The following is a 72,089-nucleotide window of genomic DNA, read 5'->3' as shown; positions in this document are numbered from 1 at the left end:
TCAGAAAATCAGATAGATTGTTTGTGCTGTTTGTAGGGCCATGTAAAGGCGAAGCAGCCTCAAAGACCTCTATCGCAAGGTGGATTAAGGAAGCAATAGTTTCAGCCTACATCCTCAAAGGGAAGAGAATGCCAGAAGGCCTAAAGCACACTGTGCTAGGGACCAGACATTATCATGGGTAGAATCCGGGGCAATCTCATTTATGGACATATGGAAAGTGTTGCGTTCGTGCCTGCTTTCGCCCTCGCTCCACCCTCTCTACCTGTGTGCGACTCCCTCCGGGCCTGATGGATGACTTGCTGCCGTGGTGTCTCCATGCCGCTTCTCCCCGGCATCCCCGGGCCGGCTCGATGCTGCGGATTCGCCATGTTCCTGATGACGTAGGGTGCGCGCGCACTCCAAAGTATGTACCAGCAAGGGCGCAAACCTCAGGGGCGTCCCCCTGTATTGACGTCATCCGCTTCCAACATAAAAGGTCTTTACTTTTGCTAACAGATCGAGTTAGCAAGGACTCGCTTCGGCTGTCCAAGCTACTCTGCAACCTAAGGATTGATTGCGGGGATTCTTTGGACCGCTTCTCTCTACGCTACTCTGCCTCCTCGGCCTTACCAGGGGTACCTGCTCCTCGGGGGCCCCGCTCTCTTTTCTCTATTTCAGATTACAGATAGAAACCGGTACTCGCTCCTCAAGGGCCCATGTTCCTAAACCCTCTGAAGATTCTCTTTTGCCTGGAAGCTTCGCAGATACGGACATTGTGAGTTATTATTTCAGATTACAGATAGGAACTGGTTCTCGCTCCTCGAGGGCCCATGTTCCTGAACACTCTGAAGGTTCTCCACTGCCCAGAAGCTACCGCATGTACAGACATTGTGAGTTATTATTTCAGATTACAGATAGGAACTGGTTCTCGCTCCTTGAGGGCCCATGTTCCTAAACACTCTGAAGATTCTCTACTGTCTAGAAACTATTACAGATACAGACTATTGTAAGTTACCACCGCTCTCTCAGAGCTTTCCCTGGAACCAGGTACTCTCTCCTCAGTGGCCTAATCCTTTCCAGCTACTGAGCTTCTCAAAACCTTATGTGAGTTATCATCTAAGTACTGGCTATATATATATAACCGCATACCCTGTCTATTCACTATCTACAGTCTCTTTACAGCTCAGCAACCCTAGGATCACAGTTCTAGCATCTGAGGGACTTCAGCCCTGCTGGCATACCACTGCCATCTCTGGTGGTTCTACTACCTGTGGTTCTACTACCTGTCTAATAAAAGAACAATCTGTGTCTGTTTCCATACTCAAGCCTAGCCGGTGGACCCTCTCAGGATATCCTCCTGGGGGCGCTGTCATCTGCCATCAGCCCAAGGATTCACCAATTTACATTCCTGTCCAGCTGAGCACCCTCTCTAGTACTCCACTGGTACAGATTGCCAACTCAGCAGTCTATATCATAACAGATTGCCAACTCCTTAGCAGATCTGTAACAGATTGCTGGCTCCTCCTTCCATAGGAGCCCGTCCACAACAGATTGCTAATTCCTCCTTCCATAGGAGCAGAATTCTGACGGATTGCTAGCTCCTCCCATCAGCATAGCAGATCCCCAACAGAAAGCAGCTACTTGGTCCTCGCATTCCTTTACAAAGCATTATAAATTACACTTACAGGAACAAAAGGATGAGGCATTCACCAGAAGAGTAATGCACTCCCACCTGGGATAAGTTCTATTCAGGTACATCCCCATTGGTCTGGACTGGTTTGCAGGATGTTAAGGAAGGTGAAATTGGATCTTAACTGCTAATTTCCTTTCCTTTAGTCCTGACAGACTACTCCAGAGCCCACCTGCAGAGAAGACATTTCTTTTTTTTTTGTGGCTTCATTTTGTGGAAGTAGGGGGTGGACTAAAAAAGGCCACAGAAAGAAACACCACAATGCAAGGGGGGTATGCAAAGGGAATACTTCCTACAGTGCAAGAACCCATGGAAAGGGAAGAACAATATTAAGGCTCAAGTCCTTTTATTCTGGTTTTTCTTAATTCATTTAATTTTCTTAATTCATTTATGGCCAGACCTTAAATACATTCATAAGAAAATGTTTAACTGTCCCTCTGATTAAGGAATAGAGAGAAGCAAGAAAATGCATCAACCGGAAGGAGGATGCTCTACTACCTATACTTAGCTGGAAGGAACACATTCAGCTTGGGCAATAGACTACTGACGCTTCCTCCATATTGTTGTGTTCCGCGCCCGTGGTCGTCCACGGGCGCGGCGACCCGCCGTGGCAACTCCTGACATGCTCCCCGGGGCCGGTGCCCATCACCCCGGGGATGGTGCGCTGTCTGGCCGCCCGCTGGGGAGCCGTCCCCGCGCCTCCCTCGCGGAGCTCTGCTGGCTTTCCTCCTCCTCGGAAATCCAAGATGGCCGCCACCAACTTTAGGCGTGAGGCCACGCCCCCCTGCTGGATTTAAAGGGACCTGATCCCTTTAATGATACTCACCTGCTTCCAATGATCCAAGCAGAGGAAGTATTTAAGGAGGCTTCCTCTGCTCATTCCTTGACTTGGCAACGTCCTCCAACGCTGTCTAGTCTGCTTGCTTCGGTGAGTTGCCTGTGCTCGGACTCTGGTTCCTGTTTCGTCTTGGTGTTCCCGGTTCCTGACTTCGGATTGGCTTACGGTGACTCTCTGGTTCCTGACTTCGGATTGGCAAGCGGTGATTCTCTGGCACACGACTTCGGACTGGTGAGCGTCGACCCTCTGGCACTTGACCTAGGACTCCTTCAAGACCACCGTCTCCAAGGGCCCACCTAAGTCCCAGCGGCCCGGGTCCCTACGGGCTCCTCCTGGGGGGACCGCAGGCTTCCAGGGCGAAGCTCCAGTTGGCCTTTGCACCGATACCCTGACCTCTCTAGGTCCACCTAAGTCCCAGCGGTCAGGTCCCTACGGGCTCCTCCCGGGGGGACCGCAGACCACCAGTAGTGAAGACCATCCATCTGCTCACCTTCTCGTCTGACTCCACAGTAGCTCCTGTCTTCAGTACCAAGGGTTAGCTGCTCTCCTCCTCTGTCCTGCCTCGCCACCCAACAAGAGAACCTACGGATCCTCCGCAAGGTGTAACATCCTCTCGTCGGCCCAAGAGTCCACAAGCCTGAGCATAACACATATTATATAACGAGGCAGCGTAAAGGCAGGGAGTTGATCCTCTGCCTCCATCTGCTGGTAGGAGGGGAAACCCCATTGGTCTGGACTGGTCTGTCAGAATTAAATGAAAGGAAATTATCAGGTAAGATCCAATTTCACCTTATGTGCTTAAAGTGCACCTGTGGGTGTAAAACCTATTGGCCATTCAATGGCATATATCGTACCAATTTTCAAAAGCCCAATTACTTTTAGCACGAAGTCCTTTTGAAAATTACCCCCATTATTTGCAAATATGGACCATAAACAACAACAAAAAAATCCCCAAAAGGTAAAGAAGAGATAAGACAAAAAATACAAGAAGGCACTGCTGAAAAATATGTGAAAATTACAGCTTTGTTCAAGTGTACCCAGCCACTGAATGACAATACTCCTGTGCCTTATCAAACATGGACTTTAGATAATAGTTTTGTGATGGAAATTGACCACATGTTTTTTCTGTGTTTGAGCACAAACGTGCTAGAGCAAGATGTGAATATGCCTTTGAAAGAGAGGTTGGCAGGACAGGAAGGGGAAAACAAATGGGAAAGAGAGAAGGAACAGGATTGTGATAAGGTACATGATCATGAAAAAGATCAGAACCGTACTATCCCATTGTACATGGAAAAATTCAAGTTAAAAGTCCATGTTCAACTTTTTTTTATTGCTCATCTGATCAGCTCATGTTTTTAAACTGCCATCCAAGAAAAGAAACCAGTGTTGTAATAAAAACGTGTTTGATTGCTAGGATGGAACAAACCACAAAGAAAAAAAACGGTGTATTTTGTTCAATCTGTTTGGCCTTATCCAAGAGCTCTGAGACAAGTCCTTTCATTGAAGGAATGAAAAAAAACAGAAAACGTACCCAGCAAAGGATCAGAGAACATGAAAAATGCATAAGGCTCAAAGATTGTACTGAAGCTTACATTTTGAAGGCCAACAGTACAGATATAGAAACTTTACAATCTTCAAATCAAATGTCAACATGGTTCAAACAAGTGCAGAAAAGGTGATAAATTCTGAAACAAATTATTGATCTTGTCCAAATAATAGGCAAGCGCAGACTCGGTTGTAAGAGAAATAAATCAGAGGCTACACATTGGAGAGCAAGGCTTTACATCACAGAAATTATTTGGAACTTCTTAGTAAATATGACCTTTGTATGCAAGAGCACGTAACAGATTACACAGAAAAAAAGGCAGGAATATTGCGTTTCTTGGGAGGACAAGGCAGAGGGAACTTTTGTAACTTTGCTCTGTAAAAGTATTGTTCATGCAGTTGTAGAAACAATTTGACAGCTCATTTGGGAGGTCGCTGTGGGTGATTTGATTTTAGGATAGTAAAAGTTCCCATATCTGCACTGTTGGCCTTCAGAAAATAAGCTTCAGCACAATCTTTGTGCATTATGCATTTTTCATGTTCTTTGATCCTTTGCTGGGTATGTCTTCTGTTTTTTAATTCCTTCAATGAATGGACTTGTCTCAAAGCTCTTGAAAAAGGCCAAAATTAAATGGTAAATGGAACCTACTCTGAAGACATTGACATTGACATTGCAGAAGAGACAGGGCCCCTGCAAGGGTATTAGGCGCCCTGGGCAAACCTTCTGCCTTGCACCCTCCCACTCTCCCGGTTCAGGCTCTGGTTCCGGCCCCAACCTCATTCACTCAGACAGGCCCCCTCTCTTACACACACTTAGGTTCCTTGTCTCATTCACACACACACCCTTACACAGGCTCCCTCCTTCTCACTCACTAACATCATTTCTCTCTTGAGCACATATAATTCCTCTCACTCACACACACACAAACAGAGGTGCCGCTCGTGGCCCACCGAGTCTCTACTCCTCTCGGCCATGAGTGGGATGAGCTCCGCTCGTGGCCCCACATGGCTGCTCTTTGCAGCCTCCTAATGGCTGGCACTCTAGCTGTCTGCCTAATTTGCTTATTAGGATGCGCCGGCCCTGGGAAGAGATAGAAGGAAGTTTGTCTATTTGCAGATGATATTGAGACCTGCAAAAGAGTGGACATGCCTGAAGGAGTAGAGAGAATGAAAAGTGATTCAAGAAAGCTTGAAGAGTGGTTGAAGATTTGGCAGCTGGGATTCGGTGCCAAGAAGTACGGAGTCATGAATCTGTGGTGTGTTAATCCGAAAGAGCCCTATATGATGGGGCGTGAAACATTGATCTGCATGGACCAAGAGAGAGACAATCTGGTGATCTGAAGATGGTGAAGCAATGTGACAAGGTGATAGCTAAAGCCAGAAGAATGCTGGGTTGCACTGAGAGAGAAATTACCAGAAGAAAAAAGGAGGAGATAATGCCCTTTTACAGGTCCTTAGTGAGGCCTCACCTGGAGTATTGTGTTCAGTTTTGGAGCCCATATCTCAAAAAGGATAAAGACAGGATGAAGCCGGTCCAGAAAAGGGCAACCAAAATAGTGTGGGGTCTGTATCAGAAGACTCATGAGGAGAGGCTGAAGGATCTGAATATGAATACCCTGGAAGAGAGGAGGTGCAGGTGAGATATGATGCAGATCTTCAGATACCTGAAAGGCTTTAATGCACAAACTTCGAACCTTTTCCATCAGAAAGGAAAACAGTAGAAGTAGGGGTCAGAAATGAAACTCCAAGGGGGACAACTCAGAACCAACGCCAGGAAATATTTCTTCAAGGAGAGGGTGCTGGATGCTTGGAATGCCCTTCCGGAGGAGGTGATGAAAAAGAAAACAGTGAAAGAATTCAAAGGGGCATGGGATAAACACCATGAATCCCTAAAGGCTAGAGGACAGAAATAAAGAAGAGGGTGCATGGGAGTAAACTGAACGGAGCAACAGTTACTACCCTTACAGAAGGCAAGGGAATTACTACTCTCGATTAGTCTTGATGCTGTTGATGCAACTTCAACATCGCTCCCCACTGTGACTGTGGGAGGGAAAAAAGGGGAAACTGGATACAGACAACAACCAACATGGGCCCTGACTTTTACAGTCTGGAGTACTGACATGCAGACATACGGTGAAAAGCATAGGACAGCTTCTATGGCAAAGTCCCAAAGCAAAGAACAACAAGCAGCAGCATTGTCTGAATTATCAAGAAGGCTCCACACCCAGTAAAAATGTTGCTAGCAGTAATTTATGGGTTTGACAGTTGCTTGATTTTGATTGATTGTATCTATTACTACTCTTATCATAAAGCTTGAGGGTATCCTGCTTGCTGGGTAGACTGGATGGGCATCTGGTCATTTTCTGCTGTCATTACTATGTTACTATGAAAGCTGGAATGTACTCCGTACAAAGTGATACCATGTAGAGAATCACTCTAAAGGTCAATGTCCTGTTGTCATTTATTATGTGTAACAGAGCGAATTCATGAAAAAATTGTGTGCGGTGGTAAAGTGCAACTGGAGAATATGATGAGTAGTGTGGCGTAATTGATGCAGATTCCTAGGTAAACCTACAAGGCATACACCGACAGCTGGTGAACGTGCCCAGAACATAAGAGTTGCCATACTGGGTCAGACCAAAGGTCCATCAAGCCCAGTATCCTGTTTCCAACAGTGGCCAAGCCAGGTCACAAATACCTGGCAAGATCCTAAGGGGTAGATAGATTCCAAGCTAATTATCCCAAGAATAAGCAGTGGATTTCTGCAACTCTACCTTAATAATAGTTAATGGACTTTTCCTCCAGAAACTTGTCCTAACCTTTTTTAAATGCAGCTACACTAATAGCTTTCACCACATCCTTGGATAACTAATTCCAGATCTTAATTATGTTGAGTAAAAAAATATTGTCTATCAGTTTTAAATGTATTATCTAGTAACTTCATTGTATGTCCCCTGGTCTTTGTACTTTTCGAAAGAGTAAACAACTGATTAATGTTTACTCATTCCATTCCACTCATTATTTTATAGCCCTCTGTTATATCTCCATTCCTTTCCTAATAATCCCTAGCATTCTGTTTGCCTTCTTGACTACAGCTGCACACTGAGCAGAAGATTTCAATGTATTTTCAACTATGACACCTAGATCCTTTTCCTGAGTGGTGACTCCTAATGTGTAGCTATCATTTGGGTTACTCTTCCCTAAGTGCACCACTTTGCACTTGTCCACATTAAATTTAATTTTTCATTTGCATGCCCAGTCTCCCAGTTTTGCAATGTTCTCTTGCAAGGAAGGAACTAAAAAATGAAATTTCAGACCTATTAGTAAAAATTTGTAACCTATCATTAAAATCATCCATTGTACCTGAAGACTGGAGGATAGCTAATGTAACCCAAATATTTAAAAAGGGCTCCAGGGGAGATCCGGGAAACTATAGACCGGTTTGCCTGACTTCAGTGCCAGGAAAAATAGTGGAAAGTGTTCTAAACATCAAAATCACAGAACATATAGAAAGACATGGTTTAATGGAACAAAGTCAGCATGGCTTTACCCAGGGCAAGTCTTGCCTCACAAATCTGCTTCACTTTTTTGAAGGAGTTAATAAACATGTGGATAAAGGTGAACCGGTAGATGTAGTATACTTGGATTTTCAGAAGGCGTTTGACAAAGTTCCCCATGAGAGGCTTCTAGGAAAAGTAAAAAGTCATGGGATAGGAGGCGATGTCCTTTCGTGGATTACAAACTGGCTAAAAGACAGGAAACAGAGAGTAGGATTAAATGGACAATTTTCTCAGTGGAAGGGAGTGGGCAGTGGAGTGCCTCAGGGATCTGTATTGGGACCCTTACTTTTCAATATATTTATAAATGATCTGGAAAGAAATACGACGAGTGAGAATTTGCAGATGAATTTGCAGATGATACAAAATTGTTCAGAGTAGTTAAATCACAAGCAGATTGTGATGAATTGCAGGAAGACCTTGTGAGACTGGAAAATTGGGCAACGAAATGGCAGATGAAATTTAATGTGGATAAATGCAAGGTGATGCATATAGGGAAAAATAACCCATGCTATAATTACACAATGTTGGGTTCCATATTAGGTGCTACCACCCAAGAAAGAGATCTAGGCATCATAGTGGATAACACATTGAAATCGTCGGTTCAGTGTGCTGCGGCAGTCAAAAAAGCAAACAGAATGTTGGGAATTATTAGAAAGGGAATGGTGAATAAAACGGAAAATGTCATAATGCCTCTGTATGGCTCCATGGTGAGACCACACCTTGAATACTGTGTATAATTCTGGTCACTGCATCTCAAAAAAGATATAATTGCGATGGAGAAGGTACAGAGAAGGGCGACCAAAACGATAAGGGGAATGGAACAGCTCCCCTATGAGAAAAGACTAAAAGAGGTTAGGACTTTTCAGCTTGGAGAAGAGACGACTGAGGGGGGATATGATAGAGGTGTTTAAAATCATGAGAGGTCTAGAATGGGTAGATGTGAAAAAGTTATTTACTCTTTCAGATAATGGACAGACTAGGGGGCACTCCATGAAGTTAGCATGTGGCACATTCAGGGCCGGTGCAAGGGTATTAGGCGCCCTAGGCGAAACGTCAGCTATGCCGCCCCCCCCCCCCCCCCCCCCCCGCCTCCACACACAATTAACTTACATTGTGCATTAATGAAAATAACGAAGTCTGTATTTATAACAGAACACTTATTTGACATTTTTATGCCATGTAAACCATTGAGATGATTTGTCTTATCGACGGTATAGAAACTCTTTTATAAATAAATAAATAAAAATAAATAAAATAAACATAAACCAAAGCTATACTTGTTGCTCAAACAAAAAAAGCAGACACATCACATAATATTAAATAATTAAAATGGCAGTCAATCAAGAAAAATAAACTTAAAAAGCCATCTTTACTTACCCCCTCCAGCAGCTCTCTTACTCCTCTTCCCTGCAGGCTGTAGTACACACCAGAAGCAGCAGTAGTGGCTATTTAAGCTCTATACTCATGGTCCTCTTCCTTAGTGCCCATGTCTCTCACACACACACCATATCAGTCATGTCCCCATGACCAGTTTCTGTCTCTCACACACCAATCATCTCCCAAACAGTCTTTGACACACACACCAGACACCTTCCTGAACAGTTTCTCTCATGCCATACACACACACAGGCTTCCCACTCCCGTGTTCCACTTACATATATGGGCTTCTCACTCTCATAATCACTTTCTCTTTCTCACACACACTCACCAGTCTCTCACTCCCATGCTTGTTCTCTCCACATGCACAGGCTTCTCATTCCCATAATCACTTTCTTTCTCTCACACACATACACAAACACACACACCAGTCACCTGATCTCTCTCATGCATACACACACACAGGCTTCCCACTCCCATGCTCTCTCTCACATAATCAGGCTTCTCACTCCCATGCTTTCTTTCACATACACCCCCACAACACCAGGCTTCTTACTCCCATGCTTTCTCACATACCCAGATTTCTCACTTCCATGCTTTTTCTCTCTTTCACACACACACACACACACACACACACACACACACACATCAGTCAAATCCCTGACTGTCTCACACTCTCACACATCAGTCATCTCCTTGAGCAGTCACTTTCATTGTCTCTCACATATACACATACATCAGCTCTCTGACCAGTTTCTCTCAATCACACACACATGCTCTCGATCAAATACATTCTCTCACTTACACACAGGCTCTCAATCACACCCAGGCAGGCTGGCTGCTTCTCTCTCTCACTTCCTCTCCCCCCCAGCACAAATGGTAGCTGCAGCAGCCTCCTCCTCCAGCCCCCGCAGGCTAAGAAGGAAGAATCCCATCGGCCGCAGGAGGCTCGTGCTGCTGACTCCTTTCCCGATTACCGGCTGCTTCGATTGCTCAGGGGCCGAATCTGCTGTCGCCGCTATTTTTTTCATGCGGCACCGCTCTTTCTCCTTCCCGCGCACCACTTCCTGTTCCGGGTCAGGGGGGGGGGGCGGGAAGAAGAAAAGGGCAGCCGCGGATGCCACAACTTTTTTTTTTTTTTGCACCGCTGCCGTTCCCGCTGGGCTTGAACGTGCTGATAGCCCGGCGGCAACGGCAGCAGGGAAGGAAGAGCAGCGGGAGAGACCGGGAGCACGCGAACCGCTGGGGGAGGTCAGATGGGTCTTTTGGGGCGGGCTGCCGGCAGCGGCTCTTTTATTTTTATCGGGGGGGGGGGGGGGGGGGGCGGCTTAATGCAGCTTTTTTAAATTTTACCGGGGCAGCAGCTGAGCGCGGCTCTCTTAATTTTACCGGGGCAGTGCCGCCCCCGGGAAGCTGGCGCCCTAGGCGACCGCCTAGTTCGCCTAGTGCTTCCGCCGGCCCTGGGCACATTTAAAACTAATTGGAGAAAGTTCTTTTTCACTCAACGCACAATTAAACTCTGGAATTTGTTGCCAGAGGATGTGGTTAGTGCAGGAGGAGAAGTCCATTACCTGCTATTAATTAAGTTGACTTAGAAAATAGCCACTGCTATTACTAGCAATGGTAACATGGAATAGACTTAGTTTTTGGGTACTGGCCAGATTCTTATGGCCTGGATTGGAAACAGGATGCTGGGCTTGATGGATCCTTGGTCTGACCCAGTATGGCATGTTCTTATGTTCTCACAATCCACTTGCAATTTAACAACTTTGAATAATTTTGCATCATCTGCACATTTGATTAACTTACTTGTTGTTCCCATTTCCAGGTTGTTTATAGATATATTAAAAAGCAGTGGTCCCAGAACAGATCTCTGGTGCACTCCACTATTCACCTTTTTTCACTCGAAAATGTAACATTTAGCCCTACTCTCTGTTTTCTATCTTTTAACCAGCCGGCAATCCAGAATAGGACATTGCTCCCTTTATCTAGGACTTTTTAATTTCCTAAGAAATCTCTCATAATGGACTTTGTCAGATGCTTTCTAGAAATCCAGATATAGTAGATCAACATTTTTACTTATGCCCTCAAAACAATGTAGCAAATTTGTAAGACAAGACTTCCCTTGGCTAAATTCAGACTGGAGCTTCACTTATACCAGCCTCCTCCTCTGCAGGTTGAGCCCTTGGGTCTGGTGGTCGGCAGAACTTAGGAAGATCCCTAGGGTAATAGGATGAACAAGAGTTCAAGAGCACTCTGGGGTCAGGACAGGCAGCAGACTGGGGATACCGAGAACAGGCCAAGGGTTGGGCAGGCAGCAAGCAAGCATGGTCAGGTCCAAGGCAATGGTCATGTTCAGGCAGCAGGCAAGTGTGGTCAAGTCCAAGGCAAGAAGTCCGTGCCAGGAGGTCAGGCCAAAGGATGGACAAAGACAGATGAGTCACTGGACTAGGCAGACTGGCAAGGCAAAGCTGGAACGCAGGAGCAACATGCACTGTTCAAGGCAGGAGACCCTTTGCTGAGGCAGTGACTGGCAGCGTGTGAGGCCCTTAAATACCCCGGGGCAAGTAATGTCATCAGAATTCGCCATGCGGCTTTCCCCGCTGCGGGCCTTTTAAGGTTTGGTGTGCACTGCACGTGCACTTATGAGAGCCCTGGGGAGGAGCCAGAACATGGCAGCGTCTAAATGGCATTGGAACCGCAATCACTGTGGGGCTTTTCCTGTGAGTGCGGCTGGTCACAGGCTTACCTTGTGGCCAGCCAAACGTAACAGAGAACAGTTCCACCGGTTGTTAATACGAGTTCTAAAAACTGACAACATTAATTTAAGGAAATGCACTGGTGTAGCAATATGCAGAGGCCTATGTCAGGCAGTTTTTGGATGGTCATCTAAAATCGTGGGTTTGGAGTAGCAAAGAAATCTTATGTTTATTGATGTAGGTTTTTTTCTTTTCTTTCTTTTTTTTATATTCCGCTTTTTGGAACTTCAGAGTGGGTAACATTCAGGTACTTGGATCGTGTAATGGTGCTTAAATGAGCAGCCTTGGATATGATCCTACAACAAGATTGATGGAGAAGGGCAGATTTTTGAAGACATACATTATTTGTGTTTGTTTATTTTTTGAGGGGATTTATTGAGGGAGGGGTTGAAGTGTTGCTTTATTTGGGATTGATTGTGGGTGGAGATATTTGGTTTTGTTTTTTTTTTATTTGGTGGTGGTTTGTTTATGTAAATGTTGTTCAATGAATGTATAGGTTTTTTCTTTGATGTAATTTATGTGTTTTTATGTGTTTTGTATATGATTATTTAGCCTAATTTTGTATATTTTTGTATATGAAGGGCCGGATTTTAAAAGCCCTACGTGCGTAAATCCAGAGGATTCTTCAGGATGCATTAGGCTGCGACCCCCATCTCCCTCATCAGCAGACATACTAAACACTCATACTCCCATTCATACCCCTGTACCCAATAATTTTAAACGCTATAGAACTATCCTAATGGAACGACGGTATATAAAATGCCAAAATAAATAAGTTATGTGAGTAACACAATGCCTGGCAGAGCAGGTCAACAAAAATAAACCATAATGCCAGCAATAGTCATAAGATAAAGATCCACGATATCCATCTTCTGAAGAAGACCATCACCACATCAGCTCTGCTGCTGCCTCCAGGTCGCCACCTCGCCACATGAAAACTTCAGCAAATAGATCTCAGTGCTAGATGTAGTCAAGAAAGTACTTCTGTCCCCTTGGGAGTCCATGGAGCCCAGTGAAAAACAGAGGAAATACACGCTGCTGCTGGCCCCAAAACGCAGGATAAAAACGATGTCCTTAATCTTTGCCAAGTAAATTCAGTGAGATCCGGCAAATCAGCGCCACAGCGTAACATGGTGTGTCCGCCAGAACATAAGTACATAAGAAATTGCCATGCTGGATCAGACCAAGGTCCATCAAGCCCAGCATCCTGTTTCCAACAGAGGCCAAACCAGGCCACAAGAACCTGGCAATTATCCAAACACTAAGAAGAACCCATGCTACTGATGCAATTAATAGCAGTGGCTATTCCCTAAGTAAACTTGATTAATAGCAATTAATGGACTTCTCCTCCAAGAACTTATCCAAACCTTTTTTGAACCCAGCTACACTAAGGGGCGGATTTTAAAAGGCGCGCGAATAGCCTACTTTTGTTTGCGCTCCAGGCGCAAACAAAAGTACGCTGGATTTTAGTAGATACACGCGGAGCCGCGCGTATCCGCTAAAATCCTGGATCGGCGCGCGCAAGGCTATCGATTTCGTATAGCCGGCGCGCGCTCCGAGCCGCGCAGCCTACCCCGTTCCCTCCAAGGCCACTCCGAAATCGGAGCGGCCTCGGAGGGAACTTTCCTTTGCCCTCCCCTCACCTTCCCCTACCTAACCCACCCACCCTGCCCTGTCTAAAACCCCCCCTTACCTTTGTCGGGGGATTTACGCCTTCCGGAGGGAGGCGTAAATCCCCGCGCGCGAGCGGGCCTCCTGCGCGCCGGGCCGCGACCTGGGGGCGGGTACGGAGGGCGCGGCCACGCCCCCGGACCGCCCCGGGCCGTAGCCACGCCCCCGTACCCGCCCCCAAAACGCTGCCGACACGCCCCCGAAACGCCGTGACGACCGGGCCCGCCCCCCGACATGCCCCCCTCGGAGAACCCCGGGACTTACGCGAGTCCCGGGGCTCTGTGCGCGCCGGGAGGCCTATGTAAAATAGGCTTCCCGGTGCGCAGGGCCCTGCTCGCGTAAATCCGCCCGGTTTTGGGCGGATTTACGCGAGCAGGGCTCTGAAAATCCGCCCCTAACTGCACTAACCACATCCTCTGGCAACAATTCCCAGAGCTTTATTGTGTGCTGAGTGAAAAAGAATTTTCTCCGATTAGTCTTAAATGCGAAGGTCTTTTCAGACGCTGTCCACGCAGGGGCTTGCTCATCCAAAAAGGTTTTCATTGCAGTTGGTGAATCAAATTTATGCTGCTGGCCTTCCCAGCTTATGCGGAGCGTGACAGGAAAAGCCAGCATGAATTTCACCTTCTTCCGCACCAAATATGCGCAAAATGGCATCATCTCGCGGCGCTTTGCTGCAACTGAGGCAGAAAAATCATTGAATATTAGAACTTTCACTCCATCATACTTCAACTCAGTCAGCGACTTAAATGCTTTTAGAAATTTTTCTTTGTAATTGAAATCCAGTATCCGCGTCATTATGGGTCTGGGTCTGGTGCTGATATCTCCACGTGCGCCCAGCCTATGGACCCATTCAAATCGTATGGCTGGCTGTAACTCATGCAAACTCAGTTCTTTCAATAGCCAATTCTCAAACAGCTCCATCAGTTTAGATTCGTGCTCATTCTCCAATATTCCCAATACCTTAATATTATTTCTACGGCCTCGGTTCTCCAGATCATCCATCTTAAATGTGTGCAGCCTGCACCGTAGTCTCTAGATCCCCACACGGGTCTCCAAGGCCTGCACTTTCACTGCATTTTCACTGACTCCCATTTTAATTTCAACACATTTTTGAGCAAAGTCTGTCAGCTTAGAGTCTAGTGCAAGCACAGAAGCATTTAGCTCGTCCAGCTTACTGCCCATAGCCGCAAGTACTCCTGCAGTAACTTCTTTAATAATCTCTGCAGCTCCACTAATAGTTGGAGAAGGGATCGCGGTTGCCATTTTAGGGCCAGAAGTTTGAACCTTCCCTCGCTCTTTTTCCTTTCTAATGCCTCTACCAGGCATGCTAATGCAGCGAGACACTCCCACATCTTTCTCACATCAGCTATGCAGCAGAAAAGCAGCCAGAAAATAAAACGAAAACAGCAGCGTAAAGGACAAAAGACGGGGATGGCACCCGGAGCTGATAAGGAACACGACCTTACAGCTCACTGCATCACGTGATCTTCCCGCATGTATATTTTAAAATAGCCATGTCTATGTGCGAGCCATGGCTCTTAACATCTACCTTTATGTGAGCACTTATTTATTTATTTATTTATTTAAAGTTTTTCTATACCGGCATTCGCGAAAAATATCGCATCATGTCGGTTTACAATTAACAAGTGGATATAGTAATAATAATAATAATAATATTATTATTATTACTATTATTACTAATATCAATGTTGTTTTTTGCCTTTTGTTCCCTATCCACTTGTTAATTGTAAACCGACATGATGCGATATTTTTCGCGAATGCCGGTATAGAAAAACTTAAAATAAATAAATAAATAAATAAGTGCTCACATAAAGGTAGATGTTAAGAGCCATGGCTCGCACATAGACATGGCTATTTTAAAATATACGTGCGGGAAGATCACGTTATGCAGTGAGCTGTAAGGTCGTGCGTTTCTGCTAGGACTTCTAGTTATTACTGTAGTTGCAGCCTGGAACCTTCTACATGACTGTGCACATCATTTGCTACTGAGCTGCCCATTCTCTCCCCCCACCCCAAAAAAAACCCCCCCACCTCATTGTTGAATTGTTTGCAATTTGTTTGCTTCCCTGCTACGCGGGTTGGCCTATGTTACTACATCAACACCTCCTACGCTGCGCAGCTCCGCCCCTCGGTGTTGCCTCTCCAGAATACCTCCTGCATGGTCAGTCTCACGCCTCCCGCTCTGCGGCCTGTCTGGCGCCTTCCCCTTCGGGGTTTCTGCCCAGGTATTATCTCCAGCCTGTCTCCCTACTGGGGTAATTCTCCTGGCTCCTTGGGACCTCACCGTAGCCTCACCCAGAGCTCCCCGCTGTGCCTGAACTCGCCTCCCGACGGTGGGGACCTGTGGGGCTCCCAACTCCCATCTCGGGCCAAGGGTCCACATACCCATAAACCATAACAATTTCCTACCTGTAAAACATGTTATCCAGGTGGTATTACAATAAAACACATACATAATCTAATAAAGTAACAAATTACAAACATGGACATGCTGGCTAAAATCAAATTACATCAAACAAAGGCCAAATGTACTAAAGTTTTTTTTCCCATTCTGTGTTTATGGGAAAATGCTTAGTAAATGACCTCTAAAGACATGTAATATTAAGTCAATACTTAAATTGACAGGAAAACATGAATAGCCAGCAACAATGAATTTCCCATTGACAAAATGGCTATAGCTGAAAGCTTGACTGAAAAACCAGGTTTTAATTAATCTCCTAAATTTTAAATAGCTTTACATCTCACCGGGCAAGAACTGGATGAAAACATTGCGTTATTTAACTTTCTCCAAGGACAAGCAGGATGGTAGTCCTCAACAAGTGACATCATCAGATGGAGCCCTGATGCAGAAAACATGTCAAAGTTTCTAGAACTTTGACTAGGTACATTGAGCATGCCCAGCATGTCCTATATCTTACGTCCACGTGGGGTCCCTCTCCAGTCTCTCTTTTTCTGTGGAGTTGTAAGCCTCACGGTGTAAGTGAGCTCAATTTGGCTGTTTTTAGCCTTGTGGAAAACCTTTCCTTCTCGTGTTTCTTGCGGTTTTTTTTTTTTCTGTGCTATTCCGTCGCTGGGTCCCTCTTGCTGTCTTCCTGTAGAGCTCCTAGTCAGGGTTTTCGGTGATTCTGGTAAATCTCCTTTCGTGGTCGATTGTCTGTGGCAGCAGTGCACTGGTGCCCGCTAGCCAATAACGCTCCGCCGCAAACATTTTCAGTTCATCTGCCATGGTCGTGTACAGTTTTCGGTGATGTCCTGGAGCCAGAGGACCATATCCATCACTGATCCACATGAGGTATGTCTCTTCTGCGTAGGGGCATCGCATAACGTCCGAGGTTGCTGTTTATGCACCCAGATGACCCCAAAGGGATTTCAGCTTTGACTCGACAAAATGGAGCAGTTCTTCTGGTCGAAGAAGTCAGAGCCATCAGCATTGAAGGACCAAGGAGCCACACCGGACACTGAGCCATCGACATTGGCGAGACCGTCAGTTCTGTTGATGCTGTAGGCGGATAGGAGAGCCGAAGACCAACTGCCATCGATCTCCTCCAGGCCAAGGATGTCAGGTTCCTCATCACTGGCCTCGGCACCAGGGAAGGCTGTGGCTGAGCATCGAGGGAAGCCAAAGAAGCATCGGCACCAGTCCCAATCGATATATAGTGCCGGGCACAGGAACACACTGGCTTATGCCACGATGCCCCTGAAGCGACCCCGCTGTGAGGAGTGCGAGTCCTCCATTGGTGCCGGGGTTCCACGATGGTCTCTTTTGGTCCTGATGCCAGTCACCGATTCATGTCATGGGTTCAAAGAGGATCTGGCCACACCCTCCTTCCTCCCAGTCGGTGTTGGCATCGGCAATGTTTGAGGAGCTGGAGTGCTGAGTCATTGGCGATGGAACGGATGCTGCAGGGCTTCGGTCTTGTGGCATCGACTGCATTGAACCTGGTGCCACCCGTCCTTGTACCGCTTCTGTATAACTCATCGTGCTCATCGGTTCATTACCATCCCAGTTGGTGTCGGTTCCCAGGACAGCATTGGTACCCAGCGGGGGACCGAGGCCTCCCCCTACCGATACAGTGGTTGTTGCTGGTTTCTCCTTCAAGGAAACTCCACCGAGACCAGCAAAAATGCTGAGGCCTGCTGCCTTCCCCCTCTAGTTTTACTAGTGCCTGCACCTTTGGATGAAGGCTGAGCACCTAGGGACCCGTACCCCCCGTTGCTTACAGTGAGGATGAGGAACCCTATGTCCCCTGGGGGAATGATGTTTCAGAGTCCTTCCCCGAGGGCTCCGAGGGTCTCCCATCAGACCCTTCTCCTCCAGAGGAGCGAAGGAAGTCTCTGTCTCATAGGGTTTATGAGGGTGATGGCGGAAGCCATCCCATTCCAGTTGTTAGCAAAGGAGGAGGATGCAAGGCGCAAAATGCTTGAGTTCTTCCAGTTCGTGGAGCTTCCCAAGGAGATCGTGGTGGTCCCGGTGCACAAGATCTTTAAGGAGCTGCTGCTGAGGATATGGGAACACCCCCTCACAGTCCCTTCCGTTAATAAGAAGGCGGACGGGGTGATTTAACGTTGTCTGTTCACCATTAGTCAGTGGCTGCGCTCATTTTTCTCAAGTTAAACTCAGGTCATGTGACTGGCTAGAGGAGGCTCCCTGCATCTAAGTCATGCTTCTCTTTTCAACTTGGTAGCCATACTAGTACAAAACCACATTTATAATCTCAGGGTCTTAACTGATAGCTCTCTGTCTATAGTTCCACAGATCAGGCAGGTCTGTAAGTCCTATGTTATACACCTGCCTCTTAAAACACTTTCGGTCTTTCTTGCATAAAGTGGATTTTATCAAAGTAGTTTATGCATTAATAACTATTAGACTTGACTTTTGTAATTCCCTTTTGATTGGGTTAGCATCTAAATATATTTGCTTTCATTAGTTAATTCAAAATGCTGCTGCTTGCATTCGGGCCGATGCAATATCGGCAAGCATTAAATGGGTGCTCATGATTGAGCGCCCGCTCCCTTAACGTGCTCTGATCCACCTCTCCTGGGTGCCCGATTTAATATTTAAATTGGGTGTCACCGTAAAAAGGATGCTCTGGGGAAATTGTGCGCCGCTAGCACTTCCTCTGCAGCGGGCGCCCGGGAGAGGTGGCTGTCAGCCGGTTAGGAAAGTGGATGCTCAATTTTATAAGCATCCCTTTCCTAACCTGACTGCCGGCACACTTTTTTTTTTTAATTCTATTTCGGTTCCTCCGATTTAATATCGCAACAGTATTAAGTCGGAGGAACTGAAAAAAGGAACAGAAAACCAGTATTATCTGCTTTTCTGTTATTTTTTTGGGCTCCTCAAGAATTAACGCCTGCTCCTCGCATTGGGCACACATTTTTTTTTTGAATTGGGGGAGAATAGCTAATAGCCTCATTAACATGCATTTGCATGTGATGAGCGCTATTACCTTCACGGGGAGTTGGACGTGCGTTTTTGGATGCGCTAATCCCCTTATAGCATACGCGTCCAAAATGCATGTCCAACCATGTTAAACAATGCGATCGGCTGAACGCACTATATTACATCGGCTTGATAGTTAGCTGCAGTTACAGGGAATCTGTGTCCCTGGAACTTGCCAAATCACATTGGCTGTCTGTGTCATTTTGCTTATTTATTGTGTATTTTGCTTATTGTGTATCAAAGCTTTTCCAGGCAGGGGTATCACTTATTTAAAAAATTGTATTTTACATCTCTACACATTTTCACTACTGACTCAAGTGTCCTAGAGGAGCATGCACCTTTGATACTGCCAGAGGGAGATGCTGTTATGATTCTGCTTGTGGGATAGGCCCACAAGTAGCCTCTCAACTCTCCGGGGCCAGCCACCGCGATACCGCCATCACCTCTCCTGCGGTCTGAGCGCCACCCCCATCCATCTTAGCAGCCTGGGGGGGCGCCGCCGTTGTGTGCTCTGTCTTACCCGTGGCCTGGAGGCCACCACCATTGCCACTGCCACCACTCCTCCTAATTTCCTCCGCAGCTTGGAGCCGCCACCTTTGCCTCTCCTGTGCGGCCTGGAGACCACCGTCGCTGGATCCTCTTTGCGGCCTGGAGGCTACCACTGCTCAGCGCTGCTGTTATGGCAGGACGCCGCCACTGACCAGGCCTTCCACGAGGCCTGGAGGCCGTCGCCGTCCAGGTCCTCTTCCGCGGCCAGGAGGCCATCCCGGAGCTCCTCTTCATGCAGCCTGGGAGCTGCCATCATCTTCTTTCTTCGCAGCAGGGAGCCACTCATGTTAGGGCCTGTTCCTCCTTTGCGGCATGGACACCGCTCTCCAAGGTCCTGCCCCTTCCTAGGCGCGCGGCCGCGCCTCTTCTCTTCATTTAAAGGGCACGTGCTGGGCAGGGCCCTGAGGCTCCACCTCATGACGTTTCCAAGGTGTATCCTCTTCAGCCCTATAAAGAGGGCCTTCCTTCAGTCAGTCTTCGCCTTCACACACAAGGAGCCAGTCATGCAGTTGGATTGCTCCTGGATTCTCCGTTCCAACTCTTCATTCCAGGAGACCTCCATGATCCTTCCTCGCTTCAAGGCACTCTGTTCTTCGTTGGTATTTTTTGTCTTCATCTGTGGTTCCTGTACCTTCGTCTTCATCTTCGTTCCATGTCCTGGTCTCTCGTCAGATCCCGTCTCCTTGTCTCCAGATGTCCAGACCTTCTGTCTCCAGATGTTCCGATGTTCCTGTCTTCTGATGTCTTCGTCTTCTGATGTCCAGCCCCTGGATGTTCTTTGTCCTGATGTCCCCGGTCCAGAAGTACCTGTTGCTTCGTCCTTCATGTTCCAGACGTCCCTGAGGTCCTCCTCTCCAGAGGTCCCTGAGGTCCGGATGCCTTAGATGTCCAGATGCCCTGGTGTCCAGAGGTACCGGTATCCTGTTGTATCCGATGCCCTACGTTCCAGTCCTGATGCTCCATTTCCGAGTCCTGAACTTGATGTTCTGAGTTCCAAGTTCCAAGCCCTGATCCTGATGTTTCGAGTTCCAGTTACGAGTCCTGATCCGGATGTCCTTTGACCAGTTCCGATCCTGAAGTACTGCTAGTTCCTAGCTCTGGGTTCAGCTTTGCCTCGCCCCGGACCTCGTTTCCAGCTGACCTTCCTGGGAGTAAATCCGTATCAATCCAGTGTCTGTTTCCGGTGGCTGGAGTGCTCTTCCGGTTGGATCCTTCCTTGAGCACTGCTTGGATTCCTCCTTCATCCTGAGTCTCAGTCCTGCGCATGTCCCGCTCTCCGCGTGGTCCGTGACCAACCCTCGTTGGCTGTGTAGGGCACCCTGAGGGGTAGTGCTTGTCTAAGTCTCCGAGTATCCTGAGTCCTCGTCCGAGTTTCCCAAGCCTTTGTCCTCGTCTGACTTCCCTGAGTCCATGTCTGAGCATCCTGTAGTTCCATCCACGTCTGAGCATCTTTATTTATTTAAGAAATTTTTTATAGCGATATTAGTCGAAACATCATATCGGTTTACAGTAGAACAAAAGAATGGAAAATACATTGAACAGGGAAGGGGGAAGGGGGTACATAGAACCAATAGAAAGTATGGAAGGAAAACGGGCACATAAGGCAACATGGGAAAAACAAATGCAATGCAAAAAAAGCAATTAAAACAATTAGAAAATGCAATTGATTAAATTAAATTAAGTTAAGTTGAAATTAAGAAACATAACTATGTACAAGGATAGGGTGAAGACTGTGGAGCATGGGGTGCGATTGGGCAGGGGAGCTCTTAATTGTTTGGAGGGTAAGCTTGTTTGAATAACCAAGTCTTTAGTTGGGATCTGAATTTCAGGGGGCATGATTCTAGCCTGAGGTTGGATGGGATGCATGGCAACGTCCCAAGCGTCCTCGTCTTGTCAGAAGTTCCAAGTCCCAAGTGTCCTCATGTTGTCTGAGTTCCAAGTTCCAAGCGTCCTCGTCTCATCTGAGTTCCAAGTTCCACGTGTCCTCGTCTCATCTGAGTTTCATGTTCCAAGTGTCCTTGTCTCGTCTGAGTTCCAAGTTACCTTGTCTTGTTCAAGCCTTGTCCAAGTCTCGGAGTTCCATTCTTGTTCCAAGTTCCAGTACCATCGTCTGTCCTCGACCTCTGTCCGTCCTGTCGCATCTGCCGCTCCCATGCGGCAGGTCCGAAAGGGCTATTGAGTGGCCGGAGGGCTACCCCAGAGACTAACATTGCGTTGCTGGGTCTCTACCGGTGCGTGCTCGTTCGGCAGAGGTTAGGGCTCCGGTGGTCAGCCTGTCCTCCCATGCTTGGACACGTCTTGTCTGCCTCGGCGCTTCTACGGAGCTCTCTCCAGTCGCGCCGTGGTCCAAGGGCACACCATCTCCCTGGAATCGGGACTGCTCCCTAGCCCTCCCGCAACAGATCTAGAAAAGGAAGACATTCAGAAGAGGTATAAAAGCAGGGACTTTTCATTTTGGGACTACTACTTTGACCATTTCACAATGGGAAGAATATGATAAACCTTGGGAGTTGGAAGGACCAAGGCTGGTGCTTCCATTAGGCAAACTAGGCAGTCACCTAGGGCGCCAATATTTTGAGGGTGGCAAAATCCTTCCAGCACAAGGCCCAAAAGGGTGCTATGCCACAGCCAGTACTGCCAAAGAAAGGAATATTGTGCTGGAGCTACTGCTGCCACTTGGAGGAAGTGCTATGCTGGAAATAAGTTGGGAGACGGGGGGGCTCATGACTGAAGGTTTGCCTAGGGTACCAAATACTCTTGTACCGGAACTGAGAAGGACTATTCTTTCTTCAGTCTGAGTAAGTGAAAAGGAGATAACATTATTAAGGAACTGGCTTGATCAAATTATGATTTTCACTGGAAGAGTAAGGTGCCAAATTTATTACATTCTTTCAATAATGTACATCAATTTAATTTAACATCAAAGAGCTGTAAACATTTTTCAACCATTTGATCGACTATCAATAAAAAATGTTGGAAAACTATTAGGCTTTCTAATGTGTTTATTGTCAGAGGCTGGAGAGATTATCAGTGTTGTATACCAAGGGACATAAGGAGCTATATAATGGTGACACATGCAAAAGAGCCATGCTTTCTCTGCCCACCCCCCACCACCCCCCAAGCACTGGACCACCCAGAAAAGAAATGCTGCAAGTAGGGTCAAGTCTTTGATACTGTGTTTTGGGTCCAGTGTTTGGGGTTTTATCTTACCCAGGGGTTACAAACATATTACAACATTGTGTACATCTAGTAGCATCATAGAAATGCTAAGTAATAGTAATATTGTGATAAGAGCCGTGTAATCGGGGAGAAAAATGGTAAAGTCCATATATTATAAACTCCAGGCTAGGGAAAAAGAATCCCAGATTTTAAAGCTTTAAAACAGCAGACCTGATTTAGTTCACGTCTAATTAAAATAGAGCACATTTAATATATGCATACACACATTGCGAGAGAGATATTTTAAAACTAAAAACAGGGTAGTTCCTAAAAAAAGATGGGACTTTGTGGTCTTTCTTTCCCAGGGTGATCAAAGCCAGCAGATGATTGGCATACTCTATGGCAGGCAATCTGCCCCGGGCACTGGACGCGCGGTGGGTTGTAGTGTTAGTTGTTTTTTTTTTTTTTTTTTGCGTTGCGTTGCAGGCGTGGGCAGCTCCTGGCCCTTGTGCTCGGTGCCCGGTTGGCAGGCTGCGCTGTGCGGGAGAAGGGCGCCGGCGTGGCTGGGCAGGGAGTCGCCGGAGCGTAAGTGGCCGGATCAGTGCGGTTACAGTTGCTGCTCGAGGCGCGGCTCTGCGGAAGTGCTTTGTTGCAGTCACAGGCAGAGGCTCCGGCGGCGGTTCGGCGCTGCAACTTCTCTCCCACCTCCCCCCTCCCCCCCCTGCAACGCGGTCCATATTGCCTCCCTCTAGCTGCGGCGTTGCCCCCTTTTCTGGCGGGTAAGTAACTGCGAGCGCTGCCTGGCCGCTTGATTTACTTGTATTTGTATTCGTATTCTCTCTTTTTTAGAGAACTTTTTCTCTTGGGTTTTTTTTTTTTTTTCTCTTTGTGAAAATGGCTTCGCTGTAGTGCGGGAAGAGGCGCGGGGCGGGGGAGAGGGTGCGTGAGGCGGAGGACAGGGCGGCGCGCGCTGCTGCTGCTCTCACTCCTCGCTCGGAGACCTGTCCTCGCGCAGCCCGACGTGGCACGCTCTTTTGGCCACGCATTATCTACCGTTCGGGGAAAGGAACGGGGTTATAAAGTGCTGGCACCGTGGAAAGGTTTTCGGGGTGAAGTGGAGTTCTGGCAGTAGTTGTTTTTTTTTTTTTTTTACGGCTGGCTTTGATTGACAGCGCTTGAGCCCGCACAGTTCAGCTCGCTGCCGCCCGCCCATTGGCTGCAGCCGGAGACGTGACTTCGGAGGCTGCGAGTTGGGGGGGGGCACAGAAAGCGGTCGACTTACAAATCCCCTTCTCTTTTATTTATTACAACTGCATTGGGGTTTTTTTTTCCCTACTGTATCTACAACAGCAAACACGGAATGTAGATTGGATTTATCAAGTTGTGACCGTATCTTTTTATAGTGGCTGATCTTTTTTAATTTCCAGAATGCAGAGGGGAACGGTAATTGACCTTCAGATTTTTAGCTGAGACAGCCATGTAACGCTGCACATATATTGCCAAACATATAGAGTTGCATGCGAGTTAACATTTAGATGAAAACTGAATCCTTAGGTAGTCCGGAAGGTTATAAAATATCAGGATTAGCATTTTTTATGATCATTCATTTGGACGCTAATTTAAATACAATCAGCTAGATTCCATTCTCATTATGATGTATCTTTATTTTCTGAGTAGATATTGGTGTTTGAAGTTTCTGAAAGTTGTTCTGGCTTAGCCACGCCCACTTCTCACCCTGCATGTCCGACCCCCGTATTCAGGCTTCATAGTGATACTTTTTTGTGTTAAGGGAAATTCCAACACCCCTCATAAATTTCCAGTGCTTGAGGTGATGTGTGTGGTGGCAGACCCTAATCACTGATCTTTCATGGCATATTAAGACTTCAGTTCTGTGTCAATGACTGAATATTCTTATTTTTTTATTTGCATGGTGGAAAAAAACGTTTGAGCTGACATAGATATCACACTATCACATTTGGCAGAATTGAGGCCCAAGAGTGGAGGCATAACCTTTCAATTCTCTCCTTCTCACAAATCAGTAACCAGGGGTGCAGCAGAATTCACAGATTTGTAGGAATCTGAAAGGGGTTGTGGTGTGAGCATTTCTGCTATAGCCTCTGAAACTGGACTGAGACCACCAACGCATTTCATATAGGTTACTGTTTTAAAGCTTGTTACCGACCTGAACTGGATTTGAACTGGTGACCTAAAGGCAAAAGGCGTAATGTTGTGACAATTCCTTGAGTCATCCTGCCCCCCCAAATTATATATGTAACATAAACACCTGAGGCGTGAACTCAAGGAAGGAGATATTTTGAAAATGAGTAACCCTAATATTAGATGTAGCAGCTCTTTTGCTCCAAAAACATGTAGAGGGAGATGAAAAAACTATGCCAAAAAATCCCAAATTCCTCAAAATATGTCTACTACTGGAGTTTTAATCTCAGTACACAAATACTTTCAATTCCCTAAACAATTTACAAAATTACAGCTCTTGAATTTGACAGCTTGCAACCCCTGCTGTGTAAACTATAATTGTATTTTAGAAATTATTCCATACCTATGTCAAATCAGGAAGCGTAAGGCTCTGAAACAACTCGCTCACAGTAGAGTATGGATAGAACTACTTCGGCAACCTGGTAAAGGCAAGGGAATTATTCCCCTTAAAATAAAAATGCATATTGTGTAATGTTCTGATTCACCCAGTTATGGTAAACGCCCACCCTCTATTAATTGCAGATTTTACTTTTAAGCTGTTATACCTGTAAGTGTGTAAACATGCCCTTTGCAATTCTCCCACATTTCTGAGAGCGCCCATGTTTGGAACAGTATCACATTTACTTACACCGTGCGCACACTTGTTAGCATTTAAAGCACCATGGCAAGCATAAACCAAACAGGATTAGGGCTGTGTGGAACTCTTCAAAGACAGCTACTCCCAAGAGTCAGTGGGAATTATAGGGGGAATGGCTTTACATTTTCCAAAGTAAGAACATAAAAAGTAAAATTTTGAATTGATAATTAATGCATGTTACTACTTGTTGCGTATACATTTGAAATATTGGATGCAGTGTTTTCTAAACCATTTTGTGAATTTGGTGCATATGTTCTGGTGTCAGAGAGAATCCAGTGCTGGCTGTAGGATGTAAATTAGGTTTCTGTGATGGTGCAGAAATGCATTTTCCTAGCACCTATACTTAAGCACTCAGCTGATGATTTGAAACATCAAAATGAAGAGCACAGAAAAAGGAAGATCACAGACCTGTTAGTGATATGCTGTGGCTTACTATAATAAGACAGCAAAGGAACAGGAGCAAACAGCATACCCACAACATATAAATGTACAGGAAGGGAGGGTGAAACAAGTCAGATGTAAGGTCCAGCAGATGGCTAATGCAAATTAATAATTTCTTTATTCAAGGCAAAATAACATCTTCAATTTTCAAAATAGGAATCTGATGTACAGTAGTTGCCGGGTGAAGTAAGCGGGATAAACACCCAACCCTAACACAAGTCATGTTTCGCACCAAAGCTGTCTTGGGGGCAACTCTGACAAAAACAAACATATTAAATAATAATAAGATTCAAAACAGTGGACAAAGGGAGGCATCAAAGAAATTAGAAATACAGTATATAAAATATAAGTATGTAATCAAACCTACTGCAGGGTACATCAAATAAATTTATTTAAAAGGTTTCAGCAAACATCAAAGCATACAGAAAAGGACAGAAAAGGCACCAAAAGGAACACGGGTTTAGGGCAGCCAATGGGGTGAGAGAAACAAGGGACCAATCAAAAGCCTTATGTTAAAGGTATATTAACAATCAAAACCAAGCTCTGTCAAACCTTTAACAAAAGTACTGCTATCAACAGTTTTACAGGGTGAGCAGCCTTCTTGATAAAATAAGACAATACTGCTTGAACGTGCCTTGCTTTCAGCCATAGAAGTAATTCTGCACTTTTTCCCTAATGTCTGTGTATCAATACCCTGCCCTGTAAAAGTCAGGGCCCTGACTTCCCCCCCCCCCCACTGTGAAAGCGGAGAGTGATGTTGCAGTTGCATGAAAATCATGAAAGCTAATTGGTTATGGGTAAGTAGAAATCCCCATGCCTTCTGTTAGAGGTGATAGCATTTGACATGTTTCACCCGCCTTCCTGTACATTACTATAGTAAGAACCATCGCCTTACCAGTGACCAGATCACTGTATAAAAGGTTTTTTCCCATTGTGTCTGTGGGGAAAAATGCTCTATGCATAGGGCCTCAGATTTGAAATTTCTTGTGATTAGGACGCATTGCTTCTTGGAAGAGAGTTTTGTTTTCTTTTGTGAAATTGCTTTTTTGTTTCTCTGACAAGTGTATGTTTTTCAGTCAACGCACAATTTAAGCCGGAAGATGTAGTTAAGGCATCTAGCATATCAGGGTTTAAAGGGGGTTTGGACAAACAAGTTCCTGTAGGAAAAGTCCACAAACAATTATTAGCCAGGTGGACTTGGGAAAAGCCACTGCTTATTCCTGGGAGCAATGATGAAGGAATTGGATCTGCTCTTTGGGATCTGCTGGGTACTTCCTAATGACTCAGACCTGGCCACTGGCGGAAACAAGAATTGGAAGGTACAAACGGCTCTGGTGCAGGACATCAAAATAGATCCAACCTGTGTGTCTGCAAGGTTTTGAAGTATACCACTGATTACGCACGAAAAAGATCTGGCAATTCAATTCCAAACCCTGGCAAACATGCTTTTAGACCAGCGATTGGTGCCACTGTTATGACTGAGTGAGTAATCCAGAGTAAAGAAGGATCACTAAAGGACTTGCAAAAAGCCCTATTTTCCAAAGATGTCTGACTTTGAAATGAAACTGAACAAAACCCCTTGGAAAAGGAGCTCCTAAAAGTCCATTTAAAAGACATAACAGAATTCTGTAACTCCCTCAGATATGCATTTCAGATTGTGCTTCTTTGCCGGGTTTTTTTTTTTTTTGTTGCAAAAGTAAAACAAAGTGCGTTAAAGTGCCTACCTGCTTACTGCATTGATAATTCCAGCCTAAAGAGAAAAACCTATTCCGAAAGTCATTGCATTTCAACTTAGCCACCCTAAAACATTGGCTAGAGAGGCGCAGGACCCCAAAATATGGCACTTTATGGCCTCAAAAGTACCAAATAAGTATCACATGAGTATTAAATTTATTTTCCTTATGATTATGGGCTTGATGTCACAATGAAAGGAGCAATAATGCTGGTAACCAAAGAGAAACTGTTATGTAGCAGCTTCCTGACTGAAGACCCCCTGGGCTGCAGCTGTTATCCGAGAGCAGTTTTTGTAAGTCAGACGACCATAGCTAAAAGCAAGAGAAGAATCTTGTTTTGTACAGCAGTCTTTTTTTTTTTTTTTTGTGGGTATGCAGCATACTATTATCACATATGTGTACCTGCATAAATTTTACTAACTGAAAAAAAATCCCAGTTAACGTGGGATGTTACTTTAAAATAGGGAATCAGCTTGGTAACCCCAGTAGCCAACATTTTGCATGCCCAAATGCCATTTGAGTGCTGGTTATATTTCAGTTTAAAACAAAAATATCTGACTACATCTTTTTATCCGAATTCCATTTAATCTGAGTTATACACCAAGCTTCAGAAATGGAACAGTTTTGTGGGGGAGGATTTTCCCCGGATTTAGACCACAAAAATCTGCAATGTATTTCAAAAAGATGCAGAAAAAGTAAATCCGATGTTCACTGAATATTGTCAGTAGTGATGCACATAGGGGAAAAATGCTAAAGGTATGTACACGATGCTGAGTTGTGTATTAGGGATCACAACCCAGGAAAAATATCTTGGAGTCCTTTTGGACAAATATGTTGAAATGCTCAGCTCAGTGTGCAGCAGCAATCAAAAAAGGAACTAAAGGTTGGGAATTATTCAGAAAAAAATGCAGAATAAAACAGAGACTATCTTAATTTTTCTAACGATTCTCTTGGAGTGACTGCCCCATGAATATTGTGAGCTGATCTGGTTGCTCCACCTCAAAAAAAATTAAGCAAAACTACAAAAAGTACATTGAAGAGAGGCGTAGCCTAGTGCTTAGAGCAGCTGGTTGCAAACCAGGGTTCAAATCCCACATCTTATGACTTTGGACAAATCACTTAACTCTCCCATTGCCTCAGGTAGGGAGATTTACTAAGCTGCGATATTGTGAATTAAACAGCATGCAATGCACATTAAAAGCTTTTTATCACACGATAGTACCATGTGGCAGCGATATACCAGAAGATTTCCTCCTCCATGCAGTTAAGCTGCTTTGCATGCATTTGCATGCTTAAGATTGCCTAATATATGCAAAGAAGATTATGCATAGGCAAGACTAGGTTTGGAAAATAACACAGCTGACTTAGAAAAAAGTGTGTTTGAGGGAGGTGTAGTTATTTTCTCGAGGGAGCATTGAGACGCTAACGCGGGTCCTTGATGGTCTCATTGGAAAATTAAAGGATCAAGACACTTGTAACAGATCAAAAATCACCCTGGGGTTCTAGAGACCCCCCCCCCCCCCCCCCCGTACCCAAACCTGCCACTTTTCGAGGTGGCTATGGCACCCTAGAAGTTGAAAAAAATAAAATTAGGCAAACTGCATTGTAATCCACTCCCTTCCCCAAGCACTCCCCTTAATTAAAACAAAGTGCCCTCTTAACCTTAAAAGCACTCCCATGAGCCCCATCCCTTCCCCTCATCCAACTAATGAAATATCCATGGGGTCTAGTGGTGCTGTCCAATCCCCCTCCCTCCCCCCAACCAAAAGAAAAGGACCCTGGTCATGTGGGAGGGCAGGTGGACCCCCCTCCCTTCCCAAACTCCCTTCTCTTTACCTCTAATTGCAATCAGTGGAGGCCTGGAATGCCCCTAATTCTAGTCCCGTCTGCCATTTTTCAAAAAGGCGTCGACCTGTCCACTGCTTTGTGTTTCTGTTTGCAAATAAGGAAGAATATTCAGTTTTCTGTCTCTGGTATCTCCTATGGGGGCCTTGGTGTTTTTCCACAGAGATTTTTTTAAGTTTGTGATTTAACATTTCATTTATTATACCTCCTATGGACCAGTGGTAAGCCTGTTATCTCCTTTTGGCTAGGAGGAAATAAGGATGATCATTTATATAATCACCCATGATGCAGACCCTTTGTCGAAACATGGCCATGTTGGATGTATTGGATCCTTCACTGTGTCAGTTGTACATTTAAAAATTTTAATATATTTATTCTTTTATTGATATTAAATTTGTAATATTTTATCTTACAGGTTTTGAATATTTACTTTTTTTTTATATAGATTTATTATCCTTTTATTACGTATTTGTCTTTTTGTGTGCCATTCTGTTGTTTTCCTATTTCTCCTAGGACAAGCAGTCCTCGCACATGGGTGTCCTCATCGGATGAAGCCCGGCACAGAAAACTTATGTCAAAGTTTCCAGAGCTTTGACTAGGCATATTGAGCATGCCACACATCCACGCGGGGCCCCTCTTCAGTCTTTTTCCTCGGAGCTTTTGCCTCACGGTTTCTTGAGCTTGTGTTTTTTTCTAAAACTTGCTTGGAAAACTTTTCCACCGATAGTTTTTGTTTTTTTTCACATCTTTTTCGGTGCAGGTCCCTCTTCGGATCCCTCTAGTGTCTCAGTGAGGTTTTTTGGCGGTTCAGTAAGTTTTTTCTTTTGCTTCCCCCCCCCGCCGTGGTGGCGGTGCCTCAGTGCCTGTCTGTGTCGATTGCTCTACCGTCTCTGCTTTCGTTTTTGTTTTCAGTTCGAATCATCATGCCTTGGGTTTTTGTCTGTGCCCGAAGATGATGTCCATCACGGATCCATAAGAGGTGTGTACCCTCTGTTTGGGGGCATCGCATGACGTCCAGGGGTGCCACCTGTGTGACTAAATGACCCCGAAGGGATGTCGTGCTCGCCTTGAAAAGATGGAGACGCTCTTTGGGGCAAGAAAGTCCGAGGCATAGGTGGCATCGATGCTGAAGGACCATGGAGCCGCACCGATGTACACCAAACTATTGACATCGGCGGGGCCGTCCACTCTGTTGATGCCATCGGCGGATAAGAGAGCCAGGAAACGACCCCTGTTGGTTTCTTCCAGGTCGAGGACATCGGGTTCATTGTCTTCAACCTCAGCACCGGGAAAAGTCTGGGCTGAGCACTGAGGGGAGCCGAGGAAACATCGGCACGTTTGCCTTCAATGACGGTCCTGGCGTCAGTCACTGATGCACCTTGGGGATCAGAGGAAGATTTGGCCACCCCTCCTGCCTCCTGGTCTGTTTTGGCATCGACAGTTTTCGAGGAGGAGTTGGAGCGCAGAGTCCAGCTGGCAGTTGATCGGGCACTGCGGGGCATCGAGACAATGGCAATGATGGTATCGGTGCCTATGCTCTCCTTGTTGGAATTGCTACTGAAGGGTCTCGACGTGCTCCTCAGTGTGTTGCCAACCCACTGGCACCGGTTCCCAGGAACCCATCGATGCCCGGCTTACATGGGACAGGAGTAGTCCTCAGGTGCTCCTGTCCCACTTGCTGGTATGAAAAAATGTCACTGGCTAGCCCTGTGGTGATCACCATTTTGTTGTACAGAAATACCTCTGTGCAATAAAATGGTGGTAGCCAGGGAGCCAGATAGCTCCATTTTTACATACTGGCAGGCAGGGCAGGAGCATCTAGAGATTGCTCCTTCCCTGTTTAGGCATTTTGGTTCTGCGGATGGGACAAGGTGGGTTTAGGGGAGGGGTGGGTGAAGGCCACATAAAAGGTGATACTTATAGCCTTGTGCTCCTCCCCCCACAACCCTCTCCGCACTATTAAAATTATGCATTTATAAAAGATGTTACATGAATATGTCATTCAAAGTAGAGCCTTTTGAGGTCAAAATATCATTTACAGCAACATGTATATTATATTTGCATGCAGTGCTGTGGTGTTAAGCAGAAAACCCTGCAAAAAAAGTGAAAAAGACACTTGGAACCCTAATGGTATTAGGCCTGTTGCAATATGTTTTGGATGTGAGCTTGGCCCTCAGAAAACTATAAGCAAACTGAATTACAATTATAACATAGTAAACCTCCTTTACAAAAAGAGCAACAACCCTACCTATGAAAAGGTAACTGCAAATATTGCACTAGGCAGTAAACACCAATACACCTCCTATTAGGAAAACAGAAAAAGCCAGACTGATTATAGATCCCTACACAAAACCTACACAAAACCTACATGCTAGTAGAATACCTCACCTCAATCACATATGCAGAACACAGACAGACCCTCACCAAATACATAATAATGAGAACATAAAGTATAAATAGAAATGCAGACAAACACTGAACTGGAAACCACAACAAGCCAGATTGTATTGCTGTGCAATAAACAGAAACATTACATTTCTCATAAAACATCAAGAAATATAAAACTTCAATAATAAAATTATACTAATAAAAATATACATTCAAAAGAGCTAACAAATAGAACATACAGTAATTAAAAACCCATATAAAAATTTCTCAAAACACCAATAAAATATTTCAAAATAGCAGAAACATCAAATTACACCTAGTAATTAAAGCTAATAAGGATTTAAAAAAAATCCCCTGCTCCATATCTGAGAACTTTTCATTTCCAGTCATTCTGAGATTTTCATGGACAAATTAGGGGTGGGATGAGGGAGAGAGGCACATACATACTTTCTCTTCTCTCTCTCATATACACACACGCATTCTCAAACACTTATGCGCTCTCTCTCACACTCACACCTTACACGCATTCTCAAACACTTATGCGCTCTCTCTCACACTCACACTTTTTTTCACTCCCACATGCACTTTCTCACGTCACTCACACACAAACTCCCTCTCACATATACTTCCTCTGTCACACATACACATATTCTGTCCCTGTAACTCACATATACTCTGACACACATATACTCTGTTATTTACACTTGCTCACTCACACACATTCACCCTTATACTTGCTCACACACTCTTGCATATGCGCTCTCACACACTTTTTAAAAACTTTTTATTTGTACTTTCAATAATTACAATAAGCATATACATGAATAAAAAAATAGATGTTATACTAGTAATAAAAACAATAAAGAATTATGCATAGAATCTTTAAAAAGCATCAATCTCCAAATAGCCCACAAAATAAGAAAGATCTAAGAACATAAAACTATTCAGGGTATGGCTTCAAAGGTAGACAAATAAAAAGAAAATTAACAATGAGCCATAAATCTGCAGTATATTATTAACTGCCTACACTCAGTCTCAACTGGCTCCCAAATCACCTCCACTTGCCCTCTTCTTAGAGTTGAGGTATAAATGAAGCTGTGAAGGTTCAAAAAAGGTGTTTTCAATATTCTGAGATTTAACTAAACACTTGCAAGGAAAACGAACAACAAAAAATGCTCCTGGGATACAACCTCCTGATGTATTTTCAAACATTTTTTATGATGATCTTGAATGAGTTTGGTTTTGGGTTTTTTTTTTTGTTTTTTTTTACATAAGTCAGGAAATGCCCAAATATTTCCTTCCAGAAATAGTTTCCTTATTTTGTAAATAAAGATATAGAATGGAATCTTGTCTTGAACAAACACAAAAGAGACCAGAAGCGATACTCTCTTAATTTCTTCTTCTACCGAATTCTCCAAAAAAAGCAGCTTAGTCCAAAGTATCAAAGTTCACATTTCTCCTACAGTTTTTTACCTCTGAGCAGACAGTAGATTTTATTTAATGGAGGTATACCATTTTCAGGTACCGTGAGAACGTCGACCAGGTACTTCGTAAATTACTCCAAAGGAGAAACCATACGCAGCTTGGGGAAATTAATCCGTCTTAAATTTAGATGTATCATTTTCAACATTTTCTAATTTTCTGTTGGTAATCATTTTTTCCTGGATTAGGGAGGACTGCATCTTCGCCAATTGGTTTACTTTACCAGATACACGAGTCATTTGTTGGGCTTGCACCACTACGCTGGACTCCTGACTCTGTTTCCGTTGTTGTATATGAGAAGTAAAAAGACCCAAGCAAAGAAATAGCCTGATGGAGGAAAGCTACAGCAGACCAAATGGCCCCCAACATAATTTCAGGTTTAACCAAGGGGGATATAGGAAAAGCCAAACTCATGGGAGATTTGCAGGAGGGTTCCCACTCCACTTACCCCATTGACAGTATCCCTTCATTACCGTCCATCCCTAACAATCTCGCTTAAGCTTCAGCCCCAGTCACATTGACTTTAATCTGCAGGTCCCACAGTGCTTGGGAAATGCGACTGGTACGGCATTCCTCCATCACCAGCATTGAGCAGTTCACTCCCGCAGTTCTCGCAATGTTAGGTGTAAACACAGGAGGTAAGACACTCCAGGAGTCTGTGGTCTTGCTATTCCACTCTGGTGGGGTGGGGGCTTAAACAGAGGCCCGGACTGAGTGACATCAGTCCTGGAGCTAAGAGCCAAACTTTCCAGATGACATGCTCTACTAGACCTTGACTGCCCAACAGGCTGCATAAAACATCTGGCAACCCAAAGGTAAATTCGAAGGTGCAGGGAAGACTTCTGTGATTTTCCCCTTAGGTTTCTTCACCACTTCAGGAAACTATCGAAGAGGGGGGGAAAAGAGGTACTAAGCAGATTGTGAGTGCCTGCATTAGCATAGCTTCCTCATGTCGCCATCTTGGATCATATACATGCTCTCTTACTCACACGTGTTCTCTCTTGCACACTCGCTTTCTCAGGCACACTGACACACACGTGCACAGCATCAGGCGTCTCTTTTCCTTTCTTTGTAGTGTTCGGCTGTGCTGGGTCCCTTCCTCTTTTTGTAATCTTTGGCTGTGAGCACCCCATGCCCAGCTTCTCTTTCTCTCTCTGAGGTCTTTTGACTGTCACCAGCCCTGTGCTGGGCCTCGCCCTCTCTTCTGTGCCACTGCCTCCCCCCACACCACCCCCAATTGTTTCACCCCATGCAATTGAATGGTTTGCACACACAGTAGCACTGGGCTTGTATGCCCCTCTGAGAGGATGGAACATCAACTAAACAAAACCCATGCAGGTCCTCTCGCATCAAGAGAACCCACCTAGATTCCTACCAACAGCCCCAGCACCAGGGATCCCAGGCACTTGCCAGTTATCCCCAACCACACCACCCTCCAATATTTCTTCCCCGCCCATAGAAGCAAAAACAAAAACTCCAATGTAGCTGATAATAAAGTGGCTGATGCCATGAATGGCTGCTTAATGGGGCAGCCACCCGCCTGCAGCTTCGGGAGCCCTCTAAATACCGAAGGAAGACAGAGGCGAGGCATGAGTCATAGCAGGCCCAGTCCAGACAGCTTCTCCATCAGGTTCCACTAGAAAATACCTCCAGCAAATGCCCCTTCCCCAGGCGCTATGAGAAGATATAATTCCTGTTCAGTTGTGGTATCTTTTAACATACAAATTGTCAGTTTATTTTATCCATCCTTTCTGTAGCACATGTACATCTCTCTCACGATTCCGCACTTTATCCAAAAATCACAATTCTGATGTGAACCCTGCACTATGAGCTGGACCTGGGGAGAGGAGTAGATCAAAGAGACTGATATTGGAAAGATGTGGGGCTGATGCAGTGCAGAGTTCCCTTTAAAAAAAAAAAAAGCTGATGAAGTCAAAATACACTTTCTGCTCCCCAGCTGAAAATCCTCGTGTCTGTAGATTCTCCCGGAACAATATGATATTCATCTCTCTTAACATCCCCTAAAGTTAGTGTTCTTTTCACAAGCTTAGACCCTGTACCTTGACTGTGCAACAGTGCAAGGATTCTTCTTAGAAGCAGTTAAGTCTTATAATTTGAAATGATCTCTGCTTTGTTCTTATTGCTGTACAGAAGCAAGATGCAGCCATGCTAAAAGATTGCTAAGGATTTCAAACGCAGGTTGAACTTTTCATTTACACACGACTGCAGCCAACACCAGTATTTCTTGTTCTGCAGTTAATCTAAATTGATTGTAGCCTGAGATTGATGTACAACTTTTAATGCTGTAAGTTTAATCAGACACTGTGTTTGCAGCTGTTTAGAACTAAGATCACAGGATATTTCTAGTTCTTTTATTAGAAGGTAAGGCCTCTGTAATCTATTTAAATGTCAGGTACACTCTCATACCAGTTTGGTTATGTAGATCCCTGTATTCAGGTTCATTTGTTATACGTGTTCTTTTTATCTAGCAGAGAGAGAGAAATACCCCAGTTGACATTCTGAGCTTCTGTATTACTGTGTTTTGATTTGCAGAGCATGGGACTATATTCCTCTCCAGTTAAAACTCAGAATATATTTCTTTGATCAGTGTAATGAGATTTCCTAGGCTTAGATTCTTGACCAACCTTCCAAAATTAATAGATGTATATTTCTTCCCGGGTACATTCTTTTTTGTAAATAAATCTTTCTAGTACAGGGGTGGCCAACTCCAGTCCTTGAGAGCCTGTTTGTGGCTTGGGAGGAAAGGAGTTGTCCACCTCTGCTCTAGTACAAACGTCATGAAAATTAGCAGATGCTGTTGTGATGCGGAGTTCTGTTTTGTCCTTTATGGTGGATCCTTCCCTTCCAGGATAGTGGCCATGATGCAGCAGCAGTGATGGGATCTGCACTCCCATGTCCATGGCTGAGAGAGACATGAAAACGGTGGTGGAGTCTTCGTTCTCAGGCTCTGATGTTTGACAGAAAGAGACTGCAGCAGTGGGGGAGTCTCTTCTCTGTGGGGCCCATGTCTGAGAGAGACATGGCAGCGGTGGGGGTGGATTCTTCACTACCATGCCCAAAAGAGATGTAGTAGCAGTGGTGGAGTCTGTCAGGGTTAGCATCTGAGAGATACAGCAGAACCATGTCTAGAAAACAGAATAGTGGCAGAGCGATCTTCAACTTTATGTCTGGCAACCAGGAAATAAGTGTCGGAGAGGGATATGGCAATGGTGTGATCTTGACTGTTAGGTATGGTGCTCACCAGGAGGTAAAAGCAGCTCTTCAGTTATAGTGAAGTTATGCTTCTTATCGCTTATGTTGTTGGTTCCTTTTAGGTTCTGATACCCCTTATTCTCCTAGGACAAGCAGGATGATAGTCCTCACGCATGGGTGACATCATCGGATGGAGCCTGGCATGGAAAACTTATATCAAAGTTTCTGGATCTTTGACTAAGCACACTGAGAATGGCCAGCATGTCCTATACCTCGCGTCCTCGCGGGGTCACTCTTCAGTCTCTTTTATTTTTCCTGCGGAGCTTTCACCTCACGGTTAAGTGAGCTCTTGGCTTTTTCCTTGAAAATTTCCTTTGGAAAACGTTTCACCCCCAGTGCCTGAGGACCATGTCCATCACGGACCTCATGAGATATGTGTCCTCTGCCTGGGTGCATCGCATGATGTCTGGGCTTGTCGCATGTGCTCCCAGATGACCCTAAGGGACGACGCCACTCATCTCGATAACTCTTCAGGTCGAGAAAGTCTGAGCCATCAACGTTTGCATCGGTAGCATCTGCATCGATAGACCTTGGAGCCGCACCGATAGACACTGCGCCATTGATACTGCTGGCAAATAGGGGCACTGCAAACTTGCCCCTGTTGGTTTCTTCCAGGTCAAGGACATTGGATTCATTATCATCGACCTCAGCACTGGGGAAAGACCAGGCCGAGCACCAAGGGAAATCGAGTCACCTTCAATGCACGGTGCTGGGATCAGGAATGCGTCGGCTTATGCTGTGATGCCCCCAAAGTGACACCACATTGAGGAGTGCCAGTCCTCCATCGATGCTGGGGGTCTGTGACTGTCTCCACTGGTCCTGGTGCCAGTCACCGATCCACCTTGCGGATCCGAGGAAGATCTGGCCACTCTTCCTGCCTCCCAGTCAGTGTTGGCATGAGCAACTTTCAAGGAGCAGCTGGAGCAGCGAGTCCAGCTGATGGTGGAACAGGCGCTGTAGGGCATCGGGCCTCTGGCACCGACGGTACCAATGCCAGCATTGTCTGTTCTGGAACAGCTGCTGAGCGGCTCAATGTGCTTATCAGTGCTTTACCAACCCAGCTGGTGTCAATTCCCGGGATGCCATTGATGTCCGGTGGGGCACCAATGCTTCCCCGACCGATACAGTGGTCATTGCTGGTTCCTCCGAGAAGTAAGCTCCACCAAAGCCGGCAAGGATGCCAAGGCTTATAGCACCCTGTCCAGCTTTGCTGGAGCTGGCATTGGTGCCACTGGTGCCTATGCCTCTGGAAAAAGGCTGAGCACCTAGGGTTCCATCCCCTATGGACTACAGTGAGGATGAGGCTCCATATGACCCCTGGGGGGATGACACTGCAGATTCCTCCTCGAAGGACTCAGAGGATCTCCCCTTAGAGCCATCTCCTCCAGAGGAATGAAGGAAGCCTCTACCAGAGGACTTAACCTTCTCAGGTTTTATGCGGGCGATGGCCGAGGCCATCCCTTTTCAGTTGATGATGGAGGAGGATGCCAGGCACAAAATGCTGGAAATCCTCCAGTTCATGGAGGCTCCTAAGGAGATCATGGCAGTCCTGGTGCACGAGATACTTAAGGAGTTGCTGCTGAGGATCTGGGAATACCCCCTCATGATACCTCCTGTGAACAGGAAGGCAGATGGGGTTTACCTTGTCCAGAAGGCTACCAGATTCGATAAGCGTCAGCTGCTACACCAATCGGTGGTAGTCAAATCCGTCCTCAAGAGGGCCAAGTGCTCTTGGACCCACTCCTCGGTGCTGCCGAGGAAGGATCACAGGGCAATGGACGCTCTTGGGAGGAAAGTATTCCAGGAAGCCATGCTCATTGCCTGCATTGCCTTCTACCAGCTCTAAATGAGCCAATACTCGCGCAACCTCTGGAAGCAGGTGCAGGAGGTGGCCGAGCAATTGCTTCTATAGCAGCAGGACACCTTCATGTCGCTGGTGTATAAGGGGCCTGGAGTTTGGAAAACATGAGGTTCAAACAACCTACAATGTTTTTGAAACGGCATCAAAAGTCTCTGCAGCAGGAATTGGCACCCGCAGAATGGCATAGCTGTGGCCCTCGGATCTCTGACCAGAGATACAGAAAGACTCGCTGACTTCCCATGTACGGGAGAGAATCTCTTCGGACATAAGGTGAGAGATGTGGTAAACCAGTTATGGGACACCATGAAACCCTCCAACAACTCTCCGCCAGCCCTTCTGGCCTGCCCTCCTCAAGCAGGAGGTTGGCGAGACAGTGTCAGAGGAAGTCTTTCTGTTGCCAGAAGAAGTACTATCCTCTGGCCCCTCGCTCCTGTTTGTAGTAGGTGAGCTCCTGCAGCTGTCCCAGGCAACAGAGAGCTCCCAAGCCCCATCTGGCACCCCAGTCAAATCCAGGGACGGGGTTTTGACTGGATCGTAGGGAGTATAACCAGCCATCTGTACCCAAGATCCCCGGTCAGGGGCAGGCTGCGATTGTTCGCAAATCAGTGGACCAGTGGGTTCTGTCCATTGTCCATCAAGGGTACCGAGTAAACCTATTGGGTGTTCTGCCAAATTGCCCTCCATGCCCATTTTGGGGGCCAGTAGTGCATCAGGAGATATTGATAAGTGAGCTCCCCACCCTTTTGGTGGCTAGAGTGGTCGAACCTGTCTCACTTCCTGATTCCAAAGAGAACAGGAGGACTCCATTCCATTCTACACCTGAGGACCTTGAGCAAGTTTCTAAAAAGAGAACAGTTGAAGATGGTTTCCTTGGGCACCTTGCTTCCTTTCTTGCAAAAAGGCGATTGGCTATGCTCCCTTGATTTGAAGGACGCGTACACTCACATAGAGATCTTCTCAAATCACAGGAAGTATCTCAGATTTGTGGTAGGAAAATAGCACTTCCAGTACAGAGAGTTGCCACTCGGGCTAGTGTTGGCTGCATGTATATTCACAAAATGTCTGGCCGTGGTGGGGGCGCACCTCCTCAGGCTGGGAGTGCATGTTTTCCCTTATTTGGACGATTGGCTGGTCAAGAACACATCTCAGGCAGGAGCCAATCGGTCCATGCACTTGACCATTTGGGTGTTGGAGGCACTAGGGTTCGTCATCAACTACTCAAATTCCTATCTCAGCCCATCACCTCAATTGGACTTCCATAGGAGCCCTGCTAGACATAGCTTGGGCAAAAGCCTTCCTGCCACATTCCAGGGAAGTCACCTTGATGTCCATAGCGGCAGTGATTCAAAAGAGCCAGCAGGTGTCAGCTCGGCACATGTTGAGGGTGTTGGGCCATATAGCTGCAATTGTCCATGTTACTCCCTTGGCAAGTTTTCACATGTGCAGAGCCCAATGGACCCTGAGATCATAGCACCAGCCACATAGAGCCTCCAGAATTGCATCCGCATCACCCCGTCTCTCTGGAATTCTTTGTCCTGGTGGTGGGTACTCTCAAATTTGTAATGGGGAATATCCTTCCAAAGTCCCCCTACACAAATTGTCCTAACCATGGGTGAGTCCACCCTGGGGTGGCGAGCTCATGTTGCAAGGCTCTTCATTCAGGGCCTCAGGACTGGCCTAGGAAACACGCTGTCAAATCAGTTTCCTGGAGCTCCAGGCAATCAGGTACATGCTGTGGGCATTCAAAGATCAGCTGTCCAACAAAGTTGTCCTGATCCAAACAGACAACCAAGTAGCTATGTGGTATATCAACAAGCAGGGAGGCATGGGATCGTACCTCCTGTGTCAGGAAGCGGTCCAGATCTGGTCCTGGGCCCTGTCCCACGGGATGGTGCTCAGGGCCATGTATCTGGCTGGAATGAAGAACATGATAGTGGACAGACTAAGTTGTGTCTTCAGAACCCACGAGTGGTCTCTGGACCAGGGAGTGGTGAACTGGATCTTCCACCTCTGGGGAAGCCCAGATGTGGATCTATTTGCGTCCCCCAGCAACAGAAAGGTGACTCATTTCTGCTCCCTGTACAGGACAGATGGCAAATCAGCCTTGGATGCATTTGCCCGCCATTGGGACAAGGGTCTTCTGTATGTGATTCCTCCGATTCCCTTAGTAGTGAAGACTCTCTTGAAGCTTCGCGAGGTCAAGGGAACATGATTCTCATAGCCCCTCGCTGGCCAAGACAGGTCTGGTTTCCACTCATTTGGGAGGTGTCCATTTGGAAATCAGTCTGGTGACTTCCCCAGGGCTCATCATGTAAGACCAAGGTAGGTTGCGGCATCCCAACCTCCAGGCTCTGACACTCACAGCCTGGATGTTGAGAGGTTAGTTCTGCAACTGCTCAATCTCTCAGAGGAAGTGTCTCGGGTCCTGGTAGCTTCCAGAAAGCCTTGGATTACCTTCTACACCTGTCGTAGGCTGGCTTGAAAACCAACTCCGTTAGAATTCATCTGAGTGCAATTAGCGCATACCTCTATGGTGTAGATGGTACACCCATCTCTGTACAGACTATTAGTTGTACATTTCATGCGGGGCCTGCTTCAATTGAAGCCTCTCCTAAGGCCTTCCGCTGTATCTTGGGACCTTAGTGTGGTGTTAGCTCAGCTGATAAAAGCTCCTTTTGATCTGCTGCGCACCTGTGACCTGAAACACCTGACCTGGAAGGTCATATTTTTTATAGCAGTCACCTCAGCGCACAGGCCTTACTAACTTACCCCTTTACACTAAGTTTTATCATGAGAGGGTGGTCTTGTGTATGCACCCTAAATTCCTGCCTAAGGTGGTGACAGATTTCCATCTTAACCAGTCAATCATCCTGCCAGCATTCTTTCCCAGGCCCCATTTGCATCAAGGCAAATGAGCACTGCACAGTTTGGATTGCAAAAGAGCCTTAGCCTTCTATCTGGAGCGGACAGAAGTTTTCTGTTCCGCTATCTGATGGGAGGAGCAATCAGATAGGAGTTAGCAATCTGTTAGGAAAGCTCTGTGTTAGAGCTGGGAGTTGGCAATCTTGTTAGCATCTGTTGCGGGCTCTTAAAGGAGGAGGAGTTAGCAATCTTGTAGTGTCTCAGATATCATCTTGCTAAGGAGTAGCAATCTGTAATGAATCTGATATAGTTTTGGGTGGATCCCTGGGCCAGTGGCAGATGACCACACCCCTGGGAGGATATCCTGAGAGGGACCACCGCCTAGGCTTGAGTATGGAGACACACACATTTAGTTCTTTTATTAAACAGGGTTTTGAAACCACCAGAGGTGGCAGTAGTGAGCTGATATGCCCGGCAGGGCTGTAGTCCCTCAGGTACTGGAACGGCGATCCAGGATGGCTGAGCTGTTGAGAAACTGTAGAAAGTGAGTAGGCAGAGTAGACAGAGTTCATGAACAGAACTAGATGACAAAACTCATGTAAGGTCTCAAGGAAGCTCAGGAGCTGGAAAGGTTTAGTGAGGAGTGAGTACCTGGTTCCAGGGAAAGCTCTGAGAGAGCAATGGTAACTCACAAATGTTTGTAGCAGCGATAGCTTCCAGGCAGTAGAGAATCTTCAGAGTGTCCAGGAACATGGGCCATCGAGGAGTGAGTACCGGTTCCTATCTGTAATCTGAAAATAAGAAAAAGAGCGAGGCCCCCGCGGAGCGGGTACCCCTGGTAAGTCCGAGGAGGTAGAGTAGCTTGGACAGCCAAAGCAAGTCCTTGCTAATTCAGTTTGTTAGCGATAGAGAGACCTTTAAATATTGGAAGCGGATGACATCATCTCAGGGGGACGCCCCTGAGGTTTGCGCTCTTGCTGGTACTTCAATCAGAGCGCGCGCACCCTAGGTCTTCAGGCAACATGGCGGATCTGCAACGTCGAGCCGGTCTGGGAACGCTGGAGGGAGACGGCATGGAGACGCTGTGGCAGCCAGCCGTCCATCAGACCTGGAGGGAGTCGCCACAGAGGTAAAGAGGGCAGAGTGAGGACATCGAGCAGTGACGGTCACAACAAGAAGTCCATAGACAGTCCACCCAACTTTTTATTTCTTTTGACAGTAAAAGATCAAGAATTGCCGTTGCCAAACCGACACTATCCAGTTGACTGGCAGATTGCATCTCCTTCTGTTATGCCTAGGCATGATTGAATCTTGGGGGTTTTGTTAAGGCTCATTCTGTTAAAGCCATGGCAATGTCAGTGGCCCACTTGCGAACAGTCCCCATGGAGGAGATCTGCAAAGCTGCAACGTGGAATTCTCTCCACATCTTATTACTGTCTGGACGAGAATAGCCGATGTGAGATTAGGTTCGGTCAGTCAGTCCTCAGGAATCTTTTCAAGGTGTAGAACCCGACTCTCCCTGCCTAGGGCCCACTGTTTGGGTTCAGGCTGTCTCCCCTTCTGTTACCGATAACACTGTGATTGTTGTGCCCATTGGCACCTGATTGGTGTCTGTTGGTCCCTTTTTTGTGTTGGGGAGCAGCCTGTAGCTAGGGATTCACCCATGTGCGAGGACTACCACTCTGTTTGTCTTATGAGAAAGCAGAGTTGCTTACCTGTAACAGGTGTTCTCCTAGGACAGCAGGATGTTAGTCCTCACAAAACCTGCTTACCATCCCGCGGAGTTGGGTTTCTCCTTATGTTTCCATTTTTATATAATTCTGTGTCATAAGATTGAAGAGGGACTCCGCGTGGTATAGGGCATGCTGGGCATTCTCAGTGACCTAGTTAAAGTTCCAGAAACTTTGACATAAGTTTTCCATGCCGGACTCCATCTGATGATGTCACTAACATCCTGCTGACCTAGGAGAACACCTAATATAGGTAAGCAAATCTGCTTTAGTCTCACATGACGTTATATAATAATTTATTTATTTAAAAGTATTTGTTTCCCGTGCCTTAAAAGTTCAGGGCAGGTTACATAAAAAAAAACAAAATCATGAATGCTAACTAGACAAAAAAATATCTTACGTGCTACTCAAACATTAATTTGCTGAAATCTTGAGACTGCAGTAGAGAAAAATTGTAAAAATTCCTATTCTTGAAAAGCCTGCCTGAATAGAAAGGTTTTCTCAGTTTTCTTAAACTTTTTTTTTTATTAAAGGCTTTTATTAAAGTTTAGCCATATATAAGTAATACAGTAAACAGAGATAACATAAGACATATGTTGGTACTGAAAGATACTCCTTCACTTTTCTCCCCATCCTATGCCCACCCCCTCCCCCCTCCCCCTTCCCTTAACTAGATACATAGACGAGTGTCAGATATTTAGAAGTATCTTTGTAAGTGTCAGTTCAAAAAAGAGTCACGTGGAAATCCGGTGATCATGAGTCATCTTGGAATTTATCCTGCCATTCCTTCGACAGGTGTTGAACAAATGGACACCATACTTTGGTAAAGGCTCTCTTCTTCCTTGGTATTGTCAGGTGAAATAGTCTTGTTGAATGAGAGTATATATCTCGGACATCCAAAAGTCTAACGTTGGAGATTCCTTTTGAATCCATTTGGATAGTATACATTTCCTCGCTGTTCCCATTGCTTTCGTGAGTAATTGACCATTGTACACATTCCTGACAGAATCCTTTTCCCTCACATTAAGGACCACCAGCGATGCAGAAATAACCGAAGGGTTCTCTTGGATGGTCACCATATACTGCCCTATTTCAGTCCAAAAAGCCTGGACACGAGGGCATGTCCATAACCCATGAGCTAATGAAGCTGGAGATTCAAGACATTTGGGGCATGCCGGAGAGGAAATGATACGCATTTGACATGCTCTGAGAGATCGTGATTCTGCGGATTATCCGCAGATATTGTTCTCACATGTTAGTGGCAGGCATAGCTTTATGGAAGCCCTGAATCGCCTCTAGAAAATCTTCCTCTACTATGTGAGTATCCAAATCTCAACTCCAAAGATCAGACAAAATCCCCAGCCCTTAAACCTTTTAGTGTTGGTCAAGGATCTAATGGAAAAAGGGATTTAATTCCAGGCAGGGGAGCCAGCAATGGAAAAGGCCCTTTCACTTGACATGGACAATCTAACATGCCTAGCTGCAGGGGCTTCCTAAAGATATTGATTAGCCAATGTAAGATTTCTTGAAGGACTAATCCTTGGGCTGGTAACGTTGTTAAGGTTATGAACAATGACTGTCATCTTGTATGTTATATGCTATTGGACTGGTAGCCAATGAAGTGCAGAACTGGGGAAATATTACCATGAAAGTTGGTGCCTGTAAGAAGTCGGGTTGCTGAATTTTGAACTGGCTGGAGCGATCTAAGTGTGTATTGAGGAAGACTAGCATAGAGGGAATTGCAGGAGTCAATAGCAGTAAGAATTTAAAATTGTAGAACTGTATGAAAGTCAGAAGGTTCAACTAGAGGTTTGATGTGGCAACTAGAGGTTTGATGTAGCCTTAGTTTTGCGAAAGATGACGGTATTACTATTTTATTTGTGGTTTCATATTCAAGGTTGAGTCAAAAATAACACCAAGATAACGTAAAATCTGTAGAGTGAAACTATGAAAAGAGAATCATGTAGAGATTTTGTAAGGAATCGAGCGATCAAGTATAATAATTTCAGTTTTCAAGACATTTAGAGTGAGTTTGTCACAGGAAAGCCAGAATCTTATAGTAGAGACAAAGTGAGGTAAAGGGAGCAGTGGCAGACCAGGTAGATTTCAGAAGAAAGTAAAATTGTACAGCATCAGCATAGAGTCTGTAAGTAAGTTGGTCAGATCTAATAATGATTTTGTCCTATGAGCTTTCAAAGCCATAGAGCTCCTTTCTTGAAATGTGACATAGATACCTCAACATGGTGAGGTAGAAAGAAATTAATATACAGGGGTCTTCAGGTGGTATCAAATGGTGAGTGGATTGGCATAAATTAGCATGAGCTTGTTGGAAGTGTCAGGAGTGTTATGAACAGGGAAAAGTGTGGCGAGAGAGTCATCGGAGTAAGGCCTCATCAGAACTGTGATCAGTAGGTGCTGAAATGAGTCTGAAATCCATTGTCTTTATTCAGTCAGTTTATTTTTGGAGTCTAGCAGATGAATATGTTTTAGTTCCTATGTACTCCTTTCCTGTGTCTTTGACATTGCCTAGGGTGGAAAACTTCCAGTTGCTGGTTCACTACTGTGCCCTCACTAGGAGGCTGCCAGGAAGAGCTGGGATCAGCAGCGTCGAAGAGAAATGCTTCCCTTCCTCCATCTCCAGGCTGCTTGCACTGAAACGCTGGTGTGGTACTGCGCTGTAAATAGCACACGAGGGAAGGAGAGAGACAGGGGGCAAAGTATATGTCTAGGAGAGAAATGGTGCGACAGAGATAGCAAAGAGAGGGGAATAGACAGAACAAAGAGGAGGAAGAAAGTGAGTAAAGTGGGAAGATCCAAGGGTCGAAGGGGAACTGAAAGGGGGAGAACAGGGCCATCTTTAACTTGTGGGCGCCCATAGGCACGAGTAGCTTCCCCACCCCAATCACTTTTTCTCCCATTGTCTCCCTCCTCCCACTTGATCTTACTTTGGAGGTACCCCTGCTATCCTCTATAGGGGCACAGCCCGACAATTTTGGAAAAGGAAATTCAGCACGGACTCTGCCAGCACTGGTGTGCTTGGAGGCTCTGTGGTGGTGCAGCCTGGCATATGTTTCCATGGTAACGAAGCCCCTGTGGCAAGAGGGTTTGGCCATCGCAGGGCCTCTGAGCACATGAAAGCTGACAGGCCCCGCACTTAATTTCCTTTCCCGATGTTGTTGCTGCTGTCGGGCCTGAAACAGCAGGAAAGTGGCACTTTTGCAGGCCCCGATTGGCAGCGACGGCAGTGCTTTAACACTTAGGAAGATTTGGCGCCAGAGGCAGTTGCCTCCATTATCTATGCGTCAGTCTGGGGCATTGCACTGCTGTGGGGAAGGACCAGAAAAGGAAAGCAGGTAGATCTGAGATACACAAGAGAAGCTGGGAAGGGGAAGGAAGATGGGGAGGAAGAGTGGAGAAAGGAAGCAGAACATTATTCAACATTTTTTGGGACATAAAATTACTATTTTTCCTCCAGTGTGCCTTAGGTGCACATAGATGCCATCAGCAAGATTGCTGCTTCTGTTTGCTCTACTTTGCCTTGTAGATGGCATCTACCTGCATGGAAGAAGCAGTGGTGCCTAGATAGTGGTTTGTAGCACTGACATGGATTGAAAGTCTGATTCACCCTTTACTAATCTGAGGGTGAGAAAGTCAAGCAAGTATACATATATTTTTGGCTAGTTAACTTGGACTAGAAATGTCATGCCTTGAAGTTGCCTTTACGTGCATACAGATAAGTCGGAGATTGAGTGCCTGGGTTTGGAGATGCACTGTCTGTGTGTTGACAGTGGGATCAGATTCATATCAATAGTGATTCAGTCTGGTTTGATGGGCCTGTTTTGTTTCTCCAGCACATCACTTGTTGAGACACTGGACTTCTTGATTTGCAGGTGAACGCCTATGTGTGATCTTGTAATATTCTGTGGGGATGGCAGTTTGTGTGCCTAGACCTGACATGGGCAAATTGCTTTACCGGCCAATCTGGCCTACAGGAGGCTTCGTTCTGGCCCATAGTGGTGACAGCATGTCATTTCTGGTCCTTGGTGACTGTATTTCTGATGGGTATACCGATCCCTAGCTGAGATGTTTACAAGACTTGTATTTCTTATTTTGGCAGGGTAGAGTATCTCCTGGTCATGTCGCTTGGTTGGATTGTAATTTGTACTTGATAAGCAAGTTGTAAGATTTCTAGGCTATGATAGATAATTTGGAGGTCCATTTTAAAAGTATTTAGCTGGCTGACTCCGAAGTTAGCCGGATAAATTAATATTTAGGCACATATCTGGCAAACTTCTAGCCAGCTAATAAGTTAAGCGGCCAGAATTTAGCCTGATAAGTTAGGGGAATTCCAGGGGCATAACTGGGGAGGAGTTGAAGTTAGCCAGATAAGTTAACCAGCTATCTCCAATATTTAAAGTTAGCTGGATTACTTAGCCGGCTAAAGGGGTCATTTACTAAGCATTTTTCTCACAGACACAACATGGGAGAAAGCCTTTAGCAAATGACCCCCCTAAATCTGGTCAAGCCAAAGAGTTGTCCTGAAGTTAGCCAGCTAACTTTAAGATAGTCAGCTGCATTATTGAATATTCCTCCAAGGTTAGCTGGCGAAGTTTATCTGGCTAACTCTGCTATCCAGACAGTCTGAAAATGGACCTTTTGGTTTTCATTTAAAGATTTTGGAAAATATCATTTGATCATACAGGGTGGCCCATGGAAAAGTAGCCCGCCTCCAGTACCAGTGCTTTGGAGGCAGGCTACTTTTCCATGGGCCACCCTGTATTTTCCAAATTCGTCATCAAGACGAAATAAGGAATTCCTAACAATAATCTTTTCAAATCCTTATAAGCAGTTTACAATTTAATACACCTTACAGCCTAAAGGCAAAATAAAGAGACTCATTCAACTCCAATTCAACAAATTATTTATGCAGTGAGTGCTCCAGAAATCCGTACTGGGACCAGTGTTTAACTTGTTCATTAATGGTCTGGAAAAGGGAGCTATGAGTGAGGTGATCAGATTTGCAGATGACACAAAATTATTCAAAGTAGGGCATGTGAGGAATTACAGAAGAACCTTGCAAGACTGGGGACCTGGGCATCTAAACGACAGATGAAATTTTTAATGTAGACAAGTGCAAAGTGATGGACATAAGGAAGCATAATCCTCACCATGAGGCTCATTTACTAGGCTGTGCAACTTTCCCTAAGAGGTACCGCTGCCAGAATCCTAACAAACACCAACAAAAGAGAACATATTTCCCCCATTCTGAGCAACCTCCACTGGCTACCCATCAAACAGAGAATCCTTTTTAAAACCCTTACCATTATTCATAAATCAATACACAACATCGCACCGATATCACTCCAAACTCAACTTCGTCCACACCTATCCTCCAGACCCATCAGAAGCGCCTACAGAGGCACATTGTTCGCCCCTCCAGCAACATCATTACTAAGAAAAAGAGCACTCTCAACTGCAGGACCACACCATTGGAACGCTCTCCCCCCAGACCTACGCCTCGAACCAGTCTACCAGAGTTAAAAAAAAAAAAAGTTAAAAACCTGGCTCTTCAGGCAAGTGTTCCAATCTCAAGAATTTAACTAAGCGCCTTATCCTGACTGAACTTAGGAATATTTTGTATTACAGTTAACAATATACAATATTATCCAAAATTAAATTTAAATTTAATTTTACGTTTAATTTAAGTTTAACATACTAATTGGCTTAATTTTAATTTAATTATGAAAATATTTAAGTATTTATTGTTATTGTTCAATGTTCAAGGATTGTATTATATGTTATTGTTCTATGTATTATATGTTATTGTTCAATGTTCTTTGTAAAAAAAAACCCCGGTCTGACCTCCCAGACCGGGGCAATCTTTTCATTTCAAGTAAACCGGACTGATTTGTATTGTATACAGGAATTCCGGTATATAAAAATTAAAAATAAATAAATAATAAATACAGTGTTTCCCCCTGCAATAAAATACCACAGGGAAAAAATATCGCAGAATAAAAGGGGCACAAACATCAGGTGATAGTGGCCCCTTTGCATAGGGTCACTATCTTCTTAAAGGCCCATATTGGCCCAGTCACCACCACCTCTGGGATTAACTCCCCAGGTCATTTGCAGAGGCGGCCCTCACATCAAAATTAATTTTAAAATTATATGACATGTGGCAAATATCTCTCCCTCCTACACAACCTGGCCCCTTTTAAATAAATTCCCCTCATGCTGCAAACCCTCCCCTGAGCAGTAGATTTCCCCCAAGTCCCCAGGGCCCCCCCAACCCATGGTAGCTCACCCCCCATCTACAGAGCATACCTGGTGGCCTACTGGGGCCCAGCGCACCCCTTCAGCTTCGGGCTCGTTGCCGTCTCCATGCATAATGGCATCAGCTGGCTGCAAAGCAAGTTATGCCCTATCACCTGATTTGGAAAGGAATAGTCTCAGATTTATTCTCCATCATCATCATCATGCCAATGTATAAATCTCTGGTATGACCACACCGTGAGTATTGTGTACAGTTTTGGTCGCCCCATGTTAAAAAAAACAAAACAACAAACAAACCTAGCCAAACTAGAAACGATAAAGAAGATGGAACAGCTCTTCATCCTGGAGAAGAGGCGAGGCAGAGAGGACATGATAGAAGCTTGTAGAAACAAGTTTTCTTTCTTTCTTTCTTTGACAGCTTTTTTTATACCGACATTAAAATACACATCATAACGGTTTACATCATAATGAAAGGTTGAAATTACATTGAATGGGGAGGGGGGGGAAACATGAGAACAATAAACAAAAGAATAGGGGCTCTGAGCAATTTATTAATAGGGAACGGTTATTTACCCTTTTAAATAGTATTGGGACTAGGGAAGCCTTCATGAAATTCACTGGGAACAGAATTCATATTTTTCAGTTAGTGCAGAGTTAAGCTGTGGAATTTTTTGCTGGAGGATATAATATTACTGGGTTGAAAAGATTCTGGAGAACAGGTCCATTAACAGTCATTAGCCGGACAGACTTGGAAGTCTCCATCTCTTAAGTTCTGGGAGTAAGTAATAGGGTAGGGATCTTCCCATTACCTGCTGGGATGGACCTTTCTGAATGCTTCTCTTTTTTTTTTTGCTATTCAAATAAAAAAAAATCTTATTCACCTAGCTGGTCCCTGTTTGTGCTGTGAACGTCATCCAGCGGTGCCATGGGTTTCCAAGGTTCAAGTTCTGTCGGGGGTAAGAAAATCTTTCTGGGCCCCTGCGCGTGGTCAATCGCTGTTCAACCTGATGGCTGGATGACGCCCGCCGAGCGCAAGTAAGACACACAAGAGAAGCACGGAAGTGAAAATCAATAAGAGGGTGAAATAACAGTCAATCCAATATCCGTCCATCCATCCACTGGGGCACTGACAGAAATCATCACCCAGAGTCCTTTGTGGTGTTCAAAATCAGTTGTTTACACTAACTTAAATATAAGTATCCAAGCCAAGACTGAGAAAATAAAAATAGCATAAAAAGTGAAGAAAGCCATTGTCTCCTTGTCCATGGTAGATCTTCTCCTTAATCTCCCTTCTACTGCCCCATCATGCATATCAGAAATAGCCTCCCCAGTGAGATTCCCCAAGTTCAAATATTTTAGAAACAAATCCATCTTTAAACATCCCAGGTCTCTTGCTTGCTTTGTCAAGAGTTCAAATGTCTTCTCACCCTTGCTTCTTGTGCTCAGGCTAAAAGAATTCAGTCCTTCAGGTACCCGGGGGGGTGATGCCCTTCCATTCAGGCTGAACCAGTCTGTATGCAAAAATTCTAACCATAGATCCAAACCTCCAGGGATGAGGAAAAAAGGATCCTACAGCCGAGCTCCTGCTCCTCTCAAGAACTCCAAAATCATTGTCTTGAGATCCTGGGGGAATCTCTAGCTTCTCTCATAACTCTTCTGTTATCTTCAGTTGCCTTCCCACTGAATCCCTGCGCATGCTCCACTGAAGGCTTCTCCCCCCCACCCACCCCCAATAAAAGGTGGGGTTTAGCAAGGGGAGGAATCAAAAACCCCCTCCCACTGCCCATACCTGGAAAAATAGCATAAAACTTAACATTTTTAATTTATCCAGCCATTGTTTTGATTCTAAAATTCATGGGTGTTCTACCCTCAAAACCATTATACTGAAATCTGCATAAAAAATTAAAACTAGCATTGATCGATGTGTCTCATACAAAAGAATGTATTTCTAAGAATCTATTGTTCACTAGGTTTCCGGCAAGATTCAACTCCAAATATTGTTCTTTTTTTCAACTCTGCCATTCAAAAGCTGTTAGATGAAAAACTAATTGTTTTATCAATGCCTTCCATAGCAGCAGAAAAAAAGAAAAGAAGAATAAAATACTTGTATTCACCCTAGTTTATTGGTTTTAACCAAAAAAAGGGGGGAATATTTGAGGACTAGTGAGTAACAACTTAAGAATCCGTATTACTGTGGTTAATATGAACGTTATTAACTACTAAAACCAGCACTGTAGTTTTTCTGTTAAAGACTAGTGAATGCAACTTGAAAATTATTAATAACACAGCTAATACAAATGGTATCAACTACTAACCTCGGCATGCAAATATTTAAAATTGATTCATACCGATTTAAAAAAAATGGTACAACATTTTCTAAAAAAAACAAGGTACAACACTTTGCCTCCTCTCCGTATTTTTGGTTTTCTCTGTTTGTTGCAGTACATATATACATAGTTCTTTTTCTTTCCCTGTTTTACTATATACATTTTTTATGTACATATTTATGATTTTATATGGATATTCATGTATTTAAATGTATAAGGGGATATGATAGAGATGTTTAAAATCATGAGAGGTCTAGAATGGATAGATGGGAATCGTTTATTTACTCTTTCAGATAATAGGACTAGGGAGCACTCCTTGAAGTTAGCATGTGGCACATTTAAAACTAATCGGAGGAAGTTCTTTTTCACTCAACGCACAATTGCCAGAGGATGTGGTTAGTGCAGTTAGTTTAAAAAAGGATTGGATAAGTTCTTGGAGGAGAAGTCCATTACCTGCTATTAATTAAGTTGACTTAGAAAATAGCCACCGTTATTACTAGCAACTGTAACATGGAATAGACTTAGTTTTTGGGTACTTGCCAGGTTCTTATGGCCTGGATTGGCCACTGTTGGAAACAGGATGCTGGGCTTGATGGACCCTTAGTCTGACCCAGTATGGCATGTTCTTATGTATTTTATTCAATTATCTATTTAATTTATTTTATTTTTGCATTATTATGTGACATCCTGTGGTCAATGTTTGTTTTCAATTTGTTATTATGTTATTTTAATTTTGTTTTTAATTTGGTATTAGGATTTTAATTGTGTTCCTATATTTATAGTCTCTGACTCAGTCGCTGTGTGAAACTCGGCCAGAGTTGGACTATATGTGCCAATAAATATCTTCAAGCTAAGGTCTGTCTTGCTGCTGTTTTCCTAATGTATCTGATTTGGCATATTTCTCTTTTTCTGGTACAAGTACTCTTGCATTTAAATTGTAAAGTTGTAAAATTTATAAATTGTAAAATTTAAATGCAAAAAAAAAATTTCACAGAATCATTTTAAAAACCAGAAAAAAAATCATTTGACTCCAATGTCATGTGTATATAATTTCCCTAAAATTAAATAATTTTCAACTGTAGTTAATACTTGGATGTTTTTGGCTTTGAGTAATTGATTGTATTTGCATCAGCTGCTGTTTGGTAAATGTATTTGAATGAGGATTTCTACCAGGAAGTGCAGGCCCTTCCCTTTTGGTGTTCCTCTTCCCCCACTTGCTTTTATTGTGTTTTTTTCCACTACACACACACAAAGCTGCCACTCACGCACCCAGGCACCTATTCTACCACACACACACAAAGCTGCTACTCATGCATCCATTCTACCACAGGCACACAAAGCTGCCACTCATGCATCCATTCTACCACAGGCACACAAAGCTGCCACTCATGCATCCATTCTACCACAGGCACACAAAGCTGCTACTCATACACACACAAGCTCACATGGAGCCTCTTCTCATTGTTTGGCCCAATAAGCTGGCCTCCGCTTATCAGCCGCCGCTGGCTTGGCCTCTGGTGGTGCGCAACTTCTCTCCGCTCTTCAGCCCCGCCCCTGGGGAGAAAGGAAGCACAAGTGGGGCAGTGGGACACCGGGAGCCGCGACACACACACACACACACACACACACACACATACTGACTGCATTAACCACATCCCCTGGCAACAAATTCCAGAGCTTAATTGTGCATTGAGTGAAAAAGAATTTTCTCCGATTAGTTTTAAATGTGCTACTTGCTAACTTCCTGGAGTGCCCTCTAGTCCTTCTATTATCCAAAAGAGTAAATCACCGATTCACATTTAACCATTCTAGACCTCTCATGATTTTCGAGACCTCTATCATATTCCCCCTCAGCCGACTCTTCTCCAAGCTGAACAGCCCTAACCTCTTTAGCCTTTCCTAAATAATCCTCCCTGTATGAAATTGGCTGCTTTGCATGCATTACATTTGCAAATGAATGCAAAACAGCCCATTCCTTCCTAATTTCATGCAAATGTTGTTTTGTCTTAAATAAGACAAGCCACATTATTTCCTCGAAAAGTTAGCTACAGCTCAAGAGTTGTAGCTAACTTTTCCATGGAGTATTTGGACATTGACGGATGTCCCGATGATCCAACACTGAAATTTAAAAGGCCATCAGTGGTCCAAAATAAGCCAACCCTGCCCTCCCCCTGCCACTTATCAAGGCAGCCTAGCAGGGGAAAAAATAAATAAAGTAAAAAAGTTGTGTGGTGATAGCCCACCTTCCTTCCCAAACCCCATCCTTGCCAACAACCCGACCCCTCTCCAACCCTAGCCCACCCTCCTTACCATAGAATATGTCCCTAGAAGGCCTGGAGTGCCCCTTAGGCTCTGGGCTGATCACTGCCATATTGAATAATGGCATCAGCCAGCCTTTGTCCCTATAACGTGATGGGGCTGGTGCCATTTTGCAAGATGGCGGCAACTGGCCCAGAGCCCAGGGGGCACTCCAGGCCCCTCGACTTCCAGGGACTTATTCTAAGGTATGAGCGGATCCAGCTAGTGAGCTAGGGTGGGGGGGGAGTTTGGGGATTAGATTCCCTTTCACTGGGGTAGAGGTACTGATGGAAGGGGTTACTTTTATTGACAAGGGTAGGGTTTGAAATTTCGCCACGCAACTTTTTTTTATTCAACTTTTAATGTTTTTCCCTGCTGGGCTGACTCAGTAGGCAGCAGGGGGTGGACAAGAGTCTACCAGGGCCCCCCGGGGTGGGGTTATATGATGGCCGCTAGTGGCGCTGTAAGACAATGGCGGCCCTGTGTGAAAGGAGGCTGCCATCGAAAGTTTTCCCATGATATTTTTTCTCACTGAGTTTTTCCTTGAGAAAAAATATCACTGGAAGCCACCATAATATTTTTTGTGGGGTGGGAAAAATACCCCCCCCCCCTGTGCTATATTTGTCCACCCCTGAGATAAGATATTGTAGCACAGTAAATGATCTCCTAAGTTAGTGAGGCAATGGAGTGTGAAGTGACTTACCCAAGGTCACAAGTAGCATCAGTAAGATTAGACCCCTGGCTTTCTTGGTTTGCAGGCTGCTGCTGCTCTATCCACCAGACCACTCCTCCACAGCACCTGTTGCTGTCTGTCTCTCATTATACTCCCTTCTTGCACCATTGTTAGGACAGTGCAAGACTGTGCATTCCTCGTCCCCACAGCCCCTTCTCCCTTACACACGTCCTGTTTAGAAAGAAAGTGCACATGAGGGGGAGGAGAGGCTAATGTGTAAGTTCTTGCTATGTCCTCTTGGACTGCCAGACTCTTTAAATGCTCCTGTGGCAGCCTGGTAGGGATGAAGAGAAGCAGACTCTACTTCACCATCAGGGCTTTGCTTCGGCATCTAGTGAGAGGAATTCTGGCAGCCGCAGGGCCAGAACGTCCACGAGGCAGATTAGACGATATCCTGTAGCACAGCTGTTTTGAGGATGGCACCATCGTCCCCACTGAATCTCAGGCAGCAGAGAGCAGCCCTCCGCTGCCTGCGCCACACGCCCAGGCAGCGTGCAGGGACAAGGGGGTGGGGGTGGCGAGAGGGGCGTGGAGGCTAGAGAGGACAGAGCAGATTCAGGTTAACTTTATTGGCATGACAAAATGCAGCTTCATACAGTGGCTAAAAGAAAAGGGCAAAATGTACAAAACAGTGTGAATAGTAAGATACAAGGGTACAGAAAGAATGGGGTGGGCTACTGGGGCCATGGCCCAACCAACCTTTTTGCCACAAACAGCATCAGCAACTAGGAAGCTTGGGGGTAAGGGTGGAAGTTGGTTTGTTTGTCATCCCCCCCCCCCCCCCCCCCCAATCAAAAAAAAAGTGTTCTTCTGCCCCTAACAGAGAGGACAGTAACTAACCAGGACAATTCCCAGGTTCTGATGCTGGTCCATATTGTCCCTGGTCAGATTATGTTTCTGGCCTGGTGGCGGCAGAATATGTATTTGCTGCTATAGCTGCTGTTTTTCCTGGGTGCCCCTGTGTTCTACAGTTTTCCCTGCTCATTCGTTTGTGGGAAGTCTTTGCTTTTCTCTTGTCAATTTTGGGAAATATGCATCTCTGATTATATTTGTAATTTGCACAGGACAGGGGGAAATGCATTTCAGTTTCTGTTTTCTAGAGTTGCATTGCATACAGAATCTGGCATATCGGGGCTTCCAGTTCAGTTTTTGATTGCAAATTTCCATTTCTAATTTGTGGTCACATTCCATATTTGGTGAATGTCTTTGCTTTGCATTTGTGACCAAGGTGAGGTATTCTGTTAGGGATCTGTAGCACTTCAGCTTATTCTGTTTTTTTTCCAATTTGCACCACCCAATAGGAGATATATTGCTCTAAGCCAATTCCAATATTTGTATTTCTGCCTTTTGATAGGCCCTGTTGCCGTTAAAGAGTCATTTTACTCCCCAACCCAGACTCTACCCTACTATCCTGCAGGGAACAGAAGGGGAAGAAGTAAGGTTGGAGTGGACATGAGTTTTTGTCTGCATATTTCCAATTTGTGGTCATCATTTCTGTGTTTGGTGAGGGCTTTTCTGTGTTCTCTGGGTGTGACCAACACGTGATATTCTGCTAATGTGTACTTTCTATGTAGTCTGGCTTGTTCTGTTTTCCCAACAGAAGATGTAGTACTAATTTAAAAAAAAAAAAAAATGGAGGTCGATTTACAGCATTTTTAGAATTCACATATTATAAATTCCTTTCCAAAGAGCTTACAGTCTGTGGGTGCCTGAGGCAATAGGAGATAAAGTAATTTGCCCAAGGTTACAAGAAGTATCACTGGAGGAAGTGGTTTTCCTGGTTCTCAGCCCATTGCTTTAATCACTAGCGGGCCGATACAGTAAAGTGCGCTCCAGTGGAGCGCACAGTTAGCCCGCGTTTGGCTGCGTGTTTGACGCGCTATTTTTACCCCTTATACAGTAAAGGGTAATAGTGCGTTGAAAACGCGCGGCCGACCCCCCGGAAATTAATAGCGCCCGCACCATGCAAATGCATGTTGATGGCCCTAGTAGTTATTCCCGCGCAATACAGAAAGCAAAATGTGCAGCGAAGCCGCACATTTTAATTTCGGCCAGCACCGGGAAAGTGTACAGAAAAGCAGAAAAAACTGCTTTTCTGTACACCCTCCGACTTAATATCATAGTGATATTAAGTCGGAGGCCCCAAAAATAAAAAAAAAAATTAAAAATCTGCCCGCGGGTTGGAAGACGGACACTCAATTTTGTCGGTGTCTGTTTTCCGAACCTGTGGCTGTCAGCGGGTTCGAGAACCAATGCCGTTAAAATTGAGCGTCGGCTGTCAAACCCGCTGACAGCTGCTGCTCCTGTCCAAAAAGAGGCGCTAGGGACGCGCTAGTGTCCCTAGCGCCTCTTTTTACCGCGGGCCCTAATTTAAATATTTTGTTTTACTGTATCACGTGCACAGGACACTGGCCTGTGTGCGCGCCGGGAGAGCGGACGCTCGCCTGCTCTCCCGCAAACTTTACTGTATCGGCCTGGAAATATTAAAATGGATCTTTTCTCAACAAATTTATTTCAAAATGTTTCTGCTATGCAGGAGCAAGTGGATGCAACTAATGTCAGAATTTCCAAAGTTGAAGATTGTTAAAAATATGCAGGAATTAAATGCTACTGTTGTGAAGGATTGGAACGCTCTCTCCAGAAAAGAATTGAGTTTTTAGAAAATAATGTGAGACATTTAAATCTACGTCTCCTGAATTTCCCCAGGGTTATTGGGGAAATTCCTTATGTAACATTGAAGAGGTATTTTCAAGAGATTTTAGGTTTTACATCAGAGCAAATGCCTTCAATAAATCCCTGTTATTTTCTTCCCAAAAGAACATCGGGAGATAAATCTAATTTACAAAACCAAGCTAATCTGACATTTTTTGGAAAATTCTACAATTCAAGTTATTGATGTGAGTATCCTGCTGGTCTCCTTTATTTCCTCTACGGACTTGAGTAATATAACGCGTAATTACCTTAAAAAGTTTCTTCTCTTTTTTTATGGTCAGTCCGTAAGGATTTTTCCTGTTCTTGCTCAGGCCACTCAAGAGGAAAGGTTTTCTTGCTTTTAGGCGGGAAGTTGTCCGTTTAGGTTACTCTTTTTTACTTCGAGAGAGGTAGTGAATGTTTTCGTTTTTTTTTTCCTGCTGGAACAATTGAAGTCTTTTAGAGGCCCGTAGTCTTGTCTTAAGTGACCTTGTAATACGGGGCTGTAATATAAACTGCCGATTTATTCCATGTTAATGCCATTTCTTCCATCAGTTTCTTCTGCTACTCTCAGACTTTTTTTTTGCCTTTCTCTTGTGTTTTTTCTTTGCTTGGAAGTGAGGAGACGGCATTGTATCTGTTTTTCTGAATAATGTGTTTCTTTTACACGATTGGTGGTTCAATGCAATGATGACTCCATGCGTTTCGCTTATGCAAACATTATTGTTCGGATTTTTGAAAATTAATTAATATAATATTAATAAAATAATATAAATCTTAAACATTGAATAATAAGGTACCTTATAGATAGGCAGGTTGCCAATCAAGGCTTCAGAACTCCCTCTCTAATAATTTTGCTGATAACAAAGCATTATGTAGAATTTACAGTTGTATATTTCCAACCCCTAAACTAGGTTACATAATTGTCACAATTTCTGTGATTGGCTTTCTGTTATAAACAGCTAATCTGAATGGCTATATAGTAATTTAATTTTCGTCTCATATGTAAATGTTTTCTTGGAATTTGCCAGCATTAGCAGCCTTGTGATTGCTCTAAAGAATATTTTCTATAATCTTCGATGGAAGGTCAATTAGCCTTGACCTTGTTCTAGTTCTAGATATGTTTCTATAATCTTAGATGTCATGTTAACTAACCTCATATCAGTTCAAAATGTTATACAGCATTGTAGCTCAGCATCTTTACCTAGCTTATAGTGCCCCTCTGTCTAGATAAACAACTACAAAGTTGTAACACAAATGTCATGTTATACTGTTATACTTGTTAGGCTGCTTATAATCAAAAATCAAAAACTTAGAACAGGAATAACCAAGCTAACCAATTTGGCAGTGCAGTAATAATGGGAGATTTCAATTACCCCAATATTGAGTGGGTAAATGTAACATAAGGACATGCTAGAGACAAAGTTCCTGGATGTAATAAATGACTGCTGCATGGAGCAATTGGTTCAAGAACCAACAAGAGAGGGAACTATTTTAGATTTAATTCTTAGTGGAATGCAGGATTTAGTGAGAGAGGTAACAGTGGTGGGGCTGCTTGGCAATAGTGATCATAACATGATCAAAATTAAACTAATAACTGGAAGGGGGACAATAAGTAAATCTGCAGCTCTAACACTAAACTTTCAAAAGGGAAACTTTGATAAAATGAGGAAAATAGAAAAAAACTGAAAGGTGCAGCTGCAAAAGTTGTGTTCAACAGGCATGGACATTGTTTAAAAATACAATCCTAGAGTCGCAGTCCGTTTGTATTCCACACATTAAGAAAGTTGGAAGGAAGGCAAAACGATTATCGTCATGGTTAAAAGGTGAGGTGAAAGAGGCTATTTTAGCCAAAAAAAATCCTTCAAAAATTGGAAGAAGGATCCATCTGAAGAAAATAGGAAAAAGCATAAACATTGTCAAGCTAAGTGTAAAACATTGATAAGATAGGCAAAGAGAGAATTTGAAATGAAGTTGGCTGTAGAGGCAAAAATTCATAATAAAAACTTTAAAAAATATATCCAAGCAAGAAACCTGTGAGGGAGTCGGTTGGACCATTAGATGACCGAAGGGTTAAAGGGGCTCTTAGGGAAGATATGGCCATTGCAGAAAGACTAAATGAATTCTTTGCTTCTGTGTTTACTAATGAGGATGTTGGGGAGATACCAGTTCTGGAGATGGTTTTCAGGGGTGATGAGTCAGATGAACTGAACCAAATCACTGTCAGCCTCCCAATATGAGGATACTTCTGAGCTGTGCTTACTTTGAGCTGCATTCAGGGTTGGCAATGTTTAAAAAGCCATTTTACCTGGGCAAATTGGTTTTTGACCATGAAATTTGGCTTTTGAAAGTTGCCCTCTGTATGTCCAATTGTGTTTTTTTACAGGATTGCTCTGGGGAAGAGTGGTGGTGCTGGGGTCATCCTGTTTGAGTTTAATTATCAAAATCTCAGGACAAGGACAAGTTAATTAGGAAGTGGGAGGTGACTAAAATACCCTTGCATAGGCCCTACCCAGTTACAGACATTTCTCTTCCTTACTGAACAGAGTAGGATGGAAAAGGCTGCCCCCTTTTGAGCAATTTGGAAATTTCGAGCCCTGATTATAAATAATGACAAAGGTCAAAACGGTCAGTCTATTTTGTCCTTTCTGTATTTAAGCACATTTTCTCTGGGTATCTTTATAGCAGATTCTGTTTTTCTCAGGGAGGGAGAAAATCTGATCATGATTAAAGATGTACACCATTTGTTTAAACAAGACGATGCAACATTCTAAGCAGCCTCAATTCTATCGCCTCCTCCCTAGGTATTGTCACATTGCTCTCGCAGCTTCCCGCTATGCAAAGTTCAATGTTCTATGCATAAATTTATCGGCCAGCTTTACTCCTCCTCTAATCATTCTCCAGCTTCGCAAAGATAAAAAAAAAAAAAAAGTCAGACATCCTTCTACAATCCGTCAGTTTCCCCAAAGTTTCAGACTTGGGCCCCTAGCAGTTTCCAAGTAATTAGGAACAGACCCAAATAATTACCCCCATAGACAGCATGATCTTCAAAGCTTCTCCTCTCTCTGATAGAACTGAGATGAAAAGAGAGTACAAATGTAAGAAGTAAAACGTTAAGACAAAAATGAAATGCAATCTAAGCATAAAACACAAAGGGAAAGCAACAAAGCCAGGTAATGGGGTCAGTAGGTAGATATGTGTAAGAATCCAGACAGGAGTAAATGGGAGTATCTGTATTTTGGAAGGGGTTGGGGGGAGGAGGTTTGTTTTGGATTTGTAAATAAATTCCTTGTTATTTCAGCAGTTTATTGAATTAGTAATGGAAATATCCACCTTCCAAACAAAAGTTCATTATGGATTTCCTCAAATATGGTAGACTGTTTGTGTGAGCAGATAGAAAGGCATAACACTAATTTTTCTCTTTATTTTATTTATTTATTTATTTTTGCCTAGGTCTGTAATTGAAGGTCAAGATGGCAAGGCCAATTCACAGCAGTTACGTCCTCCAGCAGCTGAACAACCAAAGGGAATGGGGTTTTCTCTGCGACTGTTGCATTGCTATCGATGACATTTACTTTCAAGCACACAAAGCGGTCCTAGCAGCCTGCAGCTCTTACTTTAGGATGGTTTTTATGAACCACCAGCACACGACCACACAGCTGAACCTTAGTAACATGAAGATCAGCGCAGATTGCTTTGATCTCATCTTACAGTTTATGTATTTGGGGAAAATTATGACAGCTCCTGCAAACTTTGAGCAGTTCAGAGTAGCGATGAGCTATTTGCAACTCTATAATGTGCCTGAATGCTTGGAAGACATACAGGACAACAACAATTCTAGTTTAAAATGCTCTTCCTCTGCTTCTAGCAGTTATAATAGCAAAATGATATTCGGTGTACGTATGTATGAAGAATCAGTGACTAAAAATGGAGATGAATCGGGCAGCTTGTGCCTGGAGGCAAGCTCAACAGTTGGCGCATCACAGGACAAGGAGCCCAGCGAAGAGACCGTTCAGTTAAGCAGGTTCCATGAGCAGCCTTTCAGTATCTGCAAGAAAAGCACAGTTTCCAAGATATCTAGTATAAAAGACGGCCGGCCACGACGCTTTGGACGGAGCTACACGTGTGACAGCTGTGGATTTGTTTTCAGTTGTAAAAAGCTGTTGGAAGAACATGCCTTAACTTGTACTAACAGGCACTTGTACCAAAATGTCAAGTCGTACAGCAGTGAGGAAACGGACTTTAATGAGAGAGATTCTGTAACCTCCAAACTGTCCCCGGCTCAGACGGAGAGCTCCAGAGTGGACACAAGCCAATCACTCGATGAGTCATCATTACATTTGTCCCATACTGTTCAGTCTGATAGAGTAGAGGAAGGCAAAGGGTCAGCTGATAAAAACACCATCATCATTAAGATTGAGCCAGATGACAACTCGGCTGTGGAAATGGATGATATTAACATTGTTAAAATCTCTGATAAAGACTATAATGAATCTTCAGACAATGAAGAGCTGGAAGATGAACAAGACGAAACGCTTTACAGGTACTATGCGGAGGCTCAAGCTGGTGAAAAGCAAAGTGCTGGGACATGTCTGAAACCCCAGCTGTCCATAAATCCACATCGGAAAGAGAGGAATTCTGGAAAACGTGCAAGGTCCCTGAATACCAAAGATAGCACAGCGCAGGATGGTGAATGGAATGCAGTCTGTGAACTGTGTGGGCTGGCAATAACCGAGGAAGACTTATCATCTCATTACTTGTCCAAACATATAGAAAATGTCTGTGCCTGTGGAAAATGTGGCCAGATATTGCTTAAGGGTAGGCAGCTGCAAGAACATGCTCACAGCTGTGCAGAACCTCAAGATATGACAATCAATGGTTTAAGAAACGATGAGGAAAGAATTGACTTCGCAGAGAATGCAGAGGACCCGGCTGCCATGGGAGATGTGATGTTTGTAGAAATGTTGGATGACCTGAGGGAAGATGATTTCCAGAGAAACTGTCTTCTGGATAGACAATTGTATAAGCATTCTAATTGTCCATTTCGATGCCCTAACTGTGGTCAACGCTTTGAAACCGAGAGCTTGGTGGTTGAACACATGTCTCATTGCTTGGATCAAGATATATTTAAGAGTGCCATGGCAGAGGACGGTGATAGAGACCACAGACGAAAGCATTTCTGCAGCCTCTGCGGCAAAGGGTTTTATCAGCGTTGTCATCTAAGGGAACACTACACTGTTCACACAAAAGAAAAACAGTTTGTCTGTCAAACTTGCGGCAAGCAATTTCTACGAGAGCGTCAGCTACGACTGCACAATGACATGCATAAAGGCATGGCCAGGTACGTCTGTTCCATGTGCGAGCAAGGAAACTTCAGGAAACATGACCATGTGCGTCATATGATATCTCATTTATCAGCCGGTGAGACGATATGCCAGGTTTGCTTTCAGATATTCCCAAGTAATGAGCTACTGGAGCAACACATGGACATCCACCTCTATACGTGTGGAGTATGCGGAGCAAAATTTAACTTGAGAAAGGATATGAGATCCCATTACAATTCCAAGCATTTGAAAAGAATTTAAGACACCTCATAAATGCATTAAGATTCACAAGCAAGGAAAATACCAAAGGAAATTTTAGAAAAACAATGTAAAAAAATGTCCTTTCAGAAAGCAAATATTGGACCTGAGTTACTAAGGGATTTCCCCATGGGCATAGAATAAGGAACACCCCCTGCCATGATAAATCAGGCCCATTCTTGTTTTTGCTAATGATCCCCGCTGTCTTTTGACGCTCTAAAGATATGGTATATGCAAATATTTATTACCTACAAGTTTGCCTAGTGGAATTCTTTTTCCATTCATTACTTTAGTATCACTAAGTATAGTGCAAAAATTATTTTAGAAATTACAGAATAAATAAAAGCATAAGATTATACCATTTTATTGCATTATTACTAGTTTAGAATTTAAACCGTATATCTGATCTTGAACTGTTTTAAATATGTTTTAAATAAAACTAGTAGTGAATAATTTTGCTTTGTGCATGTACACTTTCAAAGACATTTCTACTGTTTTAATATTTTTTTTTTATTTAGAATAGTCTCAGTGATCATAGTCTAACAGCAATTAATCTCCTTAAGCCAAAGTTGGCTATGTTGAAATGTCCCCCACAGAGCACTGTATTAGAATAATGATATAGCTTATAGCACACCACCACTCAAAGGGGAAAATTACTTTTTAGTGGGGAGATATTTTCCAACTTGTATCCTTGGTGATCTCTGCTGCCCCCAATGATCTACAGACTGGACTGGACTTTTTCTTCTTAGCCCTTCTTTTCAAATAATGCTGAAGGTGGCTTACAGCATTATTAGTTTTCAGTCCTTGCCCCTAAGAGCTTATAGTCTAATTGGATATCTGAGGCAATAGGTGGTTAGAGTGGCTTGTCCAGGGTCAAAAGTAGTGTCAGTGGGGGAGGTGGGATTTGAAACATGGATTCCCTGAATTGCTTTAGTCACCAACTCATTCTTCTTCATGTGGTCCCCAGGGTTGGAGGAATCCAAACCCAGATCTCTGCACTGCAACCTGAGCCATAGGGCTATCCCGGAAAATTACTTTTTAAATAATTTTAAATTAAATGTTTGAATCCCCTCTTGATCTTGTATTTTTGTCTGCCTTCTCAAATCTGTTTAGGTATCTGATGGGAACCTGCTCAGGAAGTGAGGAGGTGTGAGTTCTTTGAGGCCCAATAGAGTGCGAGGACACTACTAGCAGCAACTGGTACCAACCAATAGGGATGTGCATTTGTTGCTCCATTAGTTTCGGCAGCGCACGTGTATCTCACAAACTGAAGGTAGGCACACAAAACTGGTATGCGTGCATGTAGGTGGCCACCTATGAATGGAGCAACAAATGCACATCCCTACCAACCAAATGCTAACTTGAAAATGACAGAAAAATAAAAGGGTATACAGAACTAATGCTTTTTTCTTTATATGGGTGTGTGTGAGTGCATAATATTTTGCTATAAACATTTAGGAAAGGGTTTCTACATAGCCAATTTAGTGATCAACCATGCTGAAATGCTACTTTAAATGCCACTAGAGTGGTGAACTGGCATAGAATTGTGATAGTTGCAGTTCTGTTTGGATTCTTGGCATCAAATCCCAGAGCAGACAGTAATGCTTTGCTGACTAGCTTGTGTTGAGTGAAGCTTTACACAGCTGAAAATGCCTGAGCATAGGAGAGAAACAAAGGAAATAAATAGCAAGAAATGCTTGTTTTATTATATGGCAGTCTGATACCAAACTTTTCTGACACTGTGAAAATGTCTTTGGGTGTGTGCTTCTGCTGCAGTTTTAACTTTTTTGTTGTTGTTGTTTTGCTTGCCTTTTAAACTCCAGGGACATGGCTTCCGTTTAGTAGCAGGGGCTAGTGGTTATCCAAGACTTTGCCCCAGGCCAATTTGTTCATGTTCCCCTCTACCTTTCTATGTTCCTATGCCAGCATAGAGCAAGTAATGATTGTGGCCCTGTCAGCAGCATTTTAGGATCAAGGATATTGTCTTTGCGATACTCTGCTTCCCGCCCCCTTCTCAAGCTGGACGCACTATGTGAAAACAAATTTGAACTGATAGACTTCTGTGCTTAATTGGAAGTGCGTTCATGCTTCTGCATGATTAGTGCATCAGTGACACACTGCATAAAATATGCAAACACTGCAGTAATATAACATTGAGATCGCTGAATATATTTGACAAGGGAAGAAACTGAGTATAATGAATTTAAAAAAAAAATAAATCGTTTGTTCTCAAAAATAATTATATATTTGCCACAAGTACCATGAAGACACTAAAGTAAAAAAAATAAAACATTCAGATAGAATGAGGAGTGTTGTACCTGATTATTACTATGTGCCTCTGGCGTTATAATGGTTAGGCAAAGCTTGATCTGGAAAGTCTACATGCTATTATAATAGACATTACTTGTTTTGATTTTGTTTTTTTTTAATTATCAGGCCTAAATTTCTAATTTAGGGAAAAAAATAGCCACATGCCTAAAGGGCGCTGGCTTTGCAGGGGCGGCAACCTCTGCTGTCCAGAAGTGATGCTGTGGTCTGGCGCCAAAGGAGAGCTTGGATTTTCAGCTGGGGTGATCCGCCACTTTTGCTGTGTCTGATTTTTTTTTTTTTAACAGGAGACCCCCCCCTCTCCTGCTTAGGGGCACCACAGCCCTGACTGTTGTTATCTTAAAGACTGGTAAAGCTAGACCAGTGTTACTTAAGTCATTATAAACATGCATGTATGACATTAGAAAATAGCCTCGGTCATAGGTATGATCATAAAATAATGTATTTGAGTGAGGCATCTCCTATTCATCCAATATTGCTTAAGTTTCTACTGGAAGAAATTATGATTGTAGTTTGACCCACTGATCTGTTGTAGCAGTAAACAAAATATTGCAGTTTGTTGGTGGTGTATTTTTTTTTTGTAACGCATTGTGTTGTATAACAATGCTTTTATCTTCTTTTGAAATTTAAATTGTTGTAACTATACCATGTTGAACTGATCTTCAGATTTGTGGGAGGCACCAAATGTTAAGTAAATGCTAACTGCGCTCCTGTAAATCAGCCGCAGGATATGTACATTTTCTATAGAGCTCCACCTGTGGGGAGCAAGCTGTATTTTTCATTATTGAAATGTATTTGAAGAAAGTGCATTTGTCCATGATGAGTTTAAACAGATGGCAGTTTCTCCATATAGTTCTTGTGTTTAGTGTATTGTAAATAACCATTGTGCACTCAGTATAACAGTGCAGAAGCATAACCAATTCAGTGGGTAGCCAACAAAAATGTATATGACCGGATAATTTAGATTGATTATCAGGTGCTATGGGAAAAAATAAAGTCTCTTGTCCTCCCTTTTGAAGTTTGGGAGCAAATAACTTCACAACTTCACTTCTATAATGTGAATGTTTTCCAGACTGGAGCCTGATCTGTAGAAGAACTGTATAGTAGGTGCTGTGTGCAAGCCGAATTTACTACAGTTATCGACACGCCTTTATTTTATATAGAGAAAATACAAATATGCTGTGTATGATTAAATATAAATAAATACTTGAAAAATAAAGTATATATCTCATCCTTGATAGTTCTCATGTTTGCTTCTTGGAGTTTGGCTCCGTGTTTTGTTTTCTGGCAAAACTTCACTAGTCCTACTACTTCCTGAACCAGCACTGAATGGGATCTTTTTTATTGTTTTATTTTTGTTTTTAGTCACATTAAGTCATTACCTGTCTAAAACATACCTGGACCAAAAAAAAAAAAGGCAACATGGAAGCTTTCTGAAGGTGGGGATTTAACATAGCCAGGTAGCACTGATACTCAGCACCGCTTGGGTAAGTTTAACCAGATCAGTCTAGCCAGGGTTGAAAGGAGGACTAAAGTTATCTGTCTAAACTTACCTGGATTTCAGTAAGAATCGTTAAGGGGTACATTTTCTAATGCTCATTTGGGATGTTCGCTTATAAAATAGGGAGTTAAGTCAGTCATTCCTATGCATACATTGTAGATTTTCAGCAGCCAAAAAAAAAAGTGACACCTAAATTCATTGTATCTATAAATGTATTTATTTATTTAACAGATTTCTATTCCACTTAATACTGGACCACCATTCAAAGTGGATCACGCTCATTTCACAAATTAAAATGACCCATTTTCTAGCGTGTAGACAGATGGACTCAGGACCAGTGGGTTATGCTCCCCTGACAGCAGATGGAGATGGAGCAAGCTGATGTCACAGTATATATACTCCTGCAGTGACCCCAGCCTGTCGGTATTCTCCATCTCCAGCAGATGGTGGATGTGCATCTCCCTATGGGGATTGCTGTAAATTTTGGAAGGAGAATTTTAAATTGAGGAAACGGCAGCCCTGCTCTCTTGCGGTGATGCCAAAAAGTCCCTCCCCCAGTTGAGAATTCCTGAGGTGATTTCCATGGTCCCTCAGATGTGTGCCTTGGTCCAGTAGCCAGTTCTCAGCGTGGACTTAGCTGCTTGTGCAGTTGAAAGGCAGCGGGTGGAAGAGGCCAAGTGCGGTGGGGACAGCAGATGCCCTCTCCCCCCGCAGACGGAGACCATCTCTGTACTCAGCCAGTAAGTGCTGAGCTCGAGTAAGTTTAAAAAAGAAAAAGTTTTACCTTCAGAGACAGAGGGGTTTTTAGCACTTCCTCCAGTCTCCATTCTCGGCGTGCCGTCCTAACATTCATTCCTGCTCTCATTGGGGTTAGGGGAACTGGGCAGCCTGGTGGGTTGAGCAACCCCGGTGGTCTAGGCCCCGCAGTCAGGCTTTTTGCCTGCAAGCTGTGTATTAAGCCACGGCAGCATTTTCGTGTGCTCTTCTGCCCTCTGCAGGACCTCTGTTGCGTAGTGCGCCGGCTCTGAACACGCGGTGTGCGCTCAGTTTTAGGTGGCTTTTTGTGCGCATAACTTTTTTAAGCGTGGTGATATGCTCCAGCTTGGCGCACAAGTTGTGTGTGTGCCTTGCCGCGCTTATTTCCAGGGCACTTAAAATTGGTGCACGCAACTATAAGTGCAAACCGTTTGGACGCACAGTTACTGCCGCTAATGGCATCTGTAAACAAGAAGCCTAAGGACCTTTCTTTTTGCGTCGCCTGTCATATTAGGGCTTCTCAGCCTGACCTGTCTTCCAGCATGTGTCAGCGCTGTTCGGATGCTCAGGGAGAGTTGTCTTCCTTGGATTTTGCTAAGCCTGGATCCTCCCATTCTGATGATGGTGTGGTTATGGCTTTGGCTGGAAGTACGCCAGATCTTGGTACTCGACCGGCTCCTCCGCAGGGCATGGCATTTCAGTTGGACCTGCTCCAGTATCTTCTGGGCTTGGCCTGGATCTGGCTGCTTTTTCTTGGGTGGAGTTTTTTCAGGGTCTGCAGACCTTTGGATGCCATTCAGGAGTTGATTGATCTTGAATGGGACTCCCCAGAGGCAAATTTCAAATGGGGTCGGGCATTGGAAGGCCTATACCCTCAGGATCCAGGTGTGAGAGAGTGTTTACGTTTTTCCCAAAGTGGATCCACTGGTCTGCACCATCTCTAAGCAGACGACTATCCCCACGGAGGGAGCAGCGGCCTTGAAGGATGTGCATAATAGATGGATTGAGTCTATCCTTAAGCAGGCCTTTGACGCAGTGGCATTGACCTTACAGATTGCTTCCTGTTGGGCTCTGGTGGCATGTTCTTGTCTGCTGCTCTCTTAGGAGGTGGATGATTCTGGGGTGAATTCCAGAGTGGTTATGGAACCCGCTGCCACCTTTTTAACAGACATGAGCTGTGATTTGGTCCGTACCTCAGCCAGAGGAGTGGCTTCAGTGGTGGTGGCCTGGAGTCAGCTATGGTTGCGGAATTGGTCCGCTGACGGCAGCTTCCAAAACTAATCTAACAAATGCCCTTTAAAGGCTCACTCTTGTTTGGGAGCGATTTCGAAAAGCTTGCCAGTATGTGGGGCGAATCTCCAGTTCCCTGGTTACCAGAGGATATGAAGCAATTGCAGCATCCCTTTTCTATGAGGGGTCGTCTCAGGGGCTTCCAAGCGTTTTCATCCCTGCAGGAACTCGACTTTTCAGAGGATTCGGCCTTTTGGTAGGTCTCAGTCCTTTCATCCCTGACAATCCAAAAGAGAAGCAGGCTCAGGTGGTGATCGTCTTGAGCTTCCCAATGAAGGTTTGCTGACTCACCTTCGGGAAGTGGAGATAGGACGCCTATTCAGAGGTGGGTCAAGATCACATTGGATCAATGGGTCCTGGAGGTGATACAGGAAGAATATATATGCTGGAGGTTTGCAGCATTCCCTCGGGACATGTTCATAGCATCTTCTTGCCATTCCCCTCAGAAGAAGCAGGCGGTGGAGTCTATGCTTCTAAGGCTCCTCCGGCTGAGTGCTATGGTTCCTGTGTCTACGTCTCAGGAAAATACAGGACACTATTCCATTTATTTTATTGTACCCAAGAAGGAAGGTTCTTTTCATCCCATCCTGGATCTCAAGAGTGACATCCAGCATCTGTGGGTGACTCTTTTTTTCATGGAAACTTTACACTCTGATAGTGGCCGTGCAATAGGGAGAGTTTCTGACCTCTCTGGATCTGTCTGAGGCCTACCTTCATATTCCCATCCGTTTGGAGCACCAACCTTTTCTGTGCTTTGCGGTGCTGGTTTGCCATTATCAATTTCAGATGCTGCCATTTTGGTCTAGCCACCGATCCCAGAACATTTTCCAAGGTTATGGTGGTCGTAGCGGCGACATTGAGGAGAGATGGGATCCTGGTGCACCCATACTTGGATGATTGATTAATTCGGGCCACATCTTCGGAAGAGAGCTGCCTGGTGACCAACAAGGTGATCTTCTTGTTGCGGGAGCTCGGTTGGGTAGTGAACCTGGCCAAGAGCATTCTCCAGCCTTCTCAGTTGTTGCAGTATCTTGGAGTTCGGTTCAACACAAGGCAGGCCAAAGTTTTTATGCCAGATGCACGGATCCAGAAGTTGATGTCCCAGGTGCGTCAGTTCGTAAACACTATACTCCCAATGGTGTGGTGCTATCTATAGATGCTTGGTTTGATGGAAGTGGTGCTGTGGGCGAGAGCACATAGCGTCCTTGTCAGTGCTCTCTGCTGTCTCGTTGGAACCCGCAGTCTCAGGACTATGTGATTCACTTCACTTGGTGATGGAAATCTGTTCTCACCTCCAGTGATGGTTGCAGGAGGCTCATCTGAGCAGGGGGGGGGGGGGTGTCTTTATCCTCCCCAAACTGGCTGGTTCTCACAATAGATGCAAGTCTCCATGGTTGGGGAGGTCACCTTCAGGAACTGGCAGCCCAGGGACGTTGGACAGCTGCAGAGGCTGTTTAGAGCATCAATCGCCTGGAAGCACTGGCGGTCCGGTTGGTGTGCTGGCAGTTCAGCCACAGACTACAGGGTCGAGCGGTCCGCATGTTATCAGACAACTCGACGACAGTGGCCTACATCAATTGCCAGGGAGGAACCAAGAGCCAGCAAGTGTCGCTGGAACTAGATCAACTTATGGAATGGGCAGAAAGACATCTACAGATGATCTCAGCTTTCCACATCTCAGGAAAGGACAACATGAGAGCAAACTTTCTCAGCAGGGAGATTCTGGACCCTGGAGAGTGGCTGTTGTCCGCCGAGGAATTTCAGCTGCTAGTGGATCATTGGGGCTTTCCATCTCTAGATCTGCTGGCGACTTCTTGCAATACGAAGGGTCCTCGCTTCTTCAGTTGCAGGAGAGTTCCATGGTCCTTGGGCGTTGATGCTCTCATACAGGCCTGGCCGGAAAAAGAGTTGCTGTATGCCTTTCCTTCTTGGCCCTTGGTGGACAGAATTGAAGACCACAGTAGGCTCGTTCTCCTGGTGGCTCCGGATTGGCCCAGGCATCCGTAGTATGCAGATCTATGGAGACTCCTGGTAGAGAAACTCCTTTGTCTTCCACCACACAGGGATCTGTTGCAGCAGGGGCCGGTTCTTCACGAGGATCTGATTCAGTTTTGTCTTATGGTATTGCTCTTGAGAGGTCTCGCCTGTTGAAGCGTGGATATTCTTCTGCGGTGATTGCTACCTTGCTCCACACTCGGAAGTTCTCCACTTCTCTGGAATATGTGCAGGTTTGGAGAGTGTTTGAGGCCTGGTGCAAGGAGTATGGTGTTACTCCTCATTTCAGTTAAGATCCTGCTTATTCTGGATTTTTTGGAGGATGAGTTGAATAAAGGATTGGCCCTTGATTCCTTGAAAGTTCAGGTTGTGGCTCTTGTATGTTTCAGGGGCACGGTGAATGGTGTCTCTTATTGTCCCAACCCGATGTGGCCAGTTTCTTGAAGGGAGTGAAGCACCTTCAGCCTCCCTTGAGGTTTCTGGTTCCCTTTCTTTGCGTTTATTGACTTTGAAGACAGTATTCCTGGTGGCTATATGTTCTGCACACTGAATTTCCAAGCTGCAGGCCTTGTCTTGCCAGGAGCCATTCCTTCAGGTGACTCCAGGGATGATACAGCTGCATACCATTCCGTCCTTCTTGCCTAAGTTGGCTTCTGAGTTTCATTTGAATCAGTCCATTTTCTTGCTGTCCCTGAATAAGGTCAGGGACAAAGAGGAATATCACCTCTTGCGTTCCTTGGAGGTCAAGCGGATTGACCTCCGAAAGACAAGATCGCCTGTTTGTTCTTCATGGTGGTAGGAAGCAGGGCACTCTAGCTTCGCGGGCTGCAATAGCTCACTGGATTAAGGAGGTGGTCACAGCCGCATATGTGGATGGTGAAAAGCCGTTGCCTATTCAGGTTAGAGCTTATTCCACTAGAGCTCAAGCGGTGCCTTGGGCAGAGGTTAGTTGTCTCCCATCGATATCTACCAAGCTGCGACCTGGTCCTCCTTACATAAATTTTTCAGGTTTTATTGTTGGGATGTGCAGGCCCAGGAGGACGCAGCCCTTGCACATGCGGTGTTGACTCTATCACGGGCAGCCTCCCACCCTGTTTGGGAGTAGCTTTGGTACATCCTACTGGTCCTGAGTCCATCTGTGTACACGCTAGGAAATGGAGAAATTACTTACCTGACATTAATCTTCTTTAGTGTAGACAAATGGACTCTGCTTCCCACCTTCGGCTGCCAAATGATTATGTCAATAGTC

The 72,089-nt window shown here is 44.6% G+C and overlaps 1 protein-coding gene across 2 annotated transcripts; it reads left to right on the top strand.

Annotated features, from left to right (window-relative positions):
* Positions 1–23,087: 23,087 nt before the first annotated feature.
* ZBTB1 (zinc finger and BTB domain containing 1) lies at positions 23,088–66,534 on the top strand. Of its 2 annotated transcripts, none has more exons than XM_029598108.1 (2): positions 23,088–23,373; positions 60,842–66,534. In XM_029598108.1, exon 2 carries the CDS (start codon positions 60,862–60,864, stop codon positions 62,971–62,973), a length of 2,112 nt encoding a protein of 703 aa, XP_029453968.1. In that variant the 5' UTR covers positions 23,088–23,373; positions 60,842–60,861; the 3' UTR covers positions 62,974–66,534. The 2 variants fall into 2 exon arrangements, with proteins under 2 accessions (XP_029453968.1, XP_029453969.1); XM_029598109.1 differs by lacking the exon at positions 23,088–23,373 and adding an exon at positions 23,851–24,037.
* Positions 66,535–72,089: the final 5,555 nt, after the last annotated feature.

Source organism: Rhinatrema bivittatum, chromosome 4, assembly GCF_901001135.1.
Source record: "Rhinatrema bivittatum chromosome 4, aRhiBiv1.1, whole genome shotgun sequence".
In the NCBI taxonomy this organism is placed as follows: Eukaryota; Metazoa; Chordata; class Amphibia; order Gymnophiona; family Rhinatrematidae; genus Rhinatrema; species Rhinatrema bivittatum.
The sequence above is the reverse complement of the archived record's forward strand: the minus strand, read 5'-3'. Positions and strand labels throughout refer to the sequence as shown.

Coding starts and splice junctions, on each gene's coding strand:
- ZBTB1 (XM_029598108.1), top strand. CDS start 60,862: ATGGCAAGGCCAATTCACAGCAGTTACGTCCTCCAGCAGCTGAACAAC.